Consider the following 72,089-nt stretch of genomic DNA (forward strand, 5'->3'; position numbering starts at 1 on the left):
GAAAGGCTGAGAGACCTGGGGCTGTTCAGTCTGAAGGAGGGAAGGCTGAGAGGGCATCTCACCACTGTTTATAAGTGTCTGAAGTGCGGGTTCAAAATGGATGAGATCAGGCTCCATTCAGTGGTGTGCAGCAGTAGAACAAGGAGCAATGGGCACAAACTGCAACGCAGGAAGTTCCATCTGAACATGAGGAAAAAGGTCTTTACTTTGGAGGTGACGGAACACTGGAACAGGCTGTCCTGAGAGGCTGTGGAGCCTCCTTCAATGCAGATATTCAAAACCTGCCTGGATGCGACCTGCTTTAGCAGGGGATTGGCCTTCATGATTTCCAGAGGTCCCTTCCAACCCCTACATCTCTGTGGTTCTGGTGCATCTATGAACTGGTGGAGCCATTTACACTGCTTTCCCATTGAGCACGTCAGTGGGGAGATGGCCGCTGCGTGCAAAGCACGCTCATCCATGGTATAACCATGCCGATTTAACAGGGTTTTGAGTCCAAATTGCCTTCACGGAGCCGCAGCACGATGTTTGGCGTCATTGGTACGCCGGCCACAGCCATCCTCACCAAAGCCACGCTGGCTCGTGAAGCAAAGCGGTACACTTCGCCTAAACTCGTTGGGAAGGTTTTCATGGGGCCACAACCTCCGTAGCGAGAACATGTGAAGGAACCAAAGCAGCCGGGGAGCCCGGGCCACGCCGGTGCGGAGGGCGGGCTGGGAGAGCACCGGGCCGGGCTGAAGGCGAGGCGGTTCCACGCCCCGCACCGCCGCTTAAAACCGCCGCCGAAAGGTGTGGCTTCGCCTTTCCTGTGCCGGCGGGGAGGGGACTGCACGGGTCGGGACGGGACCTTTCCTCTTGCTGCTGCCGCCGCCGTCGCCCAAGACCGCGCTGCTTCGCCCAGCCGCCCTCGCTCACCTCCCGGCCCCCGCCCGCCCCGCCGCCCCCTGAGCTCGGGCTCCCCGGGCGGTGAATGCCGCTCTCCCCTCCGGCTGTGGGTCGGCTGTCTCCCCGCTGCCCGCTTCGCCCCCTCTCCTCCCCGCCGCCATGAGCATGAACGGCGGCTCGCACCCGCGGATCAACACCCTGGGCCGGATGGCACGGGCCGACTCGGGCACCGACCTGCGCTACGAAATGAGCTCCCATGTGGTGGGCGGCGGCGGCGGCGGCACCCACACCCACAAGACCTACTATTACCAGAAGACCTACGGGGGGGACTACGCCTCCGACGGGTACGGGTAGGTTGGCTGGGGTCAGCGTTAGTTCTCCGGGACCTCTTGGTCTCTATATTGATGCCGCTGGCCCCGGCAGTTGCTTCTGGAGTGCTGTCGCACGGTTCAAGTTCAGCCCTGGTTTTATTGCTAGGACATCCTGATCGGATCGCAGGAGGATGAGAGTTCAGTGTGTGCAGTAAGCAAACAGCAGCTGGCAGCGTGCGGGCTACGTGAAGCCACGCGTACCCCATGAGAATCAGGCTGTCGGGAATTAGGGACCCTACCCAGCGTTGAGAGCTGTACTTCACATCTGTTGCCCAGGACTGCTGAATGAAGGACCGGCCTTGTGTTCTTCCTATATTTGTTTGTTACTTTGCAAAATTCTTAGTTCTTCATTTCGCTTTTGGTTCGGTTTGTGCCCTCTGACTAGCTGCTGCTGGGAGATGTCCACCTACCGCTGCAGTAATATGAGAATACCTATTGTTGCAGTGTAATTATAGCAATTCGGTGCTTTACCAAGGGAGAGCTCACCTCAGGACTCCAAAATACTGTTGCTGTGTTGCATTTTTGAGGATCTGTTTTGCCAGAGATGCTCCATCACAAGTAGCTTCACTGAGTTATAGAGGCAGACATAGAAAAACGAATGGCAGAGCATGCTGCTTCCTCACTGTTCTTTTTCCAGACTTCATTCCAGCGTGGCTACAGTGGTGTGACTTCCCTGTTAGTCCCGACTTTCACTAGAGAATACTTTCCTTTTATTTAGCGTTCTTTGGCTTTTGTTAGGTATTGCAAACAAGACCATAGCTTGCTAGATGCTTCTTCCTTCAGTTTTCTGTGGCTCCTCATCACAGACATGATGAAGAGGTTAACAGCATTCTGTCAACATAGTTTCATTGAGTTTCTGAAACATAATGTTCATATCTCCATTTTGGCAAGGGCGTTACAATGAAAGTTCCTTTTCACCTCATTCCAGGTTCTCTTTGTGGAACTTAAGACCCTTGTTACTGAGATTGGGATATGTACATGTATTTTATGTATAATCTTATGTACGTGAAGATGTGTGACTATAATGTTTGATTGATAGAACATCTGCAAAATGTTGTTTTGCACCTTACTCATTTACATAGCTTTATTTTGGGTTGGTGCTGACTTGAATGATGTGTCTCAAAACAGAGAAGAGGGCTTTGGTGCCATTTGGTGGAAAAAAGCAGTCAGGCCTCACTTAGCACATGTGCAGAAAATCTGCTAAATCCTATATGAGTTGCGCTTTCAGGACCAGGGCCATGATCTCTGGGATTGGTTTTGATTATGGTTAAGCCTGATATCGTTAATGTCAAATTTCAGGGTCAGTTACCAAACTTAAAAACACAGAGACTTCTTTTTTTTCATTGGGGAAAATTCCTACAACTGAATTTTAAATGCAGTAGGATTCAACATAGGGTCTAGTCTAGTAAGTTTTGGGGCGTATTCTGCCAAACAAGTCTGTGCTGAGTGCTACATTAGTCACAGCAATATAAGCCGCTCCTTACCCTTAGGGCTCAGCAGGGTGCTTTTACAACATTCCCAGTTTCTTCTGGCTTGGGAACTCTAGATGAGCTTGGCCCTGGGTACAGATACTGAGCTTGACGTTGAGTCACGCATCCCTAAACTGCCAATTCATCAGCCAGGTGTTTATCAATGCCTTTGGGACAGGGAGATGCTGGTGGAGAAGACGACAGTGGACAGTTTTGCAGCTTTATTTGTCGTTGCTGAGATCAGGTGGAGAAAAAAAAAAAAGAGCATAAGATTTATGGTCACTAACTAATGCATTCCATCAAGAATTAATTGGTTTACACACAAGATATGATTGAAGGTTAATGTAATGCCAGTGCGTTACATGTAGAAAAGGAGACTGAAATTCACACTGAAGCCTTGACATAAAACCATGACAAAGTTACTTGCAGGGAACTGGCAGACAAAGTAAACTTAAAGCAAACAGAATTAAGGTTTTGCCTCTCCTATTGGCCTTGAGGTGGTCTGCAGATCATGCCCAAGGTGAACCATGGTGCAGTGCTGGCCATGAGAGCTGCTCCAGTGACAAGCAGAACTATCAGAAGACGGAGTATAAAGAATGTGCCTGAGCTGCCAAATGCCTGCTGCACTAGCAGAGCCAGCAGGAGAACAGCTCTTACCAGTAGCTGGTAATGCTGCCATGAGATAAAGAAACCACGTTGCGCCTCTCCTAACTCACCTTTTTATAGGTACCTGTGAGAGATCGGTTCCATTGCAAGCTATTGAAAGCACGAAAGCTGCTGTCATGCACAGCCGTATTTCAGACAGCTGTTGGAGGAGCCACAGTGCCGTGCTGAGCCGTGGGCTCCAGGTGCACCTCCCTCCCAGCACAGGCTGTGCGGACGTGCATACAGCCAGCAGCTGCTGCCTCTGCAAATGGTGCCTTCACTCCCAGTGACTCATCCCAATGGCAAAAGTCCCGCTCAGGAGTGTGAGAATTTCTTCAAATAGGTGTGGCTGGGCCCCTTGTGAAATCCTGCTGCTTCCACTGGAGGCACCTGGCAGTTTTAACGTTGTCACCAGTGCCTTTTTGTTTGTTTGTTTGTTTATTTATTTATTGCACACTCCTAAATGGATTAAGAGCCCAATAATGTGAGATAGAGTTCTTCTTGTGATTTATCACGTTGCGGCTTACGTGTGTGGTCTGTGCTTCCAACTATGAAGGTGTTTGATGAGGCTGCAGTGTGCCAGAATGGAACCAGTGAGAGCAGAGAATGTGCAGAGGGAGAACCCACTTAGAAAATCCCTGGTCATAGAATCACAGAATCGTTGAGGGACCTTCAAAGGCCATCTGCTCCAACTCCCCTGCAACATGCTGGGTGTTTGCTGACAGTTGCATTTGGCTGTCAGAGTTCAATTAAACTGTATTCAGGCAAACTGTAGTTCACTTTTTGGTTGTATTTTCATGGATATTGCTGTTAACCACCTTTTATCAGTTTTTCTGGAGTATATGGGTCAAACTTTTCCTACGCATCAAATCCATTTCCTAACACTTGATTTCCAGGTGCACACAAACAGCTCACTGACGATGGGTGCAGCCTGTGTGCTTGGAGATTGCTGTTCCAGTTCAGGTTTTTCTTTTAACTCACCTACAGTGAGCACACCGGGTAATCCCTTGATGAACCTATTGCTTGTTCAAACAAGTCTCTGTGAATGGAGGAAAAAAAAATAGGAGGTGCTATTGTTTTGCTCAGTTTCAGCCGCCTTGTTGAGTTATGGGAGTTGCTTGATACTTTGGAACTGCAAAAAGACCTTTCTTAAAACTTTTTTTACTTTCTGAATAATAATAATAATAATAATAATAATAATAATAATAATAATAATAATAATAATAATAATAAAAAGGCTTGGATTTTTAAAAAGGGAAACATTCTGTGGAGCAATCAAAACATTTAACAAGGATTATTCTGACCTGGTGTGTACCCTCTTGAATCAGATCATGGGGCCATGAGTATCACTTCTGCGCTTCCAAAGCTTTGGGGAACTGGGAAGCAGACCGTGGTGCTGCCAGCCAGACATGCTTCTTTGTGCCCCCTCTGAAGTGCTGCTCTGCACTCACCACCCTCTGACGGCAGCAGCAAATGTTTTTTCCTCTTTCTGGACACCAGCAGCTCTCATGAGCATAGCACTTAACCAGTACAGTGCAAACCCATTTCAGAAATGCAGGACTCACCAGCAAGGCAATAAAGAAACCTCCTCCACATCAATTTGGATTTGATTATTCTGCCTTTTGAAGTATTTTCATAGCTTTAAAACAAAGACACAATCCCTTATGTGTTTTCTTTTGTACCTTTAGTAATTAATAGCTATTAAAATCAGGTCATTTTAATAAAGAATTTGGTTTCATGGTGTCATTTTAAAATTCAAGAGTTGCCTTCAAAATATGTATTGCAGTCTGACATGTCAAGGTACAGGTAGAAAGAGGTAGTTAAGGTCTGGGTTGTTTTGCTAAGTGCAGTTCTGCAGACTTTGCAGGCACAAAGCAGCATAGCCAGGATTTTGCAAATGTCTGTATCTTTTAGGTGTCCTAGCTTTCCAGTATTGCAAATCTGGCTAAAAGATCCAACCTTCATTTCCTTACCTTTCTGCACAGATAGTTGGAAAGTTTGAAAATTCTTTCTGTATTTACAGATGTGCTCTAAACCAAGTGAAAATCTGGCCCGTTCTTATTGCCCGGTGTGTCTGCAGTGTTGATGCAGCAAGATCCTATCCATGTGTTTGAGCTTTAGATTGTGTTGGGTTAAAATCAAATCAGAATGTCATTGTGGCTGCTACGAACAGTTACTTAATTATCATTCACGTAAATGAAAGGAGAAAGTACAAGGGGGAGTGGATTTAAACTGAAAGTGGGGGGTTTGGGTTGGATGTTAGGAAGAAATTCTTCACCCAAGAGTGTGTCGAGGCACTGGCATTGCTGCCCAGAGAAGCTGTGTTGCCCCGTCCCTGGAGGTGTTCAAGGCCAGTCTGGATGGGTTCTTGGGCAGCCTGAGCTGATGATTGCTAATCCTGCCCACAGCAGGAACCAGGTCTTCCAACCTGAGCTTTTGTATGATTCTAAAATACTGTTTATGGGTAAACCACTAAATGTGTTGTGTGAGGATTGTAAGGGTCCTATGTCCTTCTGAGGGCTGCAAATGTCATTTTAAAGAGGATTTAGTTTACAAGAGTAAAGTAAACTTACTTCAGAAGTCCAGGTTCTTTTGTGCCTCCACATTATAATGCCACCTACCATGTTTATGAGTTAGGATTTGCACAGTTGACTCTAGTCGAGTGTTTTTCTCCTTCCTTTACACTATCATGTGGGATATTGTATTCCTTTGTATGGATTTTTCCTTATATCTCAAGGTTGGATGTCTGTTTACTCTACACTGGGGTTTCTGCTTTGATCTACTCATTCCTGTAAAAGGCCTATTGGCTTCAGGAAGAGGTGTATCAGAGCTGAGGGTTTTGAAACTGCTTGTTAAATGCTTCCCTGTTGCATGAGTGGCAAAGATTTAACTTGTGTTCATGTCAGATTGTCCTCACTGCATCTGATAAATTGACCAATATATGTTGAGGTCAGCTCTTCTAGAGTATACTTGTGCAGCTAAATCCTCTTGAGATGTAACGGCCTTATTCATGTTGTCTTGGCAGAGCTCTTCCTCCAGACTGTAAGCTCCTTGTGTGGGCTTCTGCTGGTTCTGGTTGTGCCCCAGAATGCTGAGCTACCATGCTCTTTCCTGGTTTCATTTTATAAGGCTACAACCTCTGCCATTGCTTTTGATTATGTCTTTATTTAGACAGACGAGAGTCTCAGATGTTTGCTGCTTTCTTGTTATGAATGTCCCCATGACTAAGATGTCTCCATTAAACTAAGAAGTTACAGAGCTTCATTTAAAGATTTCAGTAGTGCGCACTGTGAAGCTTCTCACTACAAGGCATTTACTCCTGCCTTAAATCCATTCTGTGCATCTGTATTAAGCCATCTTCAGCTTTCCAACTTTTTTTATTATTATTATTTTTTGGACATTGGGATGAACACAGAATACTTATAATTCTGTATTTTTCTGTGTTGCAATTTGTTCTTGTAGCTTGATTTTAGAAAATACATTTTTTTAACAATTTCTGAGTACGTTAACTGTGACAGCCATTGTTTAGACATTATTTAGACTTCTCTCAGTGTAAGGTGAACTAATTGCCTTGAGGTCAGTCAAGTTACACAGAACTCGGTGGATATACACTAATTTATTAGTGTAGAGGTCTGGTTCCTTTGGCTTTAATGGACATCAGGCATTTGCAGCTGTCAGGAGACAATTACAAAAGCAATTGAAGAAAAAATACCCTTCTTGTGTTCTAAAAAGAGAAAATTATGTGGAAGATTCCTCTCTTCTTTACTGTTTCATTAATGAGCGTAATTGTAGGTGTAATTAATGTAAATTTTAGATGCAGTCAGATACTTCTCGATCCAAACACAGCAGCTATGCCTAAGGTGAAGGAATGATTTAGAAAAGGAAACCGATGGGGAAGCCTGGCAGAAAATCAGTTGTGCAACTGCTTTCTTTAAGCTGTTTCCAAGATATACAGGCATGCATAGCACAGTAGGGTGTACAGTGTTTATGCAGCCGAAGGGTCATGGTGTAAGCAAGGGTTGTGTATGTACAGCTTGTTTGAAGTTATCCAGTGATTCTCCAGGCCTGTCTGTGTCTTCAGAGGTTTATTCCCAGGTACTGACCAGAACAGCTGTAAAGTTACTCTTTCCACTTCTTCAAGAAATGCTTGTAGGAGAATGGCTGGCTGCTGAAGGACAAACTACATAGACTGCAAACCCCTCTTAGTGTGTACTGCTGAATGTTTCCCTTCACTGCAGTGATTTTTCCCAAGAACAGCTCTACCACATGTTACAATTCCTTTTGCTAAGTATGATCAGAGTCAATGGAACGTTTTCCAGAGTGCCCAAATGACATGCTGGTTATGTTGAGTTGGACAGGCTTGCGTGAACAGTCTTATTCAGTGTCAGTGTTGTACGGAAGATTTGGGCCTTCAGTGATTTAAAATGGAGGAGCTTACCTGCTATGAACACCACAGTCAGAAAACTAGGCAGGGCTTGGAAGCCTCTTTGTTTCTTATCCTCTCTTAGTAGTGGTTTACTTCAGTTTTACTGGCAAGTGCCTGGGTTTGGGAGCTGCCCGAGCTTGCATGGAAGCTCTGATTCCATCAGTAAGGAATGATTCCTATCTCGTAGCACCTCACCCATCTTCAGCTAGCAGTGGCTCGCTTTGGTGGCATGGTCCCAAGGTGAGAAAATCCTGGAAAAGCAACCTTCTGGTGGTGTGGTTGCAGTAGATTATACAAGACAATAATAATGACCCCGTTATCTACTTGTGCAGTTTTCTCCGCTAATGTTTCTTATCCAGTAGTTTTACATGGAACTTCCAAGCTCCCCTTCTACTTATCTGTGGAAAAACAAGTCCTTGAACTCCAGCCCCTACATGGTTGTTTTTTCTTTTTTAATAGCTTAAGCATCTGGTAATGGCTTTTTGAGACACTGTGGATTTTTTTAATCATTTCCTCTTACAAAAGAGCCCTTTGTGTATCTGCTGTGACTTGTGTGTTCATGCACTTGCATAGCAGAGAATCCTGCATTCCTTTTGTACTCTTTAAGTTCAGTGGTTGGCATGATAACTTACACGATAATATAACTTAGAGACTGCATTCTAACGTGTTGACTCTAAGATCATGAATAATTTATTCATACCATGCTACTGTCAGAGTTTTGTCTGTCACAGCTGCAAATACCCATACTGGAGCAAAACCTTTCTCTTAAACTCATGGGAGGTTCCATCTTCTGCACAATGCTGTGTAGTCATTCCATGTCTGCTGATATGCAATTTCAAAGTGGCTCTGCCATTGTGGAATCAGCATTAAACTTCAGTGAAGTAAGAGGGAGTAGAACTAGCATGTTTGTCTCTCCAAAGCCTAACTAGATTTGTTGTTTCATGTAACTTCTTGTAGCTACTGGGAATTCCTACTTCACATTTCTCTTTGTAAAGTGTGATTACTTTGTACTTACTTCATCTTATTCTTCTCTTCACCAACAGTCAGAATGGGACCTGTACAGTTTCCAGACGTCAGAACACCATTCAGGAGCTTCTGCAAAACTGTTCGGATTGCCTGATGAGAGCTGAGCTCATTGTACAACCTGTGAGTGGTTTTTCTTCTTAGAAGTGATTATGAATATTTGTAGATATTGAATGCGACATTGTTGACTGAATTCAGAGGCTTTGGTTCTTCATCTCATCTCCCCTTTCAGCTATTTTTGTGGGGCAGCTGCCACTTACTCTTCAGAGTGGAGTAACATGCATCCTTGCTAGGTCTCCTACTTCTATCTACACAGAAGCTGGTTAAAGAAAGGAGGCCTTTTTGATTTTAAAAAGCAAAACACAATGCCAAAAAAGATCAGTAAAACACCCTTTGAATAAATTCTACTGCATCTAATTTTTCATCTTATTTTAGATCTTTGCTGTATGCTACGCAAACCCATTGTATCTGGGGTTGGGTTACTCATTGCCACTAAGTCAGAGGAAGTGCAGGATGGTGAGCACATCTTGCTGTTGAGGCCATTGAGTTCTAGAATCCATTTAGAGTTCTTGCAGTAGGCGTGACTTAATGTGCACTTTTTGACCCTCTGGGAACAAAAAATTCCTCTGGGAATGAACTGTTGATGCCAATTTATTTCCTTTTCAGTGATACAGCCTATGAGAGCATGTTTATGTAAAATCAATGCCATAATAAATAATGCCTCTTGTTAAGGATTAATATTATTGCAGTGAAGTTAAAAGGAAGCAGTGTTTAGTTCCAGCTTGGTGACACAACATGCAGTGCTTGCTATTTTTTTGTTTATTTGTTGTTTACTTTGTCCCTCAGGAAAAAAAAATAAAAAATGAGGCCCATCAACATTTTCTTTGCAAAATCAAATCACAGCTGGATTATGTTGAGTTCAGCTTGGTCATGTCAGTATAGGATGAGACCAAAAAGCTTTGTCTTCCTTCTTGAAACATTGTGACCATGCTGGTCCAGTGCACTGGAGACACATGGAGAATTTGTGTAGACTTTAGGGATGCAAATGTGCTTGGGTTTGGATCTGGTCCTAGAAAGATGAGATGCGTTCTGTATCTTGTGAGGAGAGGAGCAATGGCTATAACTCTTAGAGTCTTAGAAAAACATCTGAGGAACTGGGAGCTAAGTTTACCGGTTCCATCTTGGACTGTGTTTGCTTCCTTTCCTTTGAACACAAAAGCCATTTCTGATTCATATGGTCTTAAAAGCTTAGCAAACTGAGTGCAGCCTTGGCTCCTCTGAAATAAAACTCAGTTATATTGTGCTGTTCTTTATGGAAATGTTTGGTTGGTATTATATTTTCAAATTTTCCTGTATATTTTATTCGTAGTTAGGACTTTCAAACGACTATGAATCCTCAAATAATTTACCCTCAGCTAATTAAATCTGTCAGTCAGAGACCTAGCAGTTGAAACCTTTTATAGAAATTAAAAATAATCAGTTTTCATAACGTAACTCTCAAAACAATATGAGTTTCTGCAGTAAATTGTACATCTCCATCTCTTTTGTTTTAATTTTAGGAACTGAAATATGGTGATGGTGTCCAGATTAGAGGAAACAGAGATCTGGAAGAATGTTTTGCGCAGGCAAATGACCAAATGGACATCCTGGATGGGCTGATCAGAGAGCTAAGGCAGATGAATCAGCCCTGTGAAATGTATCAGAAAAGGTATTACAGGGAAGGGCTGGGACAAGGAATGTGATAGATGTAATCCTTTGGTGTCTGAAATGCTTATGTTCTTAGATGTTGCAGGCAGAAATCAATAAGATAGAAAGAAAACTGTCTTTTTGGGGCATGCTAAGGTGGAGAAAGGCCTTGTAGTGGTTTACGTTTTTTATGTCTTGATAGTTACAATTTAATTTTAGTCATTATATCTTTTTCTACAGCCTGTGCTATCAGCATTTCTTTTTGAATACCTGGTGGTTCAGTAGGAGATGGGAATTGTATTGTCATGTTTTCTGGGTGTTTACGTTGTAGAAAGCAACTGGTTCCTTTCCTTTCAGGCTGCTTCAACTTCAAGAGCAAATGCGTGCTCTGTACAAAGCCATTAGCGTTCCCCGTGCCAGGAGGGCCAGTTCCAAAGGTGGTGGTTGCTACTCCTCTCAGAGTGGTTCAGGCTGGGATGAGTATACAAAACGTGTCACAAGTGAATGCTTAAACTGGATGAGGCAACAGAAGGTAAATCGGTACAAAACCTGGAGACAATGATAAAATTTTGCTTATGAGTGCCACCTTGCATGCAGTGATGTTTTGAGTGCTTGTAGAACATTAAAAGTGTGTTTAGATGCTACTATATTGTTCAAGTTCCTTATTTTATTTTATTTTATTTTATTTTATTTTATTTTATTTTATTTTATTTTATTTTATTTTATTTTATTTTATTTTATTTTATTTTATTTTATTTTATTTTATTTTATTTTATTTTATTTTATTTTATTTTTTCTCTTGCTTGCAGCATTGTGCATGTAGTGAATTTTCACTGAAATAGAAAAATGGATTTGGGAATCTTCTTTTGCAGGGGAAAAAGTGGAAGTCAGGTTTAAAAACAAAAAATGAGACAGCTGTTAGCATAACAAATGACATTAGGATGTTTGTGTTAGAGATTATGGTGCTCAATATTTCCTTCCTTCTTTCCACATATTTCCTTTATGCTTTTTATTTGTTTTAACCCTTTACAGATTAGGCCAGCTTCACAGATTTAACTATTATTTTGCAGTATTTTGCAGTTTTTCCTCCTCTAATACATCCTTATCAAAATGGGAGCTAGAAAGTAGAGTTAATTGCCTCAGAACTAGACTTCCAGAAGTCACTGCCTAAAAAGCAGCTTCAGCATTTTCATTGCATGCCAAGAATAAATTTGCTTATCCACAGCTGTTGATGACATGTCCTGGAGTAGAAGCATGCAGGGAGAGCCTGTAGTGTTCTTGTGTTGATGGTGTGGAAGTTCTGTGTTTGTAGTTGGGACAGCACTTACTGAGTGACAGGTAGGGGAGAAAGGAGCAGGGAGGCCTGAGATAGAATTTGTAGGCTCCCTGTAATTTAAAGTTGCATTATTTTTATCTCTCTTTTATTAGGTTGTTGCTTAGTGATCCTGTCATTGTTATCTACGTATGGTGTTTACCAGGTGGCTGTTATGCAAACCAGATGAACAGGGGAAAGCTATGTACAGTTCCCATACTTACGTGAGTGCTAGTCATAGTCTGGTCTTCCAGTGCCCTCCCATATCATGACCTGTTTTAGAGGAAGAAAGAGAAATGGAGTTGTGCTCTTTTGAGTGCTAACATTTACAGGCATTGTGCCAGTAGAGCAGCAGCAGATAATGATTGCTATCCACATAGTGTGGGAGAGTAGGCTAATTATCAGACCTGCCATGGCTTGAGGAGTGATGTTGGACAGACACTGGGCCTCCTTCCAGTGGTGAAAGATTCTGAACATGCTGCACCTCCCAGAGATGCCACATGATTCCCTACTTAGGCACCCCTCAATAGCTCCAGTGAAAGAAAAAGACTCTCTTTCTCTCAATCCCTAAAGCAAAGCTGAGGTAGGGTATCTAAACATTTAGCTTCCTATTAGGCTTTTGAGCTTTATTTTTTTTTTTTTTAGGGAAAATTTATTTTGAACTTTGCACCATACCTTTTCTTTCCGTTGTCCTTCTATCTGCTCATGTTGTGACCAGATAACATGATGAGATTGCAGAGAATGGTCTGAGCAGCTGTGGTGGTTTTCTGCCCATGTTTTTGTATCTTATGTCCGGGTGGCTTGCTGACAGGAGAGCCAGGTGGTACAGGACTGGTCAGATTTCCACTGCAGAATTAAGGAAGGTCAACTGATATCCAGACAGCCTTTGTTTGCATATTGGCAGTCTTTCAGGGTTGGTGCTATTGCTACAGACTCTCTAGGCTGTATAAATGTAATGAGAAGGGTCAAAGTCCTGCAACTTTTAGAGGGCTGGATGTAAAATGGTTTTATTTCTTGGAACATTTTCAGCCTTGCCTTTGAACCCCTACGCCTGAGTGTGGTTCAAGCTTAATTGACATCTGTTGACTCATAGAGATTCGGCCCCAGGCTGATAATTATCAAACTGAGTCCCAACCCAAGATTAAGATACATAATTCTCTACAGTGCATATGCTCACAGAGGCATTCATAAAGAGATGGATTGTGATTGCCTTCACAGAGTAAAAGATGCTTTGGAATTTGAGGATTTGAGCTGCCAATTCAGTGGATTTTAGTATTTGCAAATAATGAAACAAAAAACTGCAGTCAGACAGTTTTCAAGTTAGTAATTATCCAGGTGTATTACTGCTCTTTCAAATGCTGTTTCTCGAGATTTTTACTCAGCATCCTAGCTGCCAAAATACAAGACAAACGGCGTGTTTTACAGTCCTTTCAATTTGTTTGATACATAGCTTGGCTTCTGCTTTGTCTTTTTTCTTTTTGTATTTATTATTTGGTTTTGGTTTTGGGTTTTTTTTTTCATTTGGCTGGACTGCTTTTGACTGAAGTCAGTAGTGTTACATGAATTAAAATGGAATTTGGTGTACTGGGCTGCAGAACCTGATCGTACATTTTCATAGGAATTGCATGAATAGTGTTTTAGAAAACTTTAAACTACACTACTGAGTGTGCTTCATCTTATCTAATTTCAAGCAACTTAAGTATTTCTCTCCTTTGTTTCATCTATTTTGAGAACGTGTCACACAGTTTAAGTGAAGGCAATTTGAAGAAATTTTTAACTGCTATTCTAAATGTTCCGGTTTGGTTTTACTTCTTACTGCGTTATCATGTTTTTTCAACCTTGATGCTCTGATTTAGGTAATAGTGTCTTGTTTGAAATGAAAGTACAAATGCTTTCCCTTTTTCTAGGCTGAAATGGAGCTGGTGAAATGGGGGTTTGATGCGGCGTCCATTGAGCAACAGATCAGTGACCATAGGAGAACTCATAATGCCATTGGAGACTATCGCTGGCACCTGGACAAAGTCAAAACAGATCTGGTAATTACTGTCTTCCCTTACACATTGCTTGGTCTAGATTTGTATCCTTGGCATGCCAATGTTCCGTTGCAGAACATAATGCCAAACAGCAGAGCTTCTCTTCAGAAAGCACTGATGTAGTGATAGCAATCACTTCCCACCCTAGTATTTATTATTTCATTATTATCCACTGAAATAAGTCGAATTTTATAATGAAAATTTAGTATTATTTAACATTTCATCATTGTGTACCCAAACTAGCAATTATGTATGGGGATATATTCGGTGAGAAAATGGCCAAGAGTAATTGTTTCCACCTTCTTATGTTAAAATAAGAAAGCAGAAGTATTATGTGAGTGCTTAGCCCAGACCGTGGGCTAAGTTTAGAACTTTTTTGTGTTTGTTTGTTTGTTTTTTTAACCTTTCTACATCTTCTCATTCATCTCTAAATTTTCTGATTGGAATAAAGAAGCCAGTGAAAGTGCAGTAGTTATTTTCTTCTGTGATTAACCCACCAACTAGATGTAGGAGAAAGGCTTACTTTGTCCCAAATCTTTTCTGGTAATTCCTCACGTGGACAAGAGGAGAGGGATCTAAAGAAAAAGGGGTTCAGTTCTGGAGCTCTGTTCTCTCAGACAGGCTAGAGTGGAAGGGTTATTTTTCCCTCCTTCCCTCTGCTTATTTGAAAGGTAGGAAAGTTAGCCCTCTCAATTAATAGGCACACTAAATATTTGCTCTCTGTTTCAGCGTGAGAAGGCTGCTGTTCACCAGCTGGAGGAAGAATATGAAGGACTGCTGGTAAGTACAGGGTGTTTTTGTGTCTCATACCTTCTGTGATAAATGTTTTATGTTCTAACACTGGGGTGGTAGTCAAGATAGACACATATTTAAGTAGTGCCATTCAGCAGTGTTTTGTGGCTTATATAAGGCTCAGTTTGAGGCATGAACTTGAGATTAATTCATTACCTGATTTATAATTGACTTACCCTCACCAGGAAGTTTCTAGTTTGCACCAGATGAAGGAGGTTGGTCACTAAGCAGGTACAAAGTAGAATCCTACTTCCTTAATGGGAATAGATATAGCAGCAAAGTTGGTCTATGTTAGAAGCGCTGTGCATCTTGCCCATGTCTTCATGTACCAAGAATCTTATGCAAACTATAGACTTAACCCTTGGGATTGGAAGCTGTTTCCTGTACACATTTCAAATAACAGGATATGCAGTATGATGCAATTCATGAATTACCATCTGTGCAAAAGGCACTGGTACAACATCAAGGATATTCTATCAGTAGCAAGCAGAAGTAAAAGCCAAGTTAAGTTTTCAGGAATTTCTTTTTCCCGTGTCCTTTTGCTTGCCTGCCTGCATATCTGCTGCATTTGTGTTTGAAATGACTTAAGAACCTGGTGACTTCAAGTCCCTGTTGTTTTTCAGATCCATGCATGTTATCTTTTGTCCATTGCCAGCAGGTTTTATAGCTGTATGGCTTTTACTGTTACTCTTAGTTCAGAAAAAAAAAAGCCATGAATGTGCATGCTGTTCTCTTGGCTTCCCCTTCTCCACCCAGCACAGGCTTTTCTGTGTTTATTGATTCTCATTTTGGAATTTCTTGCAGAAATACTCCTTTGAGAGAATGGATCAGCTCCGTCAATTCCAGAACCTCATCCAAGCTACAAGCAGAGAGATCATGTGGATCAATGACTGTGAGGAAGAGGAGCTTCTCTACGACTGGAGTGACAGGAACACAGATATCTCCAGGAAGCAGGAGGCCTTCTCTGTAAGCCACCACTATCTCCTGCTTTTCATGGATTTCTCTTTTGGCGTATTGAGGGGGGAACAGCTTGTCTCACTGGAACTGATCATGGCATTTCTACACTATTGATTTTGTTGTTGTTTAGGTTTTTTTTTTTTTTTTGTCAAAACACTGTTGGATTAAGTACTATGTGACAACCTTTTGAATCAAGATTGGATATCAACTGGAAGGTTATACTCACACTAATCCACTTGTGTGTTCTTTTGACATTGGAAACTGGCTTTATCAGTACAGTTTATTGAGGGCTAGTAATCACTCGTAGCCTGTGCATGCATGTTAAACTGGGAAACTTGTATGAAGCAGCTCAATTCTTCCTGTTAGGAGTTATGCAGGGGCTAGCGATTGCTATATGTGGTCCTGATCTCTTCATCAGGTAGTAGAGCTGAGGGAAATACTCTATTTTCCCCTTATAGCTTCAGCACATTGAGAGCACTGCCAGGATTGGCTTGCAGTGTTCCTTATTGTCTTCTGCGGGTAGAGATGGGAATTGAGCATGTGTTTCTTTAGTCAATGTTGGTACTGGATATCAAAGTAAAAGAGAAATGAAAGTCATGCCATTAAGAGGATTCTCTATTCTTTTTAGGTTAGTTGTTCTGGATAATGCAAGATACAGTAATTCTTGCTTTCATCATTCATCTTTGACAAGAAAGGCTGCATTTTAGATGCTTTGCTCTATGAAGTGGCAAGCCTAGAGGCTAGAACTGAAATGACCACCTTCTTTGATTCTTCTGACTTTATATGTAGCTTCAGTGCATTTAGTAGAATTAATATACACTGTTAGCAGGGATAATTTTGTACAATCATCGCTTTTATGCAACTATTATACGAACTATCAGGAGAAAGTTAAGTAAATCACTCTAAGTGCTGTGCCTTTGGAGGCTCATCTAACACTGTGTTTTGGTTGTTTAGAAACGAATGAGTGAACTGGAGCTTAAAGAAAAAGAACTCAACAAGCTGAAGCAAGAAAGTGACCAGCTAGTGCTCAACCAGCACCCTGCTTCAGACAAAATTGAGGTGAGTTAAGCCTCATGTTATTTAAATTCCTCCTTGAGTTGCTACATGGGCAAAGTTCTTAGTGGAAGTCCAGAAATGAAATGCTGCATTTAGACATGAGAAGGGTTTGCTTGCCAAAAATCGTATCAATTTTTATCCAGTTATAAGAACTGCTGTACTAAATGATACCACGTTCTTCTGCAAACCTGCAGACACAACTGCTGCAGACTTCTGAAGAGCTTGGGAATCATCTCTTTGTTAGCAAATTTGATGATGGATGCCTGTAAAACTTAATACAGGGGCTTAGGGAGTTGTCTAAGTAAATTGAAATCACTATGTTTAATGTGAGTTAGCTTCAGTGCAGTAGAATATGGTAGGAAGACATGCCATTCTTCTGCTATCTCAATAGGCATGTTTTGAAGATAGCCACTCCCTTTAAGGGTTTATATTTAATCCAGTGCAAATACTTTATGCAGCTGAAATTTATAGTATGTTTCTACACCTTAGTCAATACTAAGGAAGAATCTTCATCTTTAGAAAGTGCTGCAGCTATAGTTTTAAATGTGTGAAAGAACTCTGAAGCTGAAAGAAGCTGGCAGGAAAGAACAACCACAAAAACAGAGTTCTTTCTCCTTTTCAATGCATTTAGTTTGCTTAGAATTATCACTCATAATTCACTCTGTGGTCATTTTCTGCCTTAAAGGAAAAAATCTCATGAGCTTCAGCAGTGAAATAAAGGTAGTCTGTAACTTTCCAGATGACTTACATGAAGGGTATGTGAGAAATCTTGCTGTAACAGTCGCCATCATGAAGAATTGTTTGACAGTCCTCCTTGGAAGGAGAACATGACAGTTTGCCATTAAATTGTTTCATGTGCACTACTGTTTTTGTATTTCATCCCTTTGTTCACGTGCTTCAGGCTTTATGCCAATCGAACAAAATTCAAGTCAGGAAAAAACTTAACTCTTTATAACCCACAAACAGGTATGTAACTCCCTTCAGTTAGGTAGATGCTTAGAAGTAGGGGAACTATTTGCAAGGGTTACATTATTCTGTTGTACACTAGTTTGCTCTAGAAGATATTTAATGTGCATTTATTTGGATAAAAATTAATTTGCTTGAGTCTAGATATGGAAGAGAGATCTATGTTGTGGTTTGAGTTCTGCATATTATTTGTTTTCTTAGGCCTACATGGATACACTACAAACTCAATGGAGCTGGATTCTTCAGATCACCAAGTGCATTGATGTTCATCTGAAAGAGAATGCAGCTTACTTTCAGGTGAGTAGTGATGTGGAGAATTCACACTTTTCTATTATGTAAGTACTAGACAAGTATTCATTCATAAATGATCACTTTAAACTTCAATTTCCAGCATTGAAACACTTAAAACATATACACTTAAAAAAGAACTGGCATGTTTCTGAAAGCACACTATTAGCTAGCAATATAGAGTAACATAAAATTGTGTTTACACTTCTCCATATGTAAGAATTTCGAGGGCTCTCAACATGTTTGCTCATGTTTGCGCTTCAAGAAAATAGTTTACAAATTGTGAATATGATTAATAGTTCATGGGAGATCTGTTCTGTCCTTCAAAAGTTTTGTCAAAAGTGTGAATCCCACCACAGGTATTTTTTCTGTACCAAAATCTTCTTGAATCCACATGCAATTAGATGCAACACAATGTTATCCTATGTTTGTAAATGCTACAGTTCTGCTGGATATGAACTGGGATTTCTCATGAAAAGAATCTATTAATTTATAGTGGACATTTCTGTGAGAGGTGTGTACAACTGAAATCACAACTTTTTTCCTGTAGTTCTTTGAAGAGGCTCAAGCCACAGAGAGCTATCTGAAGAACTTACAGGACTCCATCAGAAAGAAGTTCATATGTGATAAGAGCATGTCACTTCAGAGCCTGCTGGAACAAATCAAAGAGCTGGAGGTATTGTTCCACTCTACTCAAAGACCATGTTCTACCTTGCATGGATAACAGTTGCCCTCTTCAGATACCAATTATACTGGAATGGTGATAAACAGTACTGAGTGAAACTGAAGCATTAATGATGTATTCATCTCCTTTTCTTGGGGTAGCCTACAAATGGATCAGTGTTATTTTAATTTGTGTGGTATTAATTGGGAGCTCTGCTGATTTATTTTCAAATCTTGAAATGAGCCTAACAAGCTTCTAAGTTTCTGACTTGCCAAAAAGTTTAAAACAAACAAACAAAAAAAAACCACTTTGATTCATTAGTGGTAGAATAGATTTTACATCAAAGGAAAAGTACATTTAATGAATGACTCATTGTGTCGTTTTATGTCACTGTGATTCTGTTATTTTTGTTTATTTTGTTTATTTGTTTGTTTTTTAGCAATTCACTCATCATGAGTTAGCTCCTACAGTTCCATACTCAGTATTTGAGGAAAAATGATTGGTGATATAGAATGGCAATTGATGAAGTCATAGTTGAGAGTATAGTTGCTCTTTTTTGTTTTTTAAAGACATTCGTGATGTATTCGTTCTTTATATTTATTCCTGTTACACCTCACTTTAACCACGATGTGGTTCTTTATGAAAAACAACAGCTTGCACAAGTTACATAAATAATTAATTTTTTAATAAGAAAATTTAATTAGATTTAATTAATAAGAAAAATTAATTTCTCTTCTCTTTCTTTAAGTTACAGTTTTACATTTTAGGCTAAAGACTCATCCCACTGTAGATAAGGAATTTTTGCCTACAGTGAGCTCCAGATGTATGCCACTTAATAAACTAGATGTGATTTCTTGATCTTTGCAGAATGAACGAGAGAGAATCCTTGAATACAAGAGGCAAGTGCAGAGTTTGGTGAATAAATCCAAGAAGATAGTGCAGCTGAAGCCACGTAACCCAGATTACCGGAGCAACAAACCCATTATCCTCAAGGCTCTGTGTGACTACAAACAGGATCTGGTAACGTCTCCTTTTTTTTTTTTTTTTGGCTGAAATGGACATAATGTAAACAAGAATATGGCAAATGATTTTGCAGACAGACTATTGAGCTGATAGGTGTAACATTTTTGCAAGCAGGAGTATGAAGTTAATGGTAGCCATTTCTTCCTCTTCAGTACCGAATACGCTCAAGTTTTTTCTATATTGTATCTAAACAGCATGCTTATGTGTATTTTCTCCTTACTTTCTCTTTTTCTGCTTTTTTTCTTACTGGTTCCCAGTTACCTAGTTTTCCTGTGTTTTATCTGTAAAGCTTGTTTTACCTGATTAGCTAGACTGCACTCCTATAGTGATCACTAATTGACCATTGTGATGTATGTTTACAATCTGGGGTTTCTGCTATCCACTCTCTGTGATGTTCCATACCACATTTTATTCTGGAATCACAGAATTTCGGCTCACACAGAGGTAACTATTTGCTGCCACTGTAAGCAAAATTATACAAATCTAGGCAGTTTGGCAATTGGCCTCACAGTGAAACAAGCAAAAATCTGTTCAGGTGAAGATAAGGCCGGTCTAATTCAAAGACTCTGTGTGATCAGGTCAATGTAAAGCCTGTGGCCTTTTGCTAGTGGTGTCCAAAAAATGATAGAGGGACACCAGTCATGATAAATGATAGAAGAGCTTTCCACTCTTGAGTGTGTGTGGATTGTAAGCTGCACCATCCAGACCTGTGGCCTCAGGATGTCAGAATATCTGGCAGGCATTGCTGGTGGATCTAGCTCTGTGGCACTTGCTCCCAGTCACTTCTCTAGTATGGTTTGCAGCACTAAGCATCCATTTGCTTCCAGCTTGCTGTGGGGTGGCTCACAGCCATAAATGATTGCATAGTTTACAGTACCCATGTGCCCACGCTCTGTCTTTGATGTATGTCATGGCAAGCTCCAGATCTGATGATCAGCTGGACTGGCAGATGCTTTAAGCGTTCTGTGGCTCCCAGCTGGTTTAACAGAGTTAATATCAAGCCAGGATGTATACATGCACACAGCAGCTGTGAAACACTCCTGGTTCTGTGATCTAGGTGCATCATCTTTGTCTGTCTCTCCTAGAAACCCCATCTTGCTTAACTAAAAAAAAAAAGAATATTGTTTTGCATTCCTTACAGAAAACAGTGCGCAAAGGAGATGAATGCATCCTGAAGGACAACAACGAGCGCAGCAAGTGGTTGGTGACTGGCCCTGGAGGAGTGGATATGTTGGTGCCATCTGTTAGTCTGATCATCCCACCCCCAAATCCATTAGCAGTGGATCTTGCTACCAAGTGAGTTGCCAAGTTGAATTTGCTTATAGACATGAGATGGCTTCAGTGGAGCCAGCTTGGGCATTGCTGCGCTCCTGTCACAGACATATCCTGGTTGTTAAAAGGGTGTGTTCCGTCTGAAAGCCTGGTTTGTTTTATGGTTAATAATTTTTTTATGCCTTTGGTAGTTAGAATTTTGTGCGTGGTATTACTTCAGCCTCTCCTATGAGAAGAAAAAAGTCTGATCTTGCTCTATTCTTTTTGCCACTGTGAGAAAAAAATGGTTAGCAGTGCTACCTGTACTCTTAAGCAAATCACTGAAGGAAGTTGAGAATTCCAGCTGTGTATCCATTGGTGTACTAATCATTAATCTGAAAGTTACAGATAAATCCTTTTCCAGATATTTTTTTTTCCTTAGTAATGAACAAGCATTAAAACACTTACCATCCAGTGGCTGTTTCCTGTGATATTTTTTAGCTATGCTACTAAGATGTACAAGTTTTGACCATGAGATTTCTTCTTCTGTCTCAGAATTGAGCAATACTATGAAGCTATTCTGGCTTTGTGGAACCAGCTGTATATCAACATGAAGAGCTTGGTATCTTGGCATTATTGCATGATTGACATTGAGAAAATCAGAGCAATGACTATTGCCAAGGTAAGACTCTAGTGGGGCTTGACTGTAGACTGGGGACATTCATGACCTGTGCATTGCTGCTCTAAACAGTGCTTGCAGTGTCCTGTTCAGCTGCGTGTTCTGTGAAATTGTGGGCCTTCCTTTTGCTGGGTTACACAGGAGGTTATATACAGAAACTGGCATTTTATTTAAGAAGAAAAATGCTTTCCCATTCAAATATGATATAGTTAAATATGAAGGTTAGCTAAAGGAACTTAGTATACACATGCACGACCAGTTCCCACTATGCAACAGCATGGATAGACATACTAAAAGACAGAGTTGCAAACTGTTCTTAAGTTATGGAATGTTTATTACAAGAATGGATAGCTGAAGTGTTACTTTGTGCATCATACTTTTAGGGGCAACCTGTGTCGGTTTTAGTCTAAAATGAGATTCCTCTGTTCTTCAGTAGATGAATTAGTGTTCCTTAATGAGTCATTAGTCATATACCCTCTCAAATTGTTGCCTTTCTCAAAACTGTCTTCTTTATTATTTCAGCTGAAAACAATGCGTAAGGAAGATTACCAAAAAATAATAACTGATTTGGAGATCCATTATCAAGAATTCCTCAGGAACAGCCAAGGCTCAGAGATGTTTGGTGATGAAGACAAAAGAAAGATCCAGACTCAGTTCACTGATGCTCAGAAGCACTACCAAACCTTAATAATACAACTGCCCAATCAACCACGGCAGCCACAAACAGGTTTGTAGTTGTGTTTTCTTGTAGAGATTGTACTGCTTGGGTTTCCTCATTTGAGGTGTTAGAGAGGGCTTCATTTCCCTTTCATGTGAAAGTGGTCTCATAAGCATATGCAGAGACATGTAAAAGAACTGTAACTGCTGTCTCCAAGGATAAGAAAACTTGCCATGCCCAGGAAACAGTGTATTTTGTTCTTACTTCTATTGCTGTGAATCTGGGAATAGTTCTCTGAAGCTCATGGAACTTGTTGAGAAGATGAGAGGGATCTAATCCATCAATTTTCAGTTGTTAGGAAGCAAAACCTCACTGTTGCACTTGAGGAAGCAAGTTTATCTTTTTGTAAAGGGTGCATTTCATTGCTTCAGACACTGCCTAATAGCCCAGATGTACCAGTTCTCTGTTCTACAATTCAAATCAGTACTTAGGTCACTTCAACACCGCATCAGCTTTCTGTATGTAGGAATTCAGTTCTCTGGCAGTTGACGTATACCTCCAACTCACTTTACAGTGATTCCAACTGAGAGCTGTCCTGTGGGTTCCACAAACACCATTATAGTTAATGAAAGAAACCGAGAACATGATAAACAGGAGGCTTGGCTGCTGATAGAACTTCAGAAGCTTCGGCGTCAGATTGAAGCTTCTGAGATTCGGATGGTTCAAAGAGCTCCACTTGGAGTGGATCAAGGGGCTCTGCATGACTTTTCCGTCAGAATACAGGATTTAGAGGTAACTGTATGAAAAGTTGATTCTTGGAGTTTAGAAGAGGAATTCTTTCAGGCTAGGATTACAAAATCCTGATGTCAACTAGGCGTGATCTCATGTTAAGTGTCATCTAAGTTAAAGCACTGTTAACATTCTTTTGTACAAACTCCACTTTCCCATGTACCTTTTATGTGCTGTCTATACATACATGAGACTTGCAGACTTCATCCTCCTCCCAGCTCTTCAGATTTGAAGGAGACTGGAGAGAGAGAAGTTTAGTAAGAAAAAGGAATAGATTTAATTTGAGAAAGTCTGCAGGGGCAGTGAGGTTACTAGAAGGCCCTTGGCATGACCACTGGGGGAAGCAGGCAAATGGCAATAAGGCGTTCCTTGAAATGCTTTCTACAAAGCAGAGTTCCAGACTGCAAGAGGTACTTAAAAGGAGATATTACCTGTTGTGGACTGTACAAAACAGAGACCACATAATGTTACTTAATTTCAAGGAAGCAAGCTGAGGCACTGCTTTGTTCCTCACTCAAGCTAGTTAGGTAAGATGAGACTATTTTGATAAGGAAATCAACCTCAGATATGCTATAGAGTGATAATTCAACAAAAATGCCTAAACGAGGCATTTTTTTCTCCTTAGAGCGTGCAGAACGACTCTCAAATAATGGCTGAAACCCTCAATAAGCATAAGGACTTGCTGCCCAACTTCAGAGGCTGTGAAAAGTATGTGTACTTGCAATCAGAGATAAATGCCCTGTTTCAAAAACTGGAAAATATTAATGGTGTTTCTGCTGGCTACTTAGACAGGTAAGAAAATTGAGGCTGTAGTAATAAATCATTCACTGTCTTCCATAATTCTTCCATAATTTCATAGTCTAGAAATCTGCCTTTTTATTATCAGTAACATGAAATTACACCTTCTTTCCTGCATGTAGGTAGAAACACTCAAAGTTTCTTCACTTTTCTGAAAGTCTAAAGAAAAATTACACTTGTGGGTATTACTGAATTTTCTTTTTCTTATTGGACATTCTCTTAATCTGTAATTAATTAGAATTATCATATTTTCTGCCTCAGTCCGTAACTGATTTGTCTTGTTCTGTGTTATTTACTTTAGCTTGAATGTTCTGAGGAGTCTGCTCCAGCTTATTCTACAGACCGAAGATGTAATCAGAGTTTTTGAAGTCAGACTCTCTGAAGAGGAAACTGTTCCTTTGGATCTTGATAAAGTGGAAGCTTATCGGGCTTGTCTAAAGGTGAGAGGCTGAGTCCCAAGGACACAGCAAGACAGAGGTAGTTGCTGTCATCACTAGTCTATTGAGCCAGGTATAAGCTTTCTGAAACTGCAGAAGATGGAAAAGCTGATCCTGTCGTATTTTGGCATAGCTATACAATACTTTTTCAGGCTATTGGAAGGAATATACATCTTCCATCCCTGGCTGTTGCTTCCCACACAGAAAAGCCAGGGGCATGGGAGATCTCTATAAACAGTTTCTGAACAAGACTACCCGTGTTTACTCATGTCAGTTACTGCTTTCAAATCTAGCTTCCTCCTTTGTTTCTTGCAGAAAACCTTGTTGGTTACTCTTGTTGTGATCTAGTTGTAACAAGTGAATTAGAGCATTAGCGTGTGTCCTGTTTTCTCTGTCAAGTGCATTTCAAATCTCACGGTGAGAACTTCATTCTGGCACTGAGCTGATCCTTTTGTGCACTGAGTGTCTTTGGTAGTATAGTCACTCCTTTCTTTCCTCTTCTTGGGTGTAGTAGGGCAAAGGCACAAGGTGGTAGAAATGGAACACAACTGGGTTGCTCTTTTACCACGTTACTTGAGAGCTGCAGTTTCAGTTGCTGGTAGATGTATTTAATTGTAAATGTATTAATGTATATGTAAATGTAAATTTGTAGATGTAAATTTGAATTGCACACAAAAAAAATGCTTGAACAGATTATCAAAGGGTGCCCCCATCCCCATAACTGGGCAACACAAGAGAGACCTGTCTGCACTGTATATGCCATTCGGTGTTACCCCACAGTCTGTGAGTATTTGCACACACACGCTAATCTGTGTGTGTGTGTAAAGCAACACCTTTGTATAAGACATCTAGGAAAATACAAACAGGAAAGAAGAAAAAAAAAGCACAAATAACCAGTGCATATCTTACTCAACATTTAGAAACTATGGAAGTCCCAGGGCTTGGTCCTATAATGAGGATTTTCTTCTTTTATTTTTATTTTTGTTGTCTTCCCCTCCTGGGACTGCTCAACATAGCTCTCAGAAATGGAAATGGTGGCTACAGAGTATGACATCAGAGGGCTGTGGCTCAGTAAACTATTTAAGAATAGGTCTAACTTCAAAAATGTTTTAAGGTAAATTTCTGTTTAGCGAAGAAAATGTTTTACTTCAAATATATTAACTCCAGTTAGAAAAAGAATATTTAGATCCCAATACATTGTAAATGCTGTTGATGGTTAAGATTGAGTGTCCTCCAAAGAACAAAATGTATGATACCTTTCTTTTTTTTTCCTCTCTAGAAAATGAAAAGTGATTTGAACATGAAGAAGTCACTGTTGAGTACCCTTGAAAATGAGCTACAGAAAATGCTTCAGATTCACTCACAGTCATGCCAGTCATATACCCTGTATGATATGGACGTTGGAAAGTTCACTGACAAAGTTACCCAATTAATAGACCGTTGGCAGAGAGCTGAAAAGCAGATAGATAACAGGTTTGCTTGAATTTCCTACTAGCTTCTTCCTTATGGCTATTGCTACTGAGATCTTCTTAACAATAAGTCTAAAAGAATTTATGTCCTTTGGAAGTAAAGACACTGCACAAATGTTTACTGTAGGGCAGAAAGACTGTATTAAACAGTAAACAGAAACAGTGAATAAGTTGAGTATACTTCAAAATTGTGTAAGACCAAGCAAGAAAATGTAGTTTTTCATGTTACTGTGTAACCTATGTGCTGCAGAGTTAGCCAGTGTTTGCCCCTCAAATGAAGCAACTATGCTTATTCGTGAGTATTCTTTAGACAATGGATTAAAAAGCAATCAACCACAAAAACCACCACAAAACCTAAGATTAAGAACTAAGAGGAAAAAAAAAATCTAAAACTTCATTGAACAGAAGACATGTTCTACCATTTTTTTCTTCAGGCCAGATCGAGTTCTAATGAGCAAAGTTGACTAGTTGCTGTTTTTTTGGTGAAAATTGGCAATGAGTGTACTGAGGTCAGTGCAGTGTCACAGCACTGCAATTCATCTTCCACTTAACTGTCAGGGGGTGTCAACCTAGTGTAATGTCACTATCACTCAAAAGTCAGGGACCACAACCTCTTACTGGGTAACTATAGCAAGTACGATAGTCTTTACTGGAAATTTTTGTTCAGCATTTCCTTTTAGAGCTGTACGTTGCTTTTCTCGGTTTATTACAATATTTATCAAGGTGTCTTATTTCTGCAAAATGTTTAAAGAAAGAAAAAGTACATGTACTTCCATTTTGACAGTATTTCCTGGTTTATTGTTTGGTTTTTTGTTTTTTCTTTAGGTCATGGGATTTAGAAAGACAGATCAAGCAGCTGAAAACATACCGGGATCTATATCAGGCTCTGTGCAAGTGGATCTGTGATGCCAAGCGCAGGCAGGATTCTATCGAGTCCACGAAGCTGTGTGATTCCAACACTATTATGAGATATATACATGATCAGAAGGTATGCAACACCTGGCTGAGCTGTCTTCAGTTAATTGGATGTTAAATTGCCTTGCTAGTCAGGAAATACCACTATCAATGCAGTCTGCAATGCAGTGGGCTGTTTTGAATTAGAAAATATACAAGCTACCAGAAACCACCACATATGTAGAAGTTAAGAGAGAGGAAACATTATTACCCTCATTACTTTCTGTCAGTACTGCTGTGGATTATGAAAAGACTATGCTTGGCTCCTTCACAATGACTGACGCTTTGGCACAGCAGCTTTGAATTAAGTCAAAGAACTATAAGATGTTGCAACTTATGGGACAGATTATAGCACAAAAACAAATTTGAAAATGGGGCAAATTTATGTAAGCTGAAGTCAAGCATCTGTCCATTCCCAGCTCAGAAGGTTCTTGAGTTGCTATGTGTTCCTTTTGGAGAACAGCATTCTCCTATACAGTGTGTCTGCCTCTGTGGAAATGGCTACATTTGGTTTCAGTCTAAGCCTCTGTTTTCATACTACAGCAGGCATCTTGTGGTGAATGCAATGTGTACTGGCAAATCTGAGGGACTGCTTCACAACTCACTTTTTTCTTGACAGAACTTGCACAGTGAAATCTGTGGGAAGCGAGACAAAGTTGAAGAGCTTCTCAAGCATGCAGATCAGTGCTCAGCTGCAATTAAGGTACTTGAATTTCAGTATTTTTACAGGTTGTGGTTTTCAGGGTTAGGTACATCCCATTGTCTTTGCTCTGCTGATAGGCAGTATGTCTGCTCTCTGGGTTGTGTGTATGCTTGGAAGAAGAAATTGCTGGGGTAAAATACTTGTGTATACAAAACATAACAAAAGCAAGCTGTACTTGCCTCCTGAAGATGGCGGGGTGATGTGGGAGAGACCAATGAATGCTTCTCTTCAGGAGAATTAAAGCCTCCTTCTAGCCACACCTGCCTTTCCAGTTCACATGTTAAAAATAAGAATAGAAAACAGATGGGTTTCTTAGAAATATGATCTGAATAGGATCTGGTCTAGAAGTTTAGACAAATGCAGATTAGCAGGATTAGCAGTTCTGTGGTCTTTGCATTTCTGTGTCACCTTTATATCTATGCTTTCTCCAGTTAAGCCTTACTTTCTGTCACAAAGATCTTGCTACACATGCTGTAGCAAGAGTGACATGGAAGAGACTGAAGTCAGTTGTCTCTAAAGTTTTCACCGATAATGAAAGGATGGTCTTCAACTGACAGAAAGAAACCATCTTTCTGGTTTTCCAAAGTTTATTTGTTCTATTTTCTCTTTTATCGTTCTCTTCCATGAGTCTTCACAGTGTTATTTGAACTAATGAGCCTCAGTTTGTGAGTGAAGGTCATTTGTACATGGCCAGAGATAAACAAGGGAGAATATAGCTATTTAAGCAAACAAACAAAAAAATAATAATGCAAAACCAAGCCTTTATTTGCATGTTGAGAAATTTAGATACAGGGAGAGTTACTGGGCAGTTGCTATTTGGGTCTTACCTTATGCTGCTGTTTTACAGGATTATGAGCTTCAGGTTGCTTCCTACAGTTCTGGATTAGAAACATTGCTCAACATACCTATCAAGAAGTGTGTGGTTCAGTCTCCTGCAGTGCTGATTCTGCAAGAGGTATCTTTCTCCCCTCCCTCATCAGTCTTTTGAATACATTTATTCATCTGTGTGAGCCATTGTGAGTCATATCCAGCTGTATACTAATAATTAGTACTGTTATTCATAATGATTACTAAGCACATATGCAAAAGTAATTAGCGCAGAATAGTTGCTGCACTGCAAAATTATACTTTGTCTCATTTAGACAGTAGATTAACCCTCAGGAATGTACCTCATTCCTATCCAATGTCCATTATATACATATTGTGGGAAAGTAAGATCTGTGTCCTAAGTGGTTCAGTTGCTTTCTAACTGAGAATTAGCCCTTATTAGCAAAGCTTAACTTGAGCTACTTGCGACTGTCAGGCAAGAATAGCATGAAGAACCAGATGAAGGCTTGGATTTAATACTACACGAGCATGGGGGGTAAATAGTACTGAAAGAGGTGTGGGTCTGTCAGAAGGGAGAATTTATATACTTGGGGTCCCTAGGAAGTCATACAGATTTGTGAGGAGGAAACTTTGCTACTCAGTTGTCAAATGACTTGTTTTCTTAAGTAGACTGGAGTTCTTAAATAGTGTGAGAACTAGCTATGTTCATATCTAACTCTCTAGTGTAAGCTACTAATGATTCCCTTTTTCTTGTCAAGGCTAACGAGGCTCAGGCTCGCTATATAGAACTTCTTACAAGATCTGGAGATTATTACAAATTCTTAAGTGAAATGTTAAAGAGCATGGAGGACCTGAAGGTAATCTGCTTCTTTTATTTCCTTTCCCTTCTGTTTTTGTCACAGGGTAGCACTATCACTGATCAAAGACTTTATACTTTAGTACAGCGCTAAACAATCCATGAAGCTAAGTGCTGAACTTTATCACTGAGCTGGAAACTCCTCGCATGAAGGAGGCATGTGAGCAGTGTCATGCAACTTTTTTTCAGAGTACAGAGTACAGTTGCAGAGCGACTGCCAAGGTCTTGTGTGAGGTGGAGAATATTACCCTTTGTGGTAAATAAGAGGGGCTTGAGAAAGCATGCAGTAGTCTCTTCTCCCCCTTCAGAGTGACCTCAATACGAATATAGTTGTCTCCATGCTGAAAACTTATTGTTAAAAGGACACATCTCATTGATGTCTGTTGTTTCAAATGGAGTAATGGCTGCATGGATTCCATTCAGGACCATTTGAGATGTCATACATGAAGGATGAAAATCGGCTGTTTGAAAATTAAATAGGTTCTAAATGAGGCTGTTTAGTATTTTGCTGGTGAACTCTTGGTACACCAGATTTTACCATCTATCTTGCATCTCCCTTCTCCATTAAGTACCGTTTCCCTCTGAAAGTCATCACGTTGGTTTCTGAATGAAGTCTGAATTTGAATTAATAAGAGATTTGCCAGAATTAGCCTTGACGACTCTAAATTAAAAAAGGATTTTGAGCTGTCTCCAAAGCAAATAAAATATACATCTTGTAAGCTGTCTGATTTGCAAACGTATACTGTATATTGTGCTGTTCCTGCTACTTTTGAAGCAGTTATCACAAGTAAGCATTTTTTTTCTTTTTTTTCCCCCCCTTTCTTTTGTTACCATTTTGTAGATGAAAGCCACCAAAATTGAACTCCTGGAAGAGGAACTCAGGCTTGCCAGGGATTCAAATTCAGAGACAAACAACAAGCATAAATTCCTGGAACAAAATCTGCAGAAGTACCAGATGGACATTTCTCAGCTCAAAGCAAAGCTGATGAGTTTGGAGGAGATGAAAAGACAGGCTGAAATGGATGGAAATTCTGCTAAGCAAAACCTGGACAAATGCTATGCCCAAATAAAGGATCTAAATGACAGAATAACCAGGTTGACTTACGAGACTGAAGATGAGAAAAGGAAAAGGAAGTTGCTGGAGGACAGATATGAGCAACAAAAGAATGACTATGACCAGCTGCAGAAAACAAGACAAAACGAGAAAGACAGCCTTGGCTGGCAAAAGTTAGAATCTGAGAAGGTCATCAAGGAGAAGGAGTACGAGATAGAAAGATTAAGGGTTCTTCTGCAGGATGAAGGCACACGGAAGAGGGAGTATGAAAATGAGCTGGCTAAGGTAAGAAACCAGTTTAGCGAGGAGATGAGTAATTTAAAGAACAAGTATGAAACAGAAATTAATATTAAGAAGACCACAATCCAGCAGATAGCTGCACAGAAAGATGATGATGCGAAAGGTCTCAGAGCCCAGGTTGACAGACTGTCAAGAGAAAACAGAGACCTTAAGGATGAGATTGTGAGGCTGAATGATGCCATTCTGCAAACCACAGATCAACGGAGGAGGGCAGAGGAAGATGCTCTTCAGCAGAAGGCTTGCAGTTCTGAGGTGTCACAGCAGAAGCACCAGTTGGAGCTGGAGCTGAAACAGATCATTCAGCTTCGTGGTGAAGACAACTCAAGATACAAGCAGGCTCTTGAAGAGGCTGCCGCTACTATTCAGGATAAAACTAAGGAGCTGGAAAGGCTAAAGCTTCAGCTTCAGGAAGAAGCTAAAAGCCGATGGGAACTTGAAAATGAGTTGGCTAAGGTAAGGAACAGTTATGATGAGGAAATTATTAGCTTAAAGAACAAATATGAAACTGAGATTAATATCACAAAGACCACAATTCACCAGGTCACTATGCAAAAGGAAGAGGATACCAATAATTATAGAACGCAGCTTGATAATGCTGTGAGAGAAAATAGGAATTTGTGTGAGGAAATTAGGAGGCTGAAGAATACAATAACTCAAACAACAGATAATCTACGGAAAATAGAGGAGACTGCTCAGCAGCAGAAGGCAGCTGGCTCAGAGCTTTCTCAGAAGAAACAGCAACTGGAGATTGAACTAAAACAAGTTATTCAGAGGCACTCTGATGAAAGCATGCGGTACAAACAGTCTCTTGATGATGCTTCTAAGACCATTAAAGAGAGAAACAAAGAGATTGAAAGGCTGAGAAAGTTGTTGGATGTAGAGACAAGTCAAAGAAAAGAACTAGAGGATGAGAACAATCAGTTAAAAAGAGTTCAGTTTGACCTTCAGAAAGCAAATACCAGTGCTACTGAGACAATTAACAAGCTGAGGATCCAGGAGCAGGATCTGGCCAGACTGAAAATTGACTATGAAAGAGTTTTACAAGAGAAAAAAGGCAGGGATCAAGAAAGTGGAAAGTTACAAAGCACTATAAAAGACTTGCAGATCCAGAAACATAAGATGGAGGAGGAACTTTGCAGACAGAATAAGAATGTAATGGAGGAGACAGCCAGGAGGAAGAAACTGGAAGAGGAAGTAGAAGGCATGAGGAGATCTCTGAGAGAGCAATCAGTTAAAATAACTAATCTCACACAGCAGATAGAGGAAGTGTCTATTGTAAAGAAGAGAAATGAAGATGACCTTAGACACCAAAGAGAAGTATTAGATGGTCATGTGAGAGAGAAACAAAGGTACATGGAGGAGATAAGAAAATACACGTCTGATATTGAGAGTTTACGTCGTCAGTTGGTACAAGAACAGGAGCAATTAAAACAGGCTCACCTGCGAAATGAGCACTTACAGAAAACCTCTGAGGAGAAGAGCAAAAACTTGAATGAGTGCAAAATCGAAATCGAAAGACTTCAGTCTCTCACCGAGAACTTAACCAAGGAACACTTGTTACTGGAGGAAGAGCTGCGAAATGTTAGACTGGAGTATGATGATCTCAGAATGGTCAGAAGTGAAGTTGATGAGAAAAATTCTGCCATAGCTGAACTAAAGAATCAGCTCCAGACAAGCAGCAAGCAAACCCTGGAACTTCAGGGGTTGATTAATGATTTACAGAAAGAAAGGGAAAAATTGAGACAGGAAATTGAAAAATTCCAAAAGCAGGCTCTGGAGGTATTCACACATATTTTGATCCCAGCTTTACTGTTTCTCAGATATATAATTAATCACAGTGTCCATTTGAACCAACTTAATTCACACTTGCTGATTAAGTTTACTGTACTTGTCACTAATATTCCTTTAACAGCCACTCTCCTCGTTATTTTTGAAAGAAAAATGGCAGGATTTGGCCACTTTCTTAGCCCCTTTACTCCCTGAGAACTGAGCTAGGAAACTGTAACTGTCTTTTTCACCAAGCTGAGCCTTGCCCTCAGCACGAAGGAAACTCTGAATATGTACCAGTCATCACCAAACTATCCTAGGGGAAAATAAGAATTCATGGGATACCATCGTGCTTTAGTACACCCTGCTGGCTGTACACTTCCCGGGTCTGTTTTGGTCGGAATGGGTTAAAGCAGTCCTTTGAGGCTGACTTGAGCTGTATCACAAACTAAACAGGCTAAAAGCCCCAGAACCAACAAACCATCGAAGTGCTGTTTAGCTGCATAAAGTGGTGACTAAGAATTAAAAGTGGTGCTGCCAGCTAAGACACCTAAAACCTAAGTTTCACTGACTGCTGGGACTTCTGTTCCTAAGTCACCAAGGGTGACTTGAATTTCACTGTCAGACTGTGTTCCTTAGACTTGAGATGACAGTGTAGATAAGCTAAAGAAAACATATTTTTGCATCTTTGTTCTTCTACCTTTTGAAAATGTTTCTTTTTTCCTGTATTTGCCCTCCATACCTTTTTTCCTCATTCTCATCTATTCTGTCAATTATTCAGTTTTTCTTTATTTTTTAAAACCTTAATACTAATTTTAATAACACTTAGCATTATCTGACATCTATCTGTACATAATGCATGTGTTACAAATATATAACATTTTATTTGGTTTTATATGGACTGCATGTGAATGTGCATGTAGGTGTTTGTATATAAAGGTGTATGTGTATATATATTATCGTATGAAGATAAAAAGTTAAAATGTAAATCAACACAGGTAAAATTGTTTGAAACTAATAGGAAAAAGTGAGTCACATATCTCATTTTTATCCATGTGTGGCCAGTCCTTAGCTGATATGTTAGTAGTGTTATGCCAGGGTACACCTACTGGGGATCAAACTCTTAAAGAATCTTGAGTGCTCTGTGCGTGTACTGTGAGACACATTAAAAAGTATTGAAGAGCTAACTAAATCACTATAAAATTAGGACTGTAGGCAATAGAATGGAGACTCTGGTGATAAAGACACTTCCATTGAAGGGACAGATGTACCTTCACTGGTTTATTTTATTCATGGTCTTGGGTAAGGCACTATGACTGGTATGTTTTCCAGTGGCAGTTTGTTGCAGGTTAAATGGCAGGCTGAAAGACATTGTAAGTAGAAAGCATAATTCTAACTATCTTCTCTTGGTTTATTTCTTCTTTAAAATTTTAGGCATCCAATAGGATTCAAGAATCCAAAAATCAGTATAATCACATTATGCAAGAAAGAGAAACCTTGCTGATAAAAATGAGTGCTTTGGAGCAAGACAAAGCCAGGCTGCAGAGATTAGAAGAGGAGCTGAACCGTTTAAAGGTTAGCCTGGAATCAGAATCTCGTTTGAAACAACGCCTGGAAAGTGAGAAACAGCAAATCCTGAATGACCTCAATCAGTGGAAGAGCCAGCACTCCCGGACAGAGGAATCCATAAGGAAGATCCAGTGTGAGAGAGAGAAGAGTGAGAGGGAGAAGAACTCCTTGAGGAGTGAGATTGAAAGGCTGCAGATGGAGATTAAAAGGATTGAGGAGAGATACCGGTGCAGACTGGAAGAAACTGCTGTCAAAAACCAGTCAGAGTTGGAGTCTGAGCGTCTCAGGCTGCAGAGAGAGATTGAGAAACTTAAACAGCGCCCATATGGGTCCCACAGGTCTACGCAGACTGAAGAAGACTTCTGTATTGATGCCTCCAAGTTGGTGTTCAATGGGCTGCGGAAGAAGATTACAGCAATGCAGCTATATGAGTGCCAGCTTATAGACAAACTCACCCTGGATAAACTGCTGAAGGGCCAGAGGTCAGTGGAAGAAGTCGCTGCTGACATTGAACCATTTCTGAAAGGGGCAGGTGCTATTGCAGGAGTGTCTGTTCTACCCAGACAGAAGTACTCCTTTGTTGAGGCCAAACGGAACCAGCTGCTTACGGCAGAAAATGCAGTCCTGCTCCTGGAAGCCCAGGCAGCAACAGGAGGAGTGATAGACCCACACCGCAATGAGGTGTTAACAGTGGACAGTGCTATTGCCAGAGATCTGATTGACTTCGATGACAGAGAACAAATCTATACAGCAGAAAAGGCTATTACAGGCTTTAAAGATCCTTTCTCAGGCAAAACTGTGCCACTATCTGAAGCCATCAAGAAAAACCTGATTGACAGAGAAATTGGGATCCGTCTGCTTGAAGCTCAGCTGGCTGTGGGAGGGATTGTTGATCCTGTCAACAGTGTTTTCCTACCCAAAGATGTGGCTTTATCCCGTGGATTGATTGACAAAGATCTGTACAGGATTCTAAACAACTGCCAAGGCACCACAAAGAACTTCATTGATCCCAGCACCAAAAAAGCCGTCACTTACATGCAGCTAAAGGAAAAATGCAGGATTGAGCCCCATACTGGCTTGCTTCTGCTCCCAGTGCAGAAGAGGAGTATGTCATTCCAAGGGATCAGGCAGCCTGTCTCAGCAGATGCACTTCTTGAAGCTGGAATTATTAAGGAATCGACAAGGAATGATTTGGAAAGAGGTGCAATTACAGTGGAAGAAGTGAGTGAGAGAATTATTGATTTCCTTCAGGGCTCTAGCTGTATTGCAGGTATCTACAATGAGGCTACTAAAGAGAAACTTGGCATTTATCAGGCTATGAAAATAGGCTTGGTTAGACCAGGGACAGCCCTTGAACTCCTAGAAGCCCAGGCAGCCACAGGGTTCATAGTTGATCCTGTCAGCAATGCGAGGCTGCCTGTTGAGGAAGCTTACAAAAGAGGTCTTGTTGGAATAGAATTTAAAGATAAGCTTCTCTCTGCTGAAAGAGCTGTCACTGGGTACAAAGACCCTGAAACTGGAAACATCATTTCTCTGTTCCAAGCAATGAACAAAGAGCTCATAGAAAGAGGCCATGGCATTCGCTTGCTGGAGGCCCAGATTGCCACTGGTGGAATCATTGACCCCAAAGAAAGCTACCGCTTGCCAGTAGAGACAGCCTACAAGCGTGGCTACTTCAATGAGGAGCTCAACCAGATCCTCAGTGATCCAAGTGATGACACCAAAGGGTTTTTTGATCCCAATACAGAAGAAAACTTGACCTACTTGCAGCTGAAAGAAAGATGCATAAAGGATGATGCAACAGGGCTCTGCCTTCTGCCCCTGAGGGAGAAGAAGAAGGTGGTGCACACCTCGCAGAAGAATACCCTTAGGAAGCGCCGAGTTGTCATTGTGGATCCAGAAACAAACAGGGAAATGTCAGTGCAGGAGGCATACAGCAAAGGCCTCATAGATTTTGACACCTATACAGAACTAGCTGAACAGGAATGTGAGTGGGAAGAAATAACTATTACAGGATCAGATGGTAGCAGTAGAGTAGTCCTTGTTGACAGGAAAACAGGTAGCCAGTATGATATACAAGATGCTATTGATAAAGGTCTGGTGGAGAAGAAGTTCTTTGATCAATACCGTTCTGGCAGCTTAAGCCTGACACAGTTTGCAGACATGATTTCCTGCCGTAATGGCACTGATGAAGTGTTTCGACATGAATCGGTGACTCGGTCTCCCACAGTGCTGAGTGTCAGGAGTTCTTCCTCACTGATAAGGAGCGGTTCATTCTCAGAGACCCCAGATGAGTGCAGTCCCATTGCAGCCATATTTGACACTGAAAACTTGGAGAAAATTTCCATTTCGGAAGCTATACAGCGGGGCATTGTGGATAGCATCACTGGACAACGGTTACTTGAAGCCCAAGCCTGCACAGGGGGCATAATATGCCCTACCACGGGCCAAAGGCTCTCCCTTCAGGATGCTACCAGTCAAGGCATCATTGATCAGGATATGGCCACGCGGCTCAAACCAGCCCAGAAGGCTTTCATAGGATTTGAAGGCATAAAGAGCGGGCGCAAGAGGATGTCAGCAGCAGAAGCAGTCAAGGAAAAATGGTTGCCTTATGAGGCTGGGCAGCGATTCCTTGAATTCCAGTACCTCACCGGGGGCCTTGTGGACCCAGAAGTACGTGGAAGAATAAGTATTGAAGAAGCCATTCGAAATTCATTGATTGATGGTCGTGCTGCCCAGAAATTGCAAGACACCAACAGCTATCCCAAAATTCTGACCTGCCCCAAGACCAAGCTGAAAATATCCTACAAAGATGCAATGAATAGGTCAATGGTGGAAGATATCACTGGTCTTAAACTCTTGGAAGCAGCCTCTGTTTCATCTAAAGGTATTTCCAGTCCCTACAATGTCTCCTCAGCACCTGGCTCTCGCTCTGGTTCTCGCTCTGGTTCACGTTCTGGCTCACGCAGCGGGTCTAGGAGGGGAAGTTTCGATGCATCGGCAACTTCTTCATATTCTTACTCATACTCAACCTTCAGCAGTGGGTCTATTGGGCGCTAGTAAGTGAGGGAATGTGTATGCATTTTAATGTCATCTAGCTTAGTTTATATCCTCTTTCCTACATCAACTGAATAACTGAAAGCAGTATAGTTTGTGGTCCTGTTGTTACTTGCCCAAGCAAAACCACTTTGCTGAAACAAACAAAATAAAGGCATTTCTGAAACAAACTTTAAGTATTTTCTGGGCGTGTTCGATGTCTGAGAAAGCTGTAAAATGCTTGAACACAGATTTGAGGAGTACAGGATAGGGGCACGCAAGAAGTCATATTTGTGAATTTTGATTTTCAGTTGCCATTTTCTTTTAGTGCTGGATTTTTAATGGGTCTCTGTATATTTTAAATACTGTCATTTGCCTTCTCCTATTAACTGTAACTGTCGACTCAAACTGATAGCTGAGGTTTTTTTAAAGTCCTGAAGTATTTTTTTTTTCACATAGTTCTTTTTCAGTTTGCTATTATGAAGAAAAAAAGACACTGTGGACAGAAAATACCTTAAATACTGGTCTAGAATCTGTGCTATAACATGAAAAGCTGTCTTCCAGATGTTCTACTTCTGTATGTTTGTCTGGCCATTTTCTTAAGTATAACTTGGTGGATATAAAGGGATGGTATTAGGCTGGGCTTTTGTTTTACCTATGTGTGTTTTCTACTGTTTTGCTTGACTTCCATGTAACAAAAAATACATATAAACCTAACTGCACCATGTCAGCTATCCTGGGCAATAAAACTTTGCTGTTTTGAACTATTTGTTGTGTGCTTATTGAATTTAGCTATGGCTGTACATCTTTTTTATGAATATGGACTTATGATTCTGTGTCTTCAGAAAGAAAATGAAGATTGCACAAATAATGAAAACTGCTCTAGAAGCAGAAAGCCAGATTATAGGCTTGATAATGATCAGAAGTATATTTCTTGTGCTCCATGATCCAGCCCATTGTCTTTGCAGCTACAAGAGACTGTGAGTCAGATTTTCCCTTGAGCATCATTCAGTTTTGGACAGTGAGCAGAACAAAGTGACTGGACTTAGCCAAATAGTCTAGTGGGATAGGAGGGTCTTTCAGAAACCTGAACAGTCACCTCCTGTGATGTCCAGCCACCTCTGGTGGCCCCTGGAAGCCTAGGCTGAGAAAATGGCAAGCACATATCATTGTTCATGTGATTATTTGCTGTTGCAAGTTCTGCTAGTGGCCAGCTGACTCCTTGTACCTGAGGTCTCTCCTGAGCTCAAAAAGCAGAGCAGGGATAAGCACAGGCCTAGAGGGCACAGGCATGGAGCTGCTTGGTTGCTGTGACTGTTCCTCAGCCACAGCAGAGAATCTCTGTATGTTGAGACTGTCATGTCCTCTCCCATGCACAGCAGAGTGCCAATACCTACTGGTAGGCATTGTGTTCCTGCCTCTGTTATCACTTAAAATAATGTGGTATGGTTTTAGATAGATGCCAGGACAGAGCTTCAAATGGAAAAACTATTAGTGTAATTTATCAGTACCTGAAATAAATTCTTCCTGTAAGTAGCTGAAAGCATTGCCTGAGGCACATAAGGTGATAAAGTGGTAAACCTGTCTGTGAGGAAAGTCCACAGCTGCTGAGGTTTGCTTACAGCTGAAGTTCATCAGCTTACACAGGGGAACACTCAGTGCCTGACTGGCTTTCTGGCTGCTAGAGAGAAACAGCTGTGAGTGTTTTGTTTTTTGTTTGCTTTTAAAGACCTCAATCAAAATCTGCTACAGCACTTTTAAATGGCAAGGAGGTTGCTATTCTCTACAGTAAAGGTAAAAGTGGTTATTACAGAAGAAAAGCCAGCACTTGGTATGGACTGGGGAATCCTGCTTGCTTTGAGGAACAGTTGCTAGCTCTGTGCATATATGTTTTGCACAAGAAATTCCCAGCACCTCTGGTAGATTGTTTAAAGCTGAGTCTCTGTGTATTACATCTCTTTCTACTGGATCAGCCTTTTATCCTATGGATTAACATTTTGTTCTGTGGTGGTAGCTTAAATATAACATCATATCCCCCAGAAATTTTGATGACTGCTTTCTTCTCCATACTGTAGCATTACTTTAGTCAGTGATGGCCTCATTTGGCCAGAGGCATTTGGTGCAGAGACCCAGGGGCTGAACAGCAGCTGAGGCAGGACAGGCAGCAGGTGGGGTAGGAAACTGATAATCTGGAGGTGCCAAAGAGCATATTAGAGAGTTTTCCTCTGTAGTAAAAAGGTACAGAGGAAGGAGCTGTAGGAAGAGCTTCCCTTCTCCAGTGCTGAAGTTCGGCAGCTGCGGTGGAGATATGATAGGTATGAGCAGGTGGAGGACAAGGTGTTGGGCTGAGGAGAGCATATTTCTGAGACAGCATGTGGCGTTAGTGAGATTTGAGGGCTGTACCTGGGTGTAGCCAGGTTTTTTTTGCTGTGGTGTGGTGCTGTGGGGACAAAGACATGTGGGGCTTTGGGGTAGGGTGTTCACAGTCTCAACACCTCTTGCATGAAAGATGAATTTTTATTTTTATTTTTTCCCATTTGCTTTGAATGAACGACTGGCAATTCTGAATTCTCATCTCTGCTGAGACAGTAACTCTTCACTCTTAAAAAGCCAAAGTAGACTCATTGGTCTGGCCTGTGGCTGAGAGCACTTCCCCACGTGGAAGGGGTGCTGTGCAAGATGTGTCTGTTAGGAGCCTTCTGGGTCAGAGTTGATTTCCCAAATCTACTGCTTCCTCCCTACACCTGGGAACAGAGGATAGGGGGTGCTGACCCTGTTCAGTGGAAAATGACTGCCTCTGCATGCTGACTTGGTTGGGGAGTGTTTGATTGTTAGCAGGGTCAGCTCCTTACAGAGATGGGCTTTGCTCTGATCAGAACAGGAGTTTATTTCTGAGAGTTTTCTTCTTGGAGTGAATCACCTCAACGTTGGGAACTTACTGTCCTTCTGCTTCTGGGCTGACAAAAGGCTGCTGTTTAGGACCTAAAGTACATGGAAAACCATATGGTTTGCAAAGAGCAGCAGTGCTTGAGCCAGTTTTGTCTGTCTTCTGCACTTCATAATGCATGTGTAGCAGGGTTGACTAATTTATCCTTTTGAATATGAAAGATGGGTGGGGAATATTTAGAGAATAACTTCATGTGACAGTGCAGTACTGTCTGGGTTATTAGATTATAGGTATTTACAGTGAGTGTGGGTGTGGTTGTTTTTTGTTGGTTTTTCTTTTTAACTTGTTTAAATTTCAATTTTCTGCATATTCTTCTAAGACAAATCTGTGTGAGTCATTTACTTCGAAGTTTTTGTGCATCTAGGCTGTTCTGAGATGAGTGGGATTCACTTGTCATGTGTAACTATCTCAGAGTTGCGTTATATTTGGAAAGGCATATTTTTTTTCATGCCCAAACTACTTGCACGATCTCTGGGTCCCTCAAAGCAGGCTGTGTGTAGGCTCTCTGCTCCTTTCTGACCTGTGTCAGCTATCCTGGTGTTAACAACTATGCATCTGTAGTTTGAGGTTAACTTTTTAGGGTTTTTTTGTTTTGTTTTGTTATTTTACTCGTTATAGTAACACCAAATGCACAGCTAGTACATGTGTATCTGCATCATATAGTAAACAGGACAGTACTGAGGGTTCCATTCATCACAGAGCATGTTTCGGCTCTAGTAGTTCATCAGCAACTTATTTGATGGTAGTGTTAATCTGGTGGGGTGCTCTGTTGAGGGGAGTTGAATATCTATCTGCTAATAAAACAGGTAATTATGTTGCTGATCCCCCTGCTGATTCCTGTTCTGCTGGCAATATACGGTCCTTTGCTTCTTGTAGCCCAGGTGTAGACAAGGAACTGGGGAGTGCTGGTTGCTGGGATTTTTTTTTTTTGAGGGGGGGGGAGACCTGTCACCTGGCTGCTTTTAGGCTTTCTTTTCCTTTCTTTGAACTTGCAAACAGACATGTTTGTGCCATTTCTTCCACCCAGACCCTAGTACTGCCTTCCATTTTCTATCTGCGTGGTGGTAACTGTTACAGAGTCATATAAGTTGGGAAATACCTTCAAGGTAACAAGTCCTACCATCAACCTTGACCTACTGTGTTCCATCACTAAACTGTGTACCTTAATGCTACGTCCATGTGCCTCTCCAGGAGTGGGAACTCCACCACTTCCCTGGGCAGTCCATTCCAACACTTCACTACTGCCCATGAAGAAGTTCTTCTAATAATCGATCTAAACCTCTCTTTGTGCAACCTGAGATCAGTTCCCAGGTGGCAAGTGACGGGAATCAAGGAAAAGCAGACAACATCCTGTCAGACAGTTGTAGAGAGTGATAAGGTCTCCCCTGAGCCTTTTCCTCAGACAAATAGCCCCAGTTCCCTCAGCTGCTCCTCGTAGCTTTTCCTCCAGTCCCTTACTACCTCCTTTCTCTTATTTGCACGTGCTCAAGCAAGTCAGTATGTTTCTTGTAGCGATGGGCCCCAAACTGAACATCATGTTTGAGGTGTGGTGTGGCTTCACCAGCCCTGCGCATAAGGGGACCACTGCTTCCCCAGTCTTGCTGGCCACCATTTCTGATGCAGCCCAGGAGCCATTGGTCTCAGCCATCTGAGCACACTGCTGGCTCCTGTTCAGCTCTCTGTTGGTCAGCACCACCAGATCCTTCCCTGCTTAGTAGCTGGATTCTGCTGTGTGGGGTTGTTGTGACCCAAGTGAAGCACCTGGCACTGAACCTTGTTGAAAGCCATATGGGTGGACTCAGCACATTGACCCAGCCTGTCCAGCTCCCTCTGTAAACCTTCCAGACCCTTACAGAGAGAAAAAACGCAGGAGATACTGTTGCTAAACACTGCTGGGTACCTTACAAGTAAACTATATAAAAAGCCTTCCTGTTCCTAGGAAGCTGCATTTAATGTTTAATGGCTAATTAACTGATAAACATAAAATGAAACCATTCAATAAAGCTGAGCTGCCATTCAACCTTATCTTGGAAACCTTGATAGTGATCTAAGCAAACTGTGCAACTCTACTTTAATAATGACTACGGGGACTTTGCAGTTCCTGTCTTCTTTCCCAATGGCAATGAATGAATTTCCTTTACTCCTGGAAATCCAGCATGTCCTCTGGGCCCAGACTCACCATTAAGTCCAGGCAGACCAGTTTTTCCCTTTTCAAAATGTTGCTGACTTCATTTATTTATTATTTTTTTTATTATGCCAAGAGTAATGTATTTGTTTTCATAGGAGGGGGAAAAAAAACCCACAAAACAAGGAACAAAGTCCTGGAAAGGTTTTACAAACAATCAAGGACAGAATGGGGATAGCACTTGTTTTCTTGGATGAGCTAAGGAGTTTGAAGGCAGAACCAAATGTTTCCCTTTCAGATATCATTATTTTTAAAACTTAGTTCTAATTTAAAATGTTGCTATAAACATTCTCATTTGGGGAATACCAGGGAAAGTCTTTGAACCTGTTGTGCTTTCCAACTATTTTTTTTCCCTCCTCTTATTTTTATAACTATTCATGGAGTTGTTTTAAAACAAGTTTCCAAATAGCTGTAATTCCTTTGAAGTTGTTTGGGTTTTCTGATGAATAATTTGAGGAGGGATTGAAGGAGGAATGGGATAATGTGCTTGGATATAGCCTGGAAATATTTAAGTTTCCATTTCTTTCGGGTTGATAGTAGAGCTTCCAGGATCAATAAGGACCATGCTATTCCCACTGTGTACATCCAGCCTGGAGAAATATAGAATAAAACTGCATTGTTTTTTATCCCCTGTTGTTTGTGCCCCTCTGTCCTCAAAGCCTTTTCTAGGCCAGATCACTAGCCCTACCCTCAGGATACTGTGCTGTTCTTGGCTACAAGCTCATTGCAGGCAAGGTTTGAAGATGGTACGCAAACTGGTGGTTTGAAGCTTAGAGGGTGTCAGTAATAGCCAAGAACTGGTGGTTCTCTGGTGGTTGCCACCTCCTTTTATTGCTGGCTTCCCATGGTGGTATGTGTGAGCTTCAGTCTGCTACCCAGTATCATAAACACTGAGTGAATAGGATGGTTACCTCCTGTGCATGGTGGGAATGGGCCACAATAATTTTGTAGGCAGTCAGCACATCATAGCTGCTCTACACTGGGCTTTGGTACAAACGGCTTAGCTGTATGTATTGTTAAAGAGGTTTTTGTACACAGATGCTTATTTGCTTGTATGTGTGACAAGCATAAATATATACTAAGACAGATTGAGAGGAATTGGCTTTGAGTCAGGGAAATACCTAGAGAAGCACCTAGCCAGGACAGTGACGAGATGTTGGTCCCTAAATGTTCTTATGTTTTTTCTTCTCACCTGGACATTAAGACATTTCTTGTGCACCCCTCCCCCCCCCTTTCTTTCTAATGTCTCACCTTATTTTTTCTTTTAGTTTAATGATATTCCTCCTTATCCTATCACTATTACTATATAAAATGCATACCAGGTTCCTGTGCATATACAGTACTGTGGAATGGTGATCGTGCATGCTGCTCATCTTCCACAAATAAAAAGCAAAGTGATTTAAATAATTCTTCTCTCTTAACTGATAAAGTGGCTGGATTATCTTGCCTTTGCTATGGTCTGTAGCTTTTGCATGCAACATCAGCGTGACTCAGAAGACATATTAGACTCTGCTGGTGTGATTATGTGTCCTGAATTTATTGGAACTGACACCTGCTCTAAAAGAATATTTAACAACACCTTATACCTAAACTTCTTTATTAACATGTATAGAGGCTGTTTAAAAATGTAAGATATGCATCTTCCTGATTTTATTTAACATTAGTAACACATTACCTTACTTAGGATATTTTTTTAATGTACTTATTTAGATGTTTTTAAATTTTATTTCCATGGGAAGATTTGGCTTGTCTTTCTTACTGGGGTCAATCTGAGGCAGATTTTCACTTTTCCAGACTTGACTGCTTTAAAATTCTCTGAGTTTAAAGATGTAGATATTTCTAATATTAAAGTCAAATTTCAGACTTGAACTCTCCCAAAGTTCAGTGACCAGATCACCAAAAATATTTGAAGACTTCCTGTCCTCCCACTTTCTTTTTTGACTCTTCATTTCCTCCCTCTCTGGGAGCAAAGGCAGCTCCTACAAACTGGACTTTCCCTTCCTGCTTGCCATCTTGGAACCACCTTTGGTGTCATCAGCTTCCCTTCAGTCCAATGTCTTTCCTACTGGGGCTATGCAGCAGCTTAGAAATGGTGCTTGTAGTGATTTATTTGTTTGTTATAGTCACCACTTCCTACTCTGCTGGAAAATGCCCAGGCATACACAGCCGCTTATGTATTTGCACCACATCAGATCTAAAAGCTGGTACATGAGTTCTACCACAGAAGAGCTTGGTCTTCCCTGAAAACATCCTTGAGCTTGCTCATCCTTGGCTCCTTGTCAATGGAGTATGAAACACATGGGATTGCTCACTTCTGGGAAAGGGCAGTTTATGATAATAGGCTTTGATCCAAACTCACTGTGTAGTCAAGGTGAAGTTTGAGTGTTTAAGCTAGGCTTGTCACAGCCCACAGTATAGATAGCTTTCTCTCTTTTTTAGGTCTGAAGAAACAATAAGATTTCTGTATTTCTAGCTTAGTTTTACAGCACACCTGTTTGACTGGGAAGGAGAAGCTTAGAGGGTGTCAGTAATAGCCAAGAATATTGTTGGACTACTTGGGAAGCCTCTCAGTGTAATCATAGTAAATATTAAACTTAAGGAATCAATCTGGAACTTTTTAGCCACACTTAGATTTTTGGGAAAGTGTTAACTGTAGTGTCAACCTTGTGCTGATAGAAGATAAAGCCCTGGAAAATGCTTCTTTCTGTCATCATTTTCTTTCTTTTTCATTTTATGTCCTGACTGCTTTGACTGTTGAAATGTGACCTCATGCATTAACTGCATTGTCTTTTGTTCCTATCTTGCCTTCTATCCCTGCCAAAAGACCCTGAAGACTGGTGGAATCTGTCAGGATATACTATTTTTGCAAGAAAAATGGCCTTATTAGCATTCTGAGATGAATGTTACTTCATAGAATCATTAAGGACAGAAAAGACTCCTGAGACCGCCCAGTCCAACCACAAACCCATCACTACCATGCCCACTAACCATGCCTTTCAGTGCCACATTCACATTCTTCTTGAACACCTCCAAGTACAGTGACTCCATTGCCTCCCTGGGCAGCCTGTTCCAAAGCCTCACCACTCCTTTTGAGAAGAAATGTTTACTAATATCTGATGTGAACCTTCCCTAGTGCAACTTAAGGCCATTCCCTCTCATCCTGTTGCTGTTATCGGGGAGAAGAGGCTAAATTCCACCCTCCCCTCCCCATACCTTGCCACAGCCTAATTTCAGTCAGTTGTATAGAGCAATAAGATCTCACCTGAGCATCCTCTTCTCCAGACTGAACAATCTCAGATTCTTCAGCTGTTCATTGTAAGACTTGTGCTTCAGACCTTTCCTGAACTGCCATCAATTCCTGGGCTCCCATATGCCATTCATCACCTCGGAAATAACAACAGTCCAAATAAAGATCCTTTTCCTTTCTCAGTAGTTACCAGTGTTGCAAAGGATCTAATTTTTGGAATTTGTCTATGTATCTAAGTTAAGTTAATGCTCTTAAATAACCTGCTTTGATACAGTTGATACAGATAGAAAATTATTTCCAATATAGAACAGGAACTACTTGAAGGCTGGAAGATTATGTATCACGTTCAGCTTAAATGCTTTTATTTGTTTATCTTCAGGCACAAAAGAACCTTTAATTTTAGTCCAATTGAAAAATCTACGGAACAGTTAGCTCCTTTCAGTTCTCCCATTTGCTCATGAAGGGGAAAATCCTGTTGGACTTGGAGCAAAACAGGGAAATGGCATTTTCTACACAGCATTATGCACTTCAGGAGGGTAAGACATAGCTGCGAGAAGAGCTGGTCAGTATTCACTTCTACAGATTTCCTTCAGGCACAAATGTGCTTCAGACTAAGCCGCATGTGTTCCATGGAAAGGGATTGTTCCAGGCTCAGTCTTTACTCCAAAGAATATAAATCATTAATGTTTATTTTGAAAAATTGTGATATCATACATCATTGCTACTGATAGGACATTGCAACATGATAATGCAGCAGAGACCAGAAAGCTGGGTCCAGATTTCAGGCCAGAGATGTTTAAAGGTGTTGTGTGAATAGGCTGAAGATTGCTAACATTTTACTGCCTTTGATACTTAAGAATTTTTAATGTTAAATATTAAAATTGTAAATGTTAAAATACCTATAAAGTTTTAAAAAAATAAAATATTCAGAGACTAGAAAAAGCTTGTTTTCTCCACAAGTTAAATTTGTTGTGGCCCTAGAATTGAAGTTTACACCCAAATTCACTTATTTAAAAATCAGAGTAACCATACTTGTTTGTAATCTTATGTAAATCAAGGAGAATTAAAGGTACTTTGATTTGCAGCTATGAAGAGAGAGGTTGTGTCTTCTGGAGATATAGAATGAAGTCCTAGCTCTACAAAAGAGAAGGGAACTGGTTACTATTCCAGAGGGGCCAGTTTTTCACCTTTAGACTTTTAATATTTTTAAACAAACTCATTCTTTTAAGCAAATGAGCACTACATTTTTTTTCAAAGCCCTTATGTTTCATGTGCAATGTCTTGGTCTACTTTAATTAGTAAAATCTGTCCTCTTTACCTCTAAATCAGGAAGGCTGGCATGACCTAGCTTTCTGAAAGCACTACTACACTCCACATATCCTACATCAGTACATTTGTGAGGAAGGGAGAAAAGCAAATAAATAAAACATAGCTAGGCTTTAGCCTAGTGAGATTTAAGCAGTATTTGAGAGACATTTTCCTTGTATGCTCCAAGGAGAAAATGTGAGTGCCTAACTTCCATATTTACAAATCCATAAAGTAGGGAAGTTACCCACTCATCTTCCTATGAGGAAGAAGTGAAAGAAAAACAAAAGTGAAAATTAGGCAAATAAATTTAATTACAATCTTGGGGAAAATAAACCACAAGGGTGTATTATTTGCACTCAGTCAGCTCACAATCCCAGAAACTTTACAGCAGGTTTTCTCTGATGCTGTGTTATGGTCTACATAAAGTTCAAGCTGTTGCATATCAACCTGTGGGATATGTCAATAGGAAGACAGATTTTACATTTGCTGAGCAGATTCAGTATAAATCCAGTCTGTCTGCTTATCCATATAGACACCTTCACCACTATGTATGTCTGAGCTCATCCCAAATACAAGGCTAAGTGAGAATACTCATTCTTAATTTGTGGATGGAAGAACCTGGTAGGCTTGTGGATTTTTCTGCATGGAATAAAAAGAATTTCTAGAGCTGTGGTGCTTGCATCTGAAAAATTAGCCAAGGAAGTGTTAAACCTCAAGAAAATACCTTCTTCACTGAGTTCAGGGAATGTTAAGGTTTGAAGTGATCTCAGTCAGTTACCTATAAAATCCTGTGTTGTTCTTCTCAGATTGGAAGGTCCTGCATTATTTATTCATTTATTTATTTATTTATTTTGTGGTAGTAGCTTTCTGTGTTAAGTCAGGGTTATAATAGGAAGGCTCTAATTGCCTATAATGTTTCTTGAATAAAGTGTTTTGTCTTATTTAGCCATATGTATTCTCAGCCCATGAAGTACTGCTTTTGAATTTTTTTGTCTGCAATGTGGATATTGCATTCAGATGTCACAGTGCACTGTATTATGATAGGAAACATTAAGAATAACTGTCCTACATACCTTATTCCTTTTTGACTTCTTTCTTCCTGCTGAACACTGTACTTACTGTGGAGGCTATGAAGCCTCTGGCATTGTTGTAGGAGTCTGTTGGAGTGGGATAGGTATAGGTTTCTTTTGTTGGGTCATCCAAATGATGTGCACTCATGAAAGGAAGGTTTCCTTCATGAAGTACATACAAAGATAGCGTATAACATCTTCAGTTTACCCTCTGATACAACTACTGAAGTACGTACATTCAAGTTATTGTGCAGTAAAAGAGGATTCTGGTCCTGTTATCCTGTAAGTCTTATTGTCACCTAATCACACTTGAGATACTGGTGATAATGAAGATGAACGTATCTTGCGTAACAGCGAAACTCTTTTGTTAGCTTATCTCAGTGTGTCTAAGGCACTGTTCCTGCAGTCCATGCCTTTGCAGAAACTTCACTGGACTTCAAGATCTACTAGCATGTACAACTGAATTTATGGTACATCAGAGTCAGGTTTAATACCAGCAACCAAAATTTTAAGTGGCTATATTAGTCTAGTCAGCAGAGCATCCTCCATATTCAGGGAAAATAGAGAGACCATATCTAAATAAACATGCTGAATCACACAGTGCTTATCAGAAGTGCCTACCTCTTTATTTTTATGCATTGGTGGTAAGTTAGATGGTCAGCATAGGCTAAGTGCTCACACCTTTTGAAAAGGTATAGTCAGATTCCAGCTTTGCAGTTTATGAAGCCAGGATGGATCTTACATGCTCAAGTGTCAGTGTAAGACTTAAGCACTTACCTGAATTGCAGTTCTTCTCAAAGTCATAGGTAAAATGTGAAGATCACTTACAAAAATAGTAATATTTTAGTAAACTCCCGTTAAGAATATATGCCTATGCATGTTTATATACCTGAAACTGGAGTGTCCCTGCAAGTGTATAAGCTCATCTAAAAATTACACTTCTTATGCTCCTTTCCTTACTTTTAAAAATTATTACTGAAAGATTGAAAATGTGTGAAGGATAGCTGTTAAAAAAAATGAAGTAGAAAATGCTCCTATAGATTTTAAGTAAAAAGGAAGAAAAGGATTAAATTTCTCCCTAATGATTAGGAATTATTAATTCCTGAATCTGGAAAGGAATGTGAAAAGTGAAGATCAGCTAGCAGTGAGGTGAGACTTTCTCAACCAGAGGAGAAAGTGATCCAGTGTCTTCTGTGAACATAGAGGAAGAGGTCCTGGACAGAACATGGAAGAGATATACTGGTTCTTTGTTTGAGTTTGCAAAAGCAACAGGTCAGTGCAAAATCTAAGTATTAGTCTTGCTTTTTGACCCAGCATCATTTTCAAACAGTCATTTTATCTATGTGCAGAGATGGTGATAAAGACTGAAATTAAGAAACTTCAGAAGTTTAAAAAAAATACAAAGTTGTATCAGAAAATGACTTCAGCTAAAATATGGGTTGAAATGTCTTGTTTTGAGATATATGGTAATGTACAGGGCCAGCCTTTTTTGCCTCTTGCTGTGTTGTACTTTAACATCCTTCTGAAAAATGGACAGTTGACGTTTTTTTCTTGAAAGATAGGAGATAGAAAGGAGTTGTCAATTTTTGGAAAGAATGTTTTTATCCAACATGATAGTTTTATTTTGAATTAAGATGCTATGGTGTTTGAAGACATGCTTGAAATTATGTACATGGTTAAATGCTCTGTTGCCTTTGATCATAAGTGAATACAGATCAACACGATGAAAACAGGCAACATGATTTAGTGGTTTTCTGACACACTTTTCTTTAAAAGGGGGACAAAATTTAGCGTAACAGATTACTTCAGTCATGGTTTTTAAATCCTGAAATTGTGGTAACTTATTCATCATTTCCGTTATCTTAATGTGTTAGAATGTCAGTGATATTGTTGCAATTTCAAGGAATGCTTATCTGCCTGCCAGTTCTATTTGGAATACAATATTTTTGACCATGTAGCTATTGGATAATATTTTACTCTTTTAGGCTATAAGTCCTGAAAGTTTAAAGGAAAAAAGTTTTTAGTTATGTAGAGGTTACTTGATTTAAGCAATTTCTTATTAAGATTGATTTAAAAAGTTATTTTCTGTAACAAGATATACACATGTACATCTTGATGTGCTTTCGTAATCCATCAGGAGCAACTGCATAGCCAAGTAGTCCACCCAAGTCTGTGGTGCATAGTAATCTACAACATATGACAGATGTATGTGTCATACTGCAAAAACTTTTAAGGTATAGTTTTGCCTTGCAGATTATCAATGTCTGAGCATTCTCCCTTGAGACATGAAAATATTTCCATTTGATTTCCATTTAATTTTAAATAGAAAGTTATTCAAATAAGGCTGCTAAATGCAGCACTTTGCATTGATGTGGGAACTACTGACATAAAAGTTAAGGGAACTCATCTTGAATGAGCAGAAAGCGTTCCAGCGCAGTGGCTCTATTGGAAAGTGTGGCCAGGTTAAGTTTTGGTCTATTTCTTATGTGTTCTGAGAATGAAAAGTTAAACAGAGAATCAACATACAAAGCTAGTGGTAATGGAGTTATTACCTAGAAGAATCAACACTGTGATGGAGCAGTTTTGCTCTTTCATGGGTTGTATCTTTGCCTGTTGGCAGTCTCAGAACAATGTTGTGGCAAGTACAGGCTCAACTGATGTGTTAGAGTAATCTTGGAAAGAATGCATGTTTTTTTTAGGTACCTTTTAATGAAAGGGAAGGGGGAGAAATCATGGTCCCCAGTAACATCAGTTCTTAAAGAATCCCACTGACTTTGAGAGATTGATTAAAAAACAGCCTGAATTTTTCCAGGTTTGAGTCTCAGTGAGATTTCTCACATGCTGATAAGTAAGCAGCTCTTCTATACTTTGTTATGCCATTGTCTGAGTGTCTTGAAAGCCAAGACTTATGACTTCATCTACCTTCCATTAGAATGGGAAGACAAGAGTCTTTCCCTTATAGGTGAATGTGCAAGTAAGTCCACCTTTAATTATAGGTGATTACAGGATGCAATAATGGCTGTATTTACATTTTTTCCTTTCTCTGTTTTTCTTTTTGAAGAAAAAATACATGCTCATCTCTTGATGTGTAAAATACACAATGCTTCAGTTCTTTTCAATCACAGACTGTGTCTGATTTACTGTCATGCTGTTCTGAAGATGCCACAAACATTAATCTAATAAGCAGGACCAGCTTGCCACATGACACAGAAGGAGATGCCCAGAAGGACATATGATCAGTCTAAAATTTTATAGCCTAAAGTACCCTTTAAGTAATCTTCTCATAAGATTCTGTCATCAGGATGAATTATTTTAAAAGCCACATTGTCTTTCAGATTTAATTTTGAGAATATTCAGAGGCTGCTATTTAGGCAGGTTTATAACTGTTTAAAAGAAATAACAAAGGAAAAGACAGGTTTTACTATCCCGTTGTACACAACCAGGTATGATTTCCCAATTACCAGTCTTTTAAAGTACAGCCAGGAATATTCCGCATATGGTAACAACTCATTTACTCTTTATAGCTGCATCTCTGTGTACTTTGTCTTCCTTGACTGTCCTTTTATTGATGAAATTATTTTTTTCAAGACAACTTTCTTTCAGATTCTTGTTTAGCAACTGTTTCATGCTGATGATGACTGCGCTTCAGTCATACCTTAGTAATTCCCAAAAAGTCAAGAAATACCTGCTTCCAAAATGCAGACATGTTTGAGTCTCTTTCATTCTCTGCTCGGTTCTCTTACTTTCACATGCCTCTCACTTCAGTGTGGTCTGATTTAACTAGTACATATGATTTTTGCATTTTCAAAATCACCTTTTAATATATTTTTCTCCACAGAAACTCCTGGTCTCTCCTAAAAGAGAAGTCCTAACTCCACTCATTTTCTGAACTCCAACTACCTCTTTCAACTCATTGCTTTAACCTCTCCCACTTCTCTTTCTTAATTCCTTTCCCTACAACTTTATGGATGATCTGAAATAGTCTTGACAAAGGTTTCCTGCTATCTCTAAGGACCTCACAGCTACTTTGTCTGTTGGTGATCATCTTTCTTTCTCTCTTGCTGATTTCTTTGTTTTGTGCTACTCATGATGTGAATATTACCATTTGCAGAGTTAGGATTAATATGATGAGAATTTGTACTGTTTATTTGTGCAAAGTGGATAAGTAAGCAGTTGCAAATCTCATTTTTCATATACCCAAACAATTTGAAAAAATGACACTTGGTGGTTTTTTGACATGAGTAAACACAATTAAATGGAATGCTACTTCACTGGATAGAAAAGAAAGCTTTTATTATATGGACAGACTTGTGGATAAACTGAGCTGTCATATGTGGGTAATACCTCTTGTACCAGCAGCAAAGGTAGTGCTTCAGTAAGTCTTCTTGTGTATTTAATAAAATAGGAAACATAAGGGGTAAAAAGTTAGCATGAGAATTCAATCACTGCAAGTCATCCTATTGAAATGATACAATATACTTTTTTTTTTTTTCTAACGAGTGTAGCAAGACATGAGAAGTGCCAGTTGAATCAGTTCTCAAAACGCTGTCTTATTGCCAGATGCACCATTTTTTGCCTGCGTTGCTTCTTGCCCTGTATCGTGCAACACTGCGATGGCAGCGACAGACCACCCCCGGGAGTCACTCCACAAACTCAGCTCGTTTCCACGGGGCAGCGCGGCTCGGGGAGATGGCGCTGTCCAGGGTTCTGAATCGCAACGTGGGGCCAGGGGCTGCGAGGGCATCTGCGGTCGTGCCACCTGCAAACAAAGCTTATTCGTCCATAGAATGTGAAACTGGTCTCCTCATGATTCATAGTAGACTATTGCACGTGCCAGATCTGTTGTGAGAATTTCTTGCCCATTGCTTGCAGGATGATTTTCTCTCTCTTTCAGATGTGGTAATTCCTTTTGTCGCCTGAGTAACGAGTAAGAAGGGATATCCAAAAAAGGAACAGGGCATGCACTGAAACTTGTAAGTTAAATGCTTGTTCTCTAACAATCTAATGGCACAAACAAAGCTTGAACCAAAGTAGTCTGTTTCTTAGCAGATGCAGAAGAGTTTCACTGAATTTGCCTTTTGTTTCTCAGTCAGATTCTAATTAGTCATGAGATGGGTCATAGCTGTTCACTCCTAAAATATATATATATATTTCTACATATATATTTATTTTTTTCTCTATATCTACAGTGAAACAATTTTTTTTCTATCAAACTATTTTCTGTTAGACCAAAAGTAATTTAAATAGTATTTTAAACAGTGGATAGTTTAATTTCTATGCTTAAGTATATAAGGATTGTGGAGCAGACAACAGCGGGGAGAGTTTGAGACTTCTGTGCAGCTTGGAAAGCAATTTTAAAACTTGGCCACTTCTGTCACTTATTTTAGAAACAGTTCACAGGTCAGCCAGACTTTTTTTTCCCCACTCTTCTACTGGCAGGGAGGAAATAAATTCATTGTTTTCTCTTTGTTTAAGATCTTAATTTTCTTTATAAAAGCAATATAGAAGAGGAGAAAATAATTATGTCAAGTTACTGTAATTTACCTCTTGCATAAAATGGTTCATTTGTCCTTGTTTATTAGATTATTTCTTGCACTGTTCTTTGTCACCACCCATTTTTAATTATCCTAGTCTTTTCTACTAGCCAAATTGCAGTAACCTGACAGGAACAAGAAAAAAATTATAGTAAGAAGACTGTTAATCCATCCACTCCTTCTCTGTTATTTTATAGGAACTGCTCTCAGTTGGATGACATCTGGGGGGAGAAACAAAACAGTACCTAAAAAAGAGATTGAATGCAGTATTACTTCTGGATATTCATGAAAATGTTGCAGAAGGACAATGTGCACTGATAAGGTGTACTCTCTCTCTTACACACACGTTAATGATGCCTCTAAACTCTAGATTTTCTCTTTACAGTTCGGGCAGGCATCTCCAGCCCATGGCCTGTGCATGGCCTGACCCAGCTCTCAATGCATCCACTCCCTGCTATATACCACCATGGCAATAGCTTTGCCCCAACATCCAGCTTGACCCTGGGTGTACACCCATTGCTCAGCAACGACTGAACAGTGGTGGGCAATGGCATTGTCTGGGCTGAAACTGCAACCTGGGGAGGGTGCAGTGCAGTGACAACTCAAGCTGTGGCAAATAATTATATGCATTGTGATACATAGGCTAAATGCAATGCTGTGAATAGTGAAAAACATGCATTCACGCTTTCCATTTTGATGAAAGAATTCGAGAGTAGGTGTCAAGACTTAAAAAAAAAAAAAAAAAAGAAAAAGAAAAAAAAACAACCCTCTTTTGGTATATTTGCAACTCTGCTTTCAGTCAATTTAAATAATAAAAAACCTGTGATTTTTTTCAAATGGAATTTACAGAGTTGCAACTAGATATTCAATTCAAAAATTTGATCATGTCATGTTACTAGAGTTTAAGATCTCTCTTATCTGAGAGAAATATCCCCCACTTTATAATCATGCCTTAATCATGTAATTTTTTTGCTATATGTACATTTGTGAATAACTGTTTTCTGGGGTGAGGTAATGGAAGAGTAAAATTTCATTAAAAAAATCTGAGAAATAGCTTGAGAACTCACTAACAATTCCGCTCACTTTCATTGAACTAAATCAATGTATTAGTTTCACAAAAGCAAGGTCAAATATCCTACTAGTAATGTTTCTGTTGCTCTTCCTTCCTTCCTTTCTTTCTATTTTTTAATGTTTTAATTATACATATATATAACTGACAGAAGTTAATATGTAAACTATATTATATATTTTATATGTAGCTGATGGCAATTGCTCTTCACTCAGTGCAGCCCAGGAAAGCCAAAACGTTTGACATAGCATCGTGCTTTTCATTTGTCTGTATCATGTTCTACACAGTGTAAATAGTCAAGAGTCAAGTTAGTGAAAGAAGGAAAGAAGCTTATTCAAAGGTACCACCTCATTCTATGTTTGTAGATTAATCTCCTAAGGTCTCATTTACACAGAAGGACATTCAGGATAATTAAATTAATAACAGATATGAGTTTTGAGTAACTTTAGGGTGCTAAATTAAAATAGTGTTACTCTAAAGAATAAATAAATCTCCACATATATAGAATGTAGTTTGACAAAGTAATGCTTTAAAAGTTGAAGGGTCTGTCTTGCAGACCTGATGCTTCTGTTTTACAGCTACATTAGACAAAGATTTCCCCAGAGCAATCCGGGGAAAGATACAAAAAATGTATTACAGAGGTGGGGTCATTTAAATTGAAAAAATCTAGAGTTGGTAACTCAGAGTTATTTGGTGGGATAGTAGAAGATTTCTTGAATGAAGAATTAGAAACAGGAAACTGGGTTTTATGGACAAACTAAGAGAGAGGAAAGAAGATAGAATGGCAATGAGGGAGAGTCTATTTTAAGCTCAGTGAGGGGAAAGCATGGAAATTGGAGCCACTACACAGCATTAGTAGATAAGGAGATTAGAACTAAGGAGGAAAAGACAAAGATGAATAAGGACAAGGGCATGTTACAGACTGGTAAATGAAACTGGTATTTCTTGAATGGTTAAGGGAATCTGTGGCTACTAGGATTCTCGCGTGCATCCTTCTAGGCCTGCTTAATTTATCAGTGTGCCATCACAAGGTCATAAAGAAGCAAATCTGCCATGAAAAATTTTGTCAAAAAAAGTTTACAGCCAAAACTTCCTGGAGCAAAATAGGAATGTTTTGGACAGAGCGAAGCCATCCCGTTGTTCACAGCATTCCCATCTCCAGCCTTCAGTTTGTTGACATGGCGAAGGTCTTATCTTGCAATTGTTTGACACAATTTCAGGCATACTGCAGATAAATTGTTTTTTGTTGGGCTGCTACAAACTTCACTTTTGACCTGCTTCAGATACTTTGCTCAGGCTATAATGTTAGCTTTCTTCGCAGCAAGGGCATGCTGCTGTAGTTGTACTCTGACACATTGTCTAGACTATGAAGGTCTTAAACCGGACTGAACTCAGTACTGGTTTGAGGGATACCCAGCTAAGTATTGTTATCCAGATTGTTCCACTGATCACTGACCTCTGGGATTGATCACTCAGCCACTTTTCAGTTTACCTCACCTTCTGCTCATCCAAGCCATGCATCAGCCGCTTGTAAAAATTGTGTTAAGGCATTATTGAAGTCCAGATAGACAGTGAAAACTGTTTTTTTTCTCTCATTTGCTAGGCCATTCATTTCACCTCATGAAAGATTTTTATCAAATTTATTGAAAAGTATGCACATCTCAGTTTAATCTGTTTACTTCTCATAGTCTTGATGTTAATGCATTGCTTAGAATTCACAAAAAAAAATAGTTTGTTTTACACTTATTGTATTAGCATTAGTATTAGTAGAGTGCTGTCTGCCTATGTAAATTCTCATGTAGTGGTAAATATGCAAAAAGTCATATCCTAGGGATTGCCAGGTAAGCATCCATAATAAATGTTAATAACTTTGATCTCTCTTTGCCTCCTTTTTCCACTTGCAAGATCCCTTTCTCATTTATCATCAATTTACATGGATATTATGAAAATGAATTATTTATGAAGCACTGAGCTATTTAAGAGATGAATGCTTTAGAAAATTTAATGAGCAAATTCATAGAAAGGTTTAATTAATGTGCAGCAAATAAGGCTAAGCACCATGAGTTTTATGAGAGTAAACAAAAATAATTATCAATAACAAAATACATGGCAGTCAGCTAATATATTCTAAGTAAAACAAGACTGGTATGGAAAGAAACACCAACAGGCTATCATAATGAAATTAAAGACTAGCAGAATTTGTAGGCTCAAAGCAATGGAATTAATGGCCCATGATTAACCTGAATTCTGGTATTTCCTGACTCAGATATGTTCAGCTGTGTGACCTAAAGAAGTGCTTTACAATTTTTTTTTGTGTGTATATGAGATATATATTTATAATTTGCCTTCATTTTCATAAACCTATCTTTCTTCATATTTGTTCAAAAAATTTATCCTGGAAAACATAAAAAATGCTTTCCTGTTAACAAAAATCCCAAATCCTTGTAGCCTAAGTAGACTGACAGAATTAACAAGATTTCCATATGATATCAGAAATGTTAGCTTAGTGGAACAAAGCCTTGCCTAATTGTAGAATATGGTTATTTTATTTTCTGCTTTTCAACCAAGTTCTGAACTGTGAGAAATTTTCCCTAGATCTTTGTATTTCTAGCATGTCATAAAATAGAGTAATATAGGTGCCTCCATGGTACCCATTGGCATGGTATTACACCCTCTAAATCAACTCCATCTGCAGAAAATCTTTCCGAAGTTGAGGTCATACAACTTTAAAGAGGTTGTACAGATTTTAAGTACTATCTTTACAACTACCTTGAAAACAAATATGCTTAAAGCCACTAAACCCTAGCTAATCCTATATACTGTACATCCAGAGTTCTAAAAAGTAACAGGACTTGGGGACTGAAGGTGTCTGCTGACATACTCTTGGTAGGTATTATAGACCTGATTAGCCAGTGAGTGAAGAAAGTGAAAATAAAACTAGAAATTCTGAATCCATGGCAATGAGATCTGAATAGCAACATATGTTCCTGGTGAGACTCTGTATTTCAGATGTTACAAGATTATATTGAATTTGGGACCCATTTATGAAGTGGCTTACTAGGTTGTCACTCTCTACTACACTACTAACATACTTCCATCCATTCTGATTTTGTGGGGAGAAAACAGTAATTATATGTGGCTAATTGCAATGGCTAATTATCAACACTTGTCAGCCTTGTATGAAAGGATAATTTTTCACGTAATCATCTATACTACTGAAGATTTTCAAGGCCTCATTCAGTGTGCATGGCCATGGTGCTGAATACTACTGAAACAGCAAAAGAGACTGTCGTGTCCCATTGAACTTCTTGCCTAAAATAAGAATTTAGTTTTCTGTTTGTTACAATCAAATTTCTTTGTCTGTGTTGACTCAAGCAAGAGTGGCTAAGGAGGGATAACACGGGAGAGAAACATAAGAAATATATTAAAAATGTAAGAGCATTTCTGATCTCATGGCTGAAAAATCTGATGTTTCAGGTAGTTTAGAAATTACGAAAGAGACTGCTGCTCTCACTGTGACATTTATCTTACCTGTCATAAAATGTTGCAGGGGTTATCAGTGCCATAATTATCATGCCCATGGTTATAAACAGATGGCCTTGTGCTTCAGTAAGGATGGTGCTATGATACTGCTATGAGGGAAGGATAAACTTTTTGTTTGTTTGCTTTCATTGTTGTGCTTTTTTTTTTTAAATTTTCTCCATCAAACTCTTGAAAGTATATATTGTTTGGGAAAATCAATCCACATTAGAGAGAACAGAATTTATTATACAAATTTACAGCACGCCTTGCCAGGGAGGTCTAGTTTTGTAGGTAGGTGGGCAATATGTGCAAAATCATGTTTTGAAGTGCCATCTAGTGGCTCCCTCGTTGGTATATATTGGGAAGGGAAATCTGTCTTCCTGAGGGTCAGGGTCTCAATGAAAGCAACGCTGGACTAAGTGGTCAGCAGCGAGGCCTTAGCAGATGTTTGCGGCCCACAATAAACATTGTAAATGCTGTCACCTAGCCCTGATGGATGTTGTGACTGGAGCATGGAAACCTGTACAAATGCTTTCAGGAATGTGGGTGTGAACCTAGCTGCTGCGTCTGGATGTGAAATGGAAGTGCACGCACACATATACAGATGAAGAGTACATAAGAATAACTGAATTATATATATATATATACACGCATATGTACGTATGTTTATATTTTTTTCTGACAATCTATTTTTCCAAGATGAGTATAGCTCCCAAATGCCCAGATTAAGCTGATTAGTAATAGAGATCTTTTCCTTAACTGTATTTCTTGATTTCCTTAAAATCAGGCTGCAGACCACAGGGGTCTTTAGAGACAGGGAAAATCTCAGATGCATTAAGCTTCTTAGAAATATAGGGACAAATTAGCTGAGTCAAAATGAATGGGCAGATTTTTTAGCAAATCAATGGTGGTCTTCTTCAGACATAGCCTACAGCTTTGAGACCGGAAAATCAGAGAAAGGAAACCAAACTTCGTTTTCAACCAGATTCTATTGAAGCAAACCCAAAAGCTTTGTAGCTCTGGGTAACAACTTCAAAATGAATTCATTGTTTCCTAAGAGCTGCTGAATTCTAGAAGGGCTCAGGGTAGCTTTACTACTGCTACAGTGTAGAATTCTTAGTCTGGCATTAGTTCCCCACAGAAATCATCACTTTTGACTACTGATCCTTTTCTGCAACTGGCAAAGGAGTAGTAAACCAGTATAAATCAATGTGCTTTTTCATCTTTTTACAGCTTCAGAAGACCACAAACCAATCTCAGAAGTTGCAATTTTGATTCACTTTTCACTAATTTATGACTCAAACTGTCTTCCAGATTGTTCTCTTGTGGTTGGAATAAACAGACTGTTCACTCCTGGTTCCATTTATGCATATCTGTCATAATGACTGAAGCTGTGCAGAAAGATATAAATGTTGAAAGAAGCAGTTAGGTAAACAGAAATCTAGTACTCATTTGTGACTTAAAGGCAATGTATAACTGACTTGAAACTGGCCCTGTAATATATTTTATTCAGTAAGAAGGGTTTGGGTTTTTTTTACAGTTCCTTCTTTGGCACTAGTAATTGAATATGAGATTAAATATACGATTCATGTAAATACCTTGCTTAGCTTCAGACGTGCTTAAGTTTCTCCACTTCAGTGTGGTTCATACAAATGTTTAAACATACGCTGAGGGTTTTTATTTTTATTTTTTTAATTGGGGTCACAGCACTAATGATTGCACTATACATAAAAATAGATGTTGATGTTGTTGCTTGATCTGTTTTTAATAATTTGGGAGACACTCAGGCACCAAGATTTTGGGGCCTAGATGCACATCTGAACCTTCTAAGACCCAAATAAATGATATAATATATGATAAAAACCCCAGCAGAAAGGAAAATAACCCACAGAGAAGTATCAGTATAGGAATATTAGTGCAAAAAAATTATGTTAATTTAGTTAAAGATTATAAATTCCTGATCTTTATAGTTGAAATGAGTTACAACTGGAACATCAAATTTTCATTTTTGATAGACCTTTTAGTATTAAACAGAATGATGTCCCTTGAAATCAGGGATATGAGAGTGGTAAAGGGTCGTGTGGTAATAGAAAAACATTGTTTTCTCTTAATGATACTGGTATGTAAAATCATGCTAAAATTTTACTTGCTTCTGCTTGTCCCACATAAGCATTTTGGTGATTCATTCTCTAATCAGAACTATCAAATGAAAGAAACTCTTCTAAGAAAACATTACCAAAAAGCAAAGGGCTTTCCAGAATGTTTCAAAGAACTCTTATGCTCACCACAAAACATTTGAAAAAGCAAAATACAGATGCTTCCCCAAGTTTTAGTCATATGACCATTAATTTAAAATGTGTTTCTTTTCAAAACATGGCCTATAAAGATACTTAGGGGGGAGCTCAACACAGTCATTTAGGAAACAGAAACTCAAGACATATGGTTGAAATATGGTGGGAGAAAAATAGAATGCATCCAATTAATGACAGTGAGAGCAATTTCAAATGCAGTTTTCCAATTATCTTCTCTTCAAATTGGATTCTGGAGGGCCAGAAGACAAAGGCTGTTTAGCCTTACATTTTGTCATTTATTGTTTGTATTTAGCTTTAAGTTTGTAACACAGACTCTTCTGAGGTAAAGCACTCCAAAGAGCAACTTTCAACTTTTTATCTGGTGTTCTGATCTACAGAATGACCAGGAAAATGGTGTTTTTATGTGCCTCTATGTGATTAACGAATGAACTGATAGTTTGTTAAATTAGCTGATGTATTACACGCACAGAGTAGCAAATACAGTGTTTTATAGCAAGGTATTACATTTTGAGTCCCTTTTAATTGTTGCACTAATTGCTAGTCTCAACAGAGGAAGGATTAAATGGATGATAAAGCAGGACATCAGAATTGAGTCTCTTGTTGCTGAAGAGCTGTTTTGTTTAAGGATATGTCATTTCCTCTGGCAGTGTGGAGAAAAGAAGGAGAAAAAAAAGCTCTTTTCTGTTGGAAGCCTTCTGCCAGTATATTCAACACTGAGAAATAAGAGACAGAAATCAGTGTTGTATAAAATACTTTCTTCTTTAGGTTTTGCACAATTCACAATTGCCAGTCTGATAGAGGAAGTGAAGTTCCACATTGAACTGCATATTTTTATGACATGGTTTATCCAGCAGAGTTATTTAAAACTGTACACACACACACACACACACAAATAAACATAGTGATGTTGAGAAACATGACAAGAAACCTAAGAGAAAGGAAGGAATAAAACTTAGGAGGTGGAATTTAAGATAGTATGGATTCAGAAGAATTTTTTCCCTACCAAAGAGTAAGTGAAGGGATTGTAGTGGTCAACATAAGACTATATGCAGAGCTTCTCTGGACCTGTGTTGATACTCTCCAGCTGAAGGAGCCAGTTAGGAATGTACCACATTTATACAGAGACTTGACTGGATCTATCAGGCCTTCACAGAATATCCTTAGTTGGAAGGGACCTACAAGGATCACATAGTCCAACTTCTTATCACTTAGCTGCTCTCTAGTGCAAGAATATATTGCCTCAGGAAAGGCATGATTCCTTGGCATACTACCTCAAAACACATGATTTGCAGATCCTGTCAGTGCTCTCTTGGGCACTTACTGCATGCTCTGCTTCTGCAAAATGCGACAGGGACATACGAGGCAAAAACTTGTGCCCTTTCCCAACTTAGTTGTTCCCAAAGGGAAGGCATCTGAGCAGATTAATTTCCTCTGTGCTGGGACTGTAAAGTTTTCCAGACATTAAGAGAGGGAACAAGGAAAACTTTGTTGTTTCAGGTTCCATGTTTAGCCTTACTAGCCAGTGGCAGTCTTGCACTGGGAAGCTTTAGACAGCATTTTTCCTTGAGATGCTGCAGAGTGAGAGGTTACTTCTAATCTAATGCAGTGCTCTAGTGTTCTCTGCATATTGCTCTGTTGTGTGAAAAGGTAGCTGCATTAATAATTTGGACAGAAGTACAAGTTTCTGTCTCTATTATTTTCTTAGGATATTTTCTGGGCTTGTATGTTCACTCAAGTTCACTCAAGTTTAAAACACAACATCTTTCTTAAATCACTTTTCCAAAGCTTGCTATCAGTCAAAGTTACATATACTGCTAGCTCTTTGCTTTTAGAGATCTGCTCTAGGTCATAGCCAACCCCTTGCTAGTAAAATTCTTGGTGGTTTTCTGTAGGCAGTAAAGAGAGACTTCTGTAGTCATCCCAGTTACTTGTCAGTTAATTTACTGAAACCTGGATACTTCTGCAACTGGTCAAATGTTCTTTCTGGAGACACATAACATTTCCCAAAATAAAATAATTAGAAAGACATCATAATCTGCAAAATAATGTGTACAGGTTGATAGCAAAGAGCAGTCTTTTTATTCTTTTGTCATTACACAAAACTACAAATTCTTCCAAAAGAAGATGATAATAGGATGAGGGGAAATGGCCACAAACTGAAGCATAGAAATTTCCACACAAATGTGTGTGGGAACTTCTTCCCAGTGCAGTGACAGAGCAGTGGCACAGGCTGCACAGAGAGGTGGTGGAGTCTCCTTCTCTGGAGATGTTCCAGACCCGCCTGGACGCCGACCTGTGCAACCTGGGCTAGGGAGCTGCTCTGGCAGGGGGTTGGACTTGATGATCTCCAGAGGTCCCTTCCAACCCCTACAATTCTGTGATTCCAAAAAGTTACTAAAGGCAGTAAGAAATGACAACAGGTATTTAGTCATCCTTAAGATCGGAACTCTGGATGAAATTTAAGGTATTGAAATGAAGAACATTTTCCCTTCTCTTACTACTTGAAGGACTCATCCTCTTTTGTTTACTGGAAAATGTAATTTTATTACAAATTCAGAAGGTGAAGGTAGATTTAAGAAATCTGATATAAAGAATTTTAAGGGATTCTTTTGCTCTTCTTTTTTCTCTGATATTGATGAAATAAAAGGGCATAGAATCATTGCAACAAGTATGTAATGTGTTAAAGATAAGAGAAGTAGAAGGGTTAAGAATAAGACAAATATGTATTTTGCAGCAGATATTGGGGTGGTACCTGGAAGTTATATTTGAAATCTAGTCCAGACTTGCTACAGAGTGCATATGGATTGCAGAATATACAAGGAAGCACATTCACTAAAAAAGCAAACAGGAAACCACATTTTTAAAATGATAGCTGAACATATGGAACTTTTAACATGCATGATGGGAAGCGAGGACTGTGTGCATGTATGTTAATAGGCGGTGTTGTAGCTGATCTTGTACAACAACAGGCTTGTTTTGCAACAGACTCTGAAGTACTATTCTATGATTAAGTGCAGTAAGGAGAACCTGCCGTACATGAGAGTCTGGTTTACAATAGCTAAGGATCCACCCTGAAACAGTGTACAAATACAAGTGTTTTTACCTACAGTGTTTATTATATGGATGTATTTCTTCTACCTAGAAGGAGGTTGTGGAGAAAAATCAAGTGGGAGTAATGACGAATGGCCCAAAGGCCATCTGCCAGCAAACACTTGAAATTTCATGACAGAAAACAATGAAAATATTGGCTTTAGGAACTTTTGCTCTTTCACTGGTTGAAGGCAACAGTAATGTGGGTATTTCTGGAGTAAAGAGGTTTTTGAAAGGGTCTCTGTTCAGGAGGAGAAAGCTTTGGAAAAAAAACAAGCTTAGGGTATCTGTAGAAGGCATAACATTTTCCTTTGCAGAGACACATCATTATGTGCTGTCTACAGCTGCAGATACATTCCTGCTGGGACATCTGAATCGTAGGCTATCTGCCCAAGCTATTACGTAGGAGTGATAAAAGTGCTAGATCCAGCAGGAGGACACTGCAGGCCATTCGGCACCCTGATGACCTAAATTGCTTGCTAGTTCTGGACACTGCCAGGAGGTACAAAGAAAAGAAAGGTGTGGATTTGACACGAGACAGTTCTGTAGGAAGTGAAGATCCCTGGATGTCCCCCAGCCGGTGCCGCTTGCATTCACTAGCCCACCACAGCGGCGGGAGCCCGACAGGGGGCGCTACTGAGTCTGCGGGCCCCCTTGAGCTCAGTGACATTGACGCACAGCGCGATGGCCGTCGGCCTTGGGCAAGTTCGCAGTGGGACGGGGATGCCGCACGGATGTTGTCCATATTACACAGGATTTTGTGTGGCAGTTTTTCAGCTTGCTGCTAATAATGTATAAGAAGAAAGTCTGCCCTTTGTGCAGTTTGGGGCTGCTGTGAACTGTCACAAGAATGTTTTATGGAGGCTGATTTTAATTTTGCCACCCAGGAGAGTAACAGTCCCAAGGAAATGAAGTATCTCTCTGCTATTGTTACATATCCGAAGGAAAAATCCTGGCACATAACTGGCTAAAAAATAGTAGTGTGATGAGTCAATAAATTTCTATTGTGTAGCTTTCTCTGGGTGAACAATACTATGTTCTGGGGTAGTGTTAAACAATTAGTTCACATATCATACAAATAAGCACATCCTAGATGGATACATCTGGGGGTAGTAGAAATTATTCATCTCTAGCCAATCAGACAGCAGTTTTTATTTATTTCAGTGTTTAACAGAATACCTCTCTGGGCTCCAGGAGACCTTGCAAGCAATTTAAAATACAATAACTTGAGAAGGAAAGCCAGCAGTTTTTCCTCACTCTCAATCCAAAATTATAATATATGACAAAATATCCTGTTCCCACAACTATTAGTCTTTCTATCCCCAAGTGTGTCAAGAGATAGCTATGTAGGATCAACGGACCTCTTCATGGAATATGTCCTGCCATGGGGCACCCTGTCCTCTCCCTCTGGTGGAAGAGTTTTCAGCATTAATGTTTCCATCATTTGTAGCTCCACCAGTGTTAGACAGAGATAGGGGACAGCCCTGAGTCGGCCAGAACTGCATGAGAAGGCCAGAGCCTGGCAGTGTACATCCAGCTTGCTGTTTTGAAGAAAATAGGATGAAACAGTTTAAAAAATCTAAAAATCAGCCATACTTCTTTATGAATTTTAGACATTACCTCCCTACCTAGTGTTATTTAAAGGCAAACATTTTATTTTCAAGTATCTGCAGTGAAAACAAATAAATAAATACAAGGAATGTACCTTTGTCTTCAAATGGCACTCATCATTATGCTTCAGTTGTTTGGAGTAGTTCTGTGTAAATTCCTGCTGTTATTTTTATTGTTTTTGTTACAATAGTGCCTAGAAATCTGAACCATTTTGCTAGATGCTGTTCAAACACGTACTAAAAGACAATCCCTTCCCAGAAGGTTTGCAGGCCAGTTACTTACCCAGAGAATAGAATTTTATTTCTGGACTTCATTTCTTGATAGATTTGAATTCCTGTATCTCAAGAAAACTCTATTTTTCTCTGTTGTCATTTAATCTTAATCACTGACTAATTAGATATTAATGTTTTTGAAGGGAGACTACCAAAAGAGATTTCAAACAACTTGAAACATGCAGAATTATGTGAATTAAGTCACAGATGTTAAATGTCTGCAGTGCTGACCAAATCTGTCTAAGACATTAAGGCAAAGTTTAATATCTTTCATTCTGTACAGAGAGATTAGTGGTCCCCAGCTGTGCCTGAGACCATCCATTCTTCACAGCTGGTCTTTCTTATTAATCCCCAGGAAATGGCCTATGTTCTGATTTGTTGATTTTTAAATACAGGCCGAACAAAATCCATTTAAATACAGCAGTGTAAAAATTGAAATCATACTTCATGATGGATCACGCTCATGAATAAGTAACTTCTGGGGGCAGGGGGAATAGTACCTTAGAGTCACCTCTGGTGTTTATTTTGAAGTGTCATGGTAAATGTAATAGGAGAATGTAAGCATCCCAGACACCCTTGTTAATGAACCAAATGCGTTTTTAGTCTGGCTGTTGTGTTTTTTCTTCACATGAGAAGTGAGATGCCATCACAGAAAAGCAGAGCCATTTTGGCAGTTGGAATTAACAGACCAGAAGTTAGTAATGCCATAAACAGAAGACTTCTGCTTTATTTTTACTGATGTTCAATACATTTGAAGTTGATGACTCTGAATGTATCTTTTAAAATAGGTGAAGTTTCTTATAGCTGTCAGCCCTAACATTAATGGGCAGCAGATGGCTATAGTAAGAGCTCATTGTGCATCTTGTGCATTTTCTAGCCAGATAAGTCTAGACAAAACCTAGTTACAGTCTATCTGTTCCTCAGATGTATCTACTTCATTGAACACACTGTGCCTGACCATCTTTGTAGTAATGTATATCCTCTTAGTTCACATGCCTAAGGCCTAAAAAGAGCTGCTAAACATCTCCTACTTCCCTCTCTTTTGGTACTTGGCTTTTCCTTGACTTCTAATGACTTTATGACTCTTAAATGATCATCCTGTTGGTCAGGAACACATCACAGTAAAAGAGAAAAGTCATATCTTACAAAGGAACTTGCTAAAAGCAGAGGCTTTTTCTCATAAGCAATATTAAGCTGATTATAGATATAACAGAATGAGCAGCAGGGGAATACAGTCTCACAGCCCCCACCTATCTACACCAGAGACTTCTGAGTGCTTTGATCACAGCACCTGAGAAAAACGCAGAGCTGTTCTTGTTCATTTTCCTCCAGCTGCATTACTTCTTCCAAATCCTAGACTATTTCTCTTCCATAGATGCAACCTCTGTTTAAAAGCTGTTCTTCAGTGAATGTCCTCCGCATTCTGAATCCCTTTCTCCCACTGTGGCAGAGCTCTTCTTTTGGCACTTACCAATAATCACTCCATTTTACTTTATCAAATGTAATAACAATCTATACAACCAGTGTTAGCTGTTAAGCCAGTGCTTTAACACAGTGATTTCTGTAATTGTAAAAGGTATTTTATCAGGAAAGGAAAATGAGACAATTATTCTCTTAACAGTACAAGATGACTTCTTTTTATTTTTTATTTTTTCCATAAGCAATATTGTTATTTGGACTTCTCAATGTAAAAAGCCCCTATTATGATATGTTTATCATTGGTGCAATGGTTGCTATTAGGAAAAAAGTGTAAAATTAGTTTATTTTAACCTGTGTTCTCTCCTTGTGCTTCTTAAAGCACAAGTACTGAAACAAATAACAAAATATGATTTGCATTTAATCACAAAAGGATCTTAATCCTCTTAAGTTTTCCATAGTTGGACTGTGAATAGCTTAGGGTATTAGATATTCAACATTTTATTAGAATTTCACTAATATTGAAAATAGAAGATAGGCAAAATATTTAAAAACATTGCAATTTTTTTTAGCAAATCTTATTTTTATCCTCTTTGAAGATATACAGTAGTATGGTAATTGGAAAATTCAGTGTCTCAGATATAGTAAAACAGTGTGACTTCCTTTATCATCACCAACAGGGTCTCGTTTGTTAATTATTGTAATGATTGGAGTATGCTAAGTCACAGTCTGAACCAATGATTGAGGACCTGGTGGGAAGGCAATACACCTGAGTGACCAGAATGTATGGAGCTAGGATCCACCCCTTCCCAGGCCTCATCTAAAGGTTGGCTGGAGATTCCTGCCTACTTGAGGCCTTCCAAAGGTAAGTAGTTTTTTTTCCCTTTGTTCCCATGTCAACGGTTGCTTTATTTGGGCTTGTTCTCCTTTGCTGCAGCCTAGGATTCTGCCACTCTGCTATTTTTGCTGTACTTTCCATCACGTTATAGTGTTGCACTGTACTAGATGACTTGAGAATGTTTATTATTTTTGTATGGAGGCATAGCTTATATGGAGTTGCAGAAAACTGTAGCGCTAGCTGAGTAGCGGAGAGATGGTAAATAAAACCTGTGTCTGGAAAGTGACCTGGATGAGGGCACTGAGTGCACCCTCAGTAAGTTTGCAGATGATGCCAAGTTGACTGGTAGTGTTGATCTGCCTGGTGGTAGCGAGGCCCTACAGAGGGATCTGGACGGGCTGGATAGCTGGACTGAAGCCAGTGGGATGAGGTTCAACAAGACTAAGTGCTGAGTCCTGTACTTTGGCCACAACAGCCCCATGTAATGCTATGGGCCTGGGGCAGAGTGGCTGGAAGACTGTGTAGGGGAAATGGACCTGGGCATATTGGTTGATGCTCAGCTGAACATAATTCAGCAGTGTGCCCAGGTGGCCAAGAAGGACAATGGCATCCTGGCTGGTATTGGAAACAGTATTGCCATCAGGAGCAGGGAAGAAATTGTCCCTCTGTACTCAGCTCTGGTGAGGCAGCACCTCAAGTACTGTATTCAGTTTTGGTCCCCTCACTGCAGGAAAGACACTGAGGCCCTGTAGCGTGCCCAGAGAAGGGCAATGAAGCTGGTGAGGAGTCTGGAGCACAGGTCTTATGAAGAGTGGCTGAGGAAGCTGGGATTGTTTAGTCTGAAGAAGAGGAGGCTCAGGGAAGACATTATTGCTCTCTATCCCTGTCTGAAGGAGGGTTGTAGTGGGCTGGGGCTTAGCCTCTTCTCTCTTGTAACCAGTGCTAAGATGAGAGGGAATGGTTTCAAGTTGTGCCAGGGGAGATTCAGACTGGATGTTAGGAAATATTACTTTTCTGAAAGAGTGGGCAGGCGCTGGAATGTACTGCCCAGGGAGGTGGGGGAGTCACTCATCCTGGAGGTGCACAAGGAATGTTTAGATGTTGCGTTGAGGGACATGGCTTACATACCTGATGGTATGTGGATGTTTGGACTGGATGATCTTGTAGGTCTTTTCCAACCTTGGTGATTCTATTCCCTCCAGACCTTTCTCCATTTTTCACAGCCCTCCTCTGGATGCCCTCTAATAGTTTTATGTCCTTCTTTACATTGTGGCACCCAAACCTGCACCCATTGCTTGAGGTGAGGCCACATAACACAGAATACACACCAGGATATGGTTGGCCCTTTGGGCTGCCAGGACACACTGTTGACACATTTGAACTTTTCATCAGATAGAGCTCCCACTTGTCTTTCCATGGGGCTTCTCTCCAGCTTTTCAGCCTTCAGGCTGTACATATATCTGAAGGTGCCCCCAAGCACCTCAAGCAGTTCAAAAATCCAACTTAAAACTGTTCTGTTTGGAGTTGGTCAGGCTTTTGCAAGCTACTCTTCTCCACAATGTTTGTCTTGCTAAATTTATTAAATCAAATCAACAATAAAATGAAAATTTTATCTACCTTTACTTTCTTTTATACTGTAGAAGAATGTAGCTAGCTATAAAATAATAGCTGATTACCCTGAAACTGCAGATATGAGTAGCTTGCTGAGCTCTTAGGTCTTCTATGACTTATTTGAACTGTGGTCAAAGATGAGCTGGCATAGTGATTAATATGGAACACACTTTTGATGCAATCATCCTTTTTCTCCAAAACACAGATTGAGTTTTTTCAGCCTTGTGATTTATCATTCATTGAGTGTAAGGCTAGGCAGCCTGAACACCAGGGCTTCAGGAAGAACAGCTCCTCTACCTGCCACCTCAGAACATTTTTGTTCATTCACTCCAAAAAATGTAGGTTGAACAATATCTCTGAACACAGTATCTTAATTCAGTAGAGTTACAAATACTATGGATTTAGATGTCTTTTTTTTCTGTTATCGTATGCAATACTTTCTACACCATGATTCAGTTTCTTTTTTTTTTTCCTATGAAGCTACCTAACCCAAATCTTCAAAAAGCATGGATTTTTTTCAGTTTTTCAGTAAGACAACATATTCTCTGTTCTCCGTGTTACCAATTGCTTCTGAAATGTTACATGCATAACAAGATTGCTTGTTTGTTTTATCAGGTGTTCTTCCTTAATTTTTAGACGCTCTTATCTGAGGGCATCCTTTCATGTTCTGACATCAACAAATGCAAAATTGTTATGCTTGTACTTTAAATTAGCTAGCCAGACCTTTTGGTTTAAGCAGAGCTGTAGCCTGTTTGGTATTTGCTCTTGTAAAATTTACGTAGTTGGTGGTTGCCCACCCCTCTAATTTGTCAAGATCTCTGCAAGACGTCACTTCCCTTGAGGGAGTCAACAACTCCTACCTATTTAGTGTTGTCTGTATGCTTATTTACTAAACCTTCAAGTCCAGTATCCAAGACTTCCCAGAAAAGTTGAAGAGAGGCCCTAAAATGGTCCTGAGCCCTGCTAGAACTGACCATCAGCCTGATGTAACCTCATTTATTGTAACAATTTGAGCCCAATCCACCACAGAATTTTAGGGGATGGAAGGGAACTCTAGAGATCATCTAGTCCAACCCCCCTGCTAAAGCAGGCTCTCTATACCAGGTTGCACAAGTAGGTGTCCAGGCAGGTCTGGAAAGTCTCCAGAGAAGGAGACTTCACAACCTCTCTGTGCAGGCTGTGCCAGTGCTGTCACCCTCACTGTGAAGATGTTCGTACGCACATTTGTGCGGAACTTCCTATGCAAAAAAAGTTTGTGGCCATTTCCCCTCGCTCTGTCACCACACACTGCTGAGAAGCCTTGTCCTTTTGCCTCCAGCTCCTTAGATATTTATAGACATGGATCAGATCCCCTATGATCCCAGCTGATTGTTCACCCATCACATCTTTTGACTAGCTGTATGTTGGGCATTTTGTACAGAAGGATACTGTAAGAAATGATATTGAAAGCTTTGCTAAAATCCCAAAAGATTACATTAGCTGGTTTCCTCTGGTCAACATGATGAGTAACCTTGTCATAAGAGGACGTTATGTTTATTAAACAAGACTTCCTCCTTATGAACCTGTGTTGATTGCTACCAATGTCTATGCTGTCTTCCAGGTATTTTTCAGTAATTCCCGGAATAATCTTCTCTGTAATTTTATCAGGCTCCAAAAATAAGACTGACAGGCCTGTAATCACCTGGGTCTTCTTCCTTTCTTTACTTGAAAACTGAGACAACATTTGCCAGCTTACAGTTGACCAAGACCTCTCCAGAATCCCAAAGCCATTGAAAAGTAATGGAAAGAGGTCTTGCAATATCATTAGCCAAGTCTTGTAGCATCCTGGAATGAATCCCACCTGGCCCTATAGACTTATATGCATCTGGTTGGTGCTGCAAATCTTGCATGGTGATGGATGCAATTCTTTTAAAAGCAGTTTCTCAGAAGACCTTGTTAACTTCTTCCCTGAGTGGTTTGAAGTCTGTTCTCCCTCACATCCAGGGTTGTAGTTTTGGTGGCAGTTTTCCTCTTACCGACGAAGATCTTAAACTCGAGTACTTCATGATCACTATGGCTAAGATGGCCTCCAATTGCCAGTTCTCCAATGAGAATTCTCTCCTTACAAGTAACAAATCTAGGAAGGCATCTTTTCTAGCTGACTCCTTCAGTACTTATACCAAGGAATTACTTGTCATCAAAGTATTTTAGAAATCTACTGGATGTGTTTGATCTTCAGTGCAATATTCCCAGATAATGTCTTGTGAGTTGGATTCACCACTAAGGACAAGGGAAGCAGATCTGTAGGTATTTCTCAGTTCCCTAAAGAATAATTTATTAGTGTCATCATTCTGGCTGGGTGGTTTATAGTAGACTTCCACAATGACGTACACTTTATTTGCTTGTCCTTTAAACCTAGTCTCCCAGCCATACTATTGCCAGTTCTCAGCCCTGTAAAGCCCAGTGCTTTCTTCACACGCAGCTACCCCTGGCCTCGTGTGGCCTGCTTGTCCCTGCTGAAGGTCCCAGAACCTGTCCATCCAATCACAGGACTTTTTCCACCAGGCTTTGCTTATGCCAATGATGTCATAGCTCTGGGACTAAGTCAAGGCTTCTGGTTCTTCTTGCTTGTTTCTCATGCTGCATGTGTTGGTGTAGAAACATTTCAAGTGCACTTCCCTGTACTCGGCACCTTGTGGAGCAGACTGAAGGATTTTACTACTGTGAAGTTTTGGATTTTGGATTGATATCCAATAGGTTATTACTGGTGAGCCTGTTTTTTGTCCCTTTCCTCCATGGAATCTAGCTTAAAGCTCTGTCAGTCAATACTGCTAACTCCTATACAAACACCCTTTTCTACCTCTAAGAAAAATGCACATCATGATGTTCTGTAGACTGTCCCACAGACAAGAAACCCAAAATTCTGCTGGAAATCCCAGCATTGGAGCCACTTGTGGATTGGCTGGGTCTGTCTGTTCCTGTCAGTATTGTTCTCTGCTACTGGAAGGATAGAGGAAAACACCACATGTGCCCCTGATCCTTAAACCTGTTGCCCCAAGGCCCTGAAGTCTTTTTTGGTTGCCCTGGGATTTATTTTTGCAACTTCAGAACTGCTGACTTGAAAAAACAAAAAATAATCAGAGAACCATATCAGGATAGTGAGTTCTCTAATAAATTCTCTTACCCAGGCCCTAGGGGGACAGCACACTTCCCTGTTGGTCAGATCTGTTTGGCACATTTGCACCTTCTTTTCCCCTCAGAAAGGAGACACCTAGCATCACAACCATTCTAACAAGGAAAAAAAAAGTGACCATGATACAGAGGACAGGCTGAT

General features: G+C 39.9%; 1 protein-coding gene across 4 annotated transcripts; it reads left to right on the plus strand.

Moving 5' to 3' along the window:
- The first annotated feature begins 814 nt into the window (after window positions 1-814).
- On the plus strand, window positions 815-37,508 carry DSP (desmoplakin). 4 transcript variants are annotated; one of them, XM_065753405.1, is made up of 24 exons: window positions 815-1,235; window positions 8,840-8,942; window positions 10,379-10,527; window positions 10,863-11,037; window positions 13,725-13,853; window positions 14,580-14,630; window positions 15,447-15,608; window positions 16,554-16,658; window positions 17,823-17,918; window positions 18,460-18,585; window positions 19,441-19,593; window positions 20,738-20,892; window positions 21,403-21,529; window positions 22,049-22,253; window positions 22,759-22,976; window positions 23,599-23,765; window positions 24,073-24,211; window positions 25,488-25,681; window positions 26,503-26,665; window positions 27,251-27,334; window positions 28,182-28,289; window positions 28,921-29,019; window positions 29,860-32,151; window positions 33,574-37,508. In XM_065753405.1, the coding sequence occupies exons 1-24, from the start codon at window positions 1,045-1,047 to the stop codon at window positions 36,766-36,768; spliced, it is 8,586 nt and encodes a 2,861-aa protein (XP_065609477.1). In that variant the 5' UTR covers window positions 815-1,044; the 3' UTR covers window positions 36,769-37,508. The 4 variants fall into 4 exon arrangements, with proteins under 4 accessions (XP_065609477.1, XP_065609479.1, XP_065609480.1 ...); XM_065753407.1 differs by having other exon boundaries at window positions 29,860-30,825; XM_065753408.1 differs by having other exon boundaries at window positions 29,860-30,357.
- Window positions 37,509-72,089: the final 34,581 nt, after the last annotated feature.

The sequence above is a fragment of the Cyrtonyx montezumae genome, unplaced genomic scaffold, assembly GCF_038088225.1.
Source record: "Cyrtonyx montezumae isolate F1298 unplaced genomic scaffold, pur_monq_1.0 scaffold_8, whole genome shotgun sequence".
NCBI classification, from domain to species: Eukaryota; Metazoa; Chordata; class Aves; order Galliformes; family Odontophoridae; genus Cyrtonyx; species Cyrtonyx montezumae.

Coding starts and splice junctions, on each gene's coding strand:
- DSP (XM_065753405.1), top strand. CDS start 1,045: ATGAGCATGAACGGCGGCTCGCACCCGCGGATCAACACCCTGGGCCGG. Junction 20,893..21,402: donor GCAGTGGATCTTGCTACCAA/GTGAGTTGCCAA, acceptor CTTCTGTCTCAG/AATTGAGCAATACTATGAAG. Junction 28,290..28,920: donor CAGTGCTGATTCTGCAAGAG/GTATCTTTCTCC, acceptor TTTCTTGTCAAG/GCTAACGAGGCTCAGGCTCG.